The 72089-nt window shown below is 41.3% G+C and overlaps 1 protein-coding gene across 1 annotated transcript; it reads right to left on the minus strand.

Moving 5' to 3' along the window:
- Nucleotides 1-12707: 12707 nt before the first annotated feature.
- Nucleotides 12708-32184, minus strand: LOC142494692 (uncharacterized). Its single transcript, XM_075599124.1, has 6 exons — nt 32061-32184; nt 16628-16754; nt 15443-15834; nt 14786-15091; nt 13313-13390; nt 12708-12712 (listed from the first exon to the last, which is right to left on the minus strand). The coding sequence occupies exons 1-6, from the start codon at nt 32182-32184 to the stop codon at nt 12708-12710; spliced, it is 1032 nt and encodes a 343-aa protein (XP_075455239.1).
- Between the last annotated feature and the right edge of the window lie 39905 nt (nt 32185-72089).

Consider the following 72089-nt stretch of genomic DNA (forward strand, 5'->3'; position numbering starts at 1 on the left):
ACCAACCCTGTATTGACTGCGCTTCTAACTTACTTTTTCTTTGTTGCCACAAACCTCAATACACCCGGGTATACCCGAATTCGTGGGACTAGCCGAGCTCGAATAAAGTGTGTCGCCAGTGTATCCTCCCTTTTTTTTCTCACGTCTCCTGACCCTGCATGCTTGCGCAATGCTGTCCCCAGTGTCCAATCAGCGCTAATGCGCATGCACAATGCTACAAGCTGGCATCCGTGGTTGCCAGGGCATTCGTTGATGCTCATTGCGGCTGGTGACAGCTCGCAGTGGAATCTGCCCTATTGGCTGCTCGTCTCGCAGCAGCCTTTTTCGCGCGTGCGCAGTGGAGCCTGCATTGCGCCTGACAGCATGGGTCGCTGGATGGTGACGTCAGAACGGCCCGTTCTGAGTAGTTCATTGAATCCCCTGTGTTGGGGGAGTGCCCTAGACACATTAATTGCAGCACATTGGTTGGAGCTGGAGATTGCCAGGTGAGGTGCATTATTGCATAGATTGGGTGCTGGTGATTGGTTATATGTGATTTATGTGCACTTTGGGTGGGGTATATAGGTGCGTCACTCACAGTTGGTGGTTGCACGGCCCTGAGGAAGGTCTCCCTGTGGGACCAAAACGTTGGCATTTGTGTAACAGTATGTTTTGAATACATCTTTTTTTGGACTACCCCTTGCTGTATGCTGTCTCCTTTATTAAGTAAGTAAATATGAAAGAGCAAGAACCCACTAGAAGCACTCAATATCTCCTAATTGTATAGTGATAAATTTAAAAATATTCTTTAATGCTATGCTGGTTAAAATAATGGGTATTAAAATTCAACAATGGACACACATATATATAGACCCTGTGATGAGTATATAGGATACTCCGGGCCAGTATAGTTAGGGAAACGTTTGAGGTATATTAGATCAGAACGTTCCCAGGGATCCGATATGCAGTATTCCCTATAGGTGGTAGTTTGGTATATACTGGTATAGGGGGGGAGCTGGCTGATAGCCTGTCTAAAGTACCAGACAGGTCACAGGGTAATAATGTGAGGAGGTGTAGATCTAATCACAATTGCTGCGTACCAGCAAAAGGATCAGCACAGTATATCTAATGTGTGCTCACTTTGCATAAAGTGATGGGTCCTATAAGGAAGCGGTGATGTAGGCTCTATATATGAACCCACATCTACACACCTAACAATAGCTAAGTGGCTCCAAAAATGGAAGAGCTAGCTATTGTACACAGAGCAAAAATGGAGAGGTGTATAGATTCCTATAGACAGTGTGGTTATCTGTATACCTGTGCGCATATTTATGAATGCGCTTCCACTGCCAGGAATTCTACTACCATTATGATCTCTGTATAGTGTGGTTGACCTTTCTATTAAATCAGAGAAGGTGCCCAGGTGGATATATATTGAAACATGCAAAGTGAAGATACTGCCAATATGCAGAGATATATACACAGATAACTGATTGCTGACTGAGCATATGATTAAATGACCCAATGATGACTTGGCCAGTCACATATGCTGCATAAATGTGCTCACAGTATTTACCTCAAGTAGAGCTGGTAAACTCCATACATATGGAGAGCTACTGTCACTAATTAACATATATACTGTAGCTAACCTACTCCTAGGAACGGTGTGGCTGTTGGTATGCCTATGCACATATTCATGAATGTGCTACCACCGTTAGGAGTCTATAATTACTGATGTCACAGTGAAACAAATGAAAATCAGATAGCTCTCCCCTCACCAGATATCCCCGAGTCACCACTTGGACTCCTGCCCACTTTTGAGGGAAGTGCACACGAGCCGTCTGGCAGCTGTATGCTGTGATACTGGAAATGCTGCCACGTGAATGCTGACGGCGCGCGTGCATGTGACGGGTGTCTCCTTTATTAGTTCACGGACTGCTAACTATGCTATATATATATATATATATATATATATATATATATATATATATATATATATATGAATAAAATACTTAGCAAAGCGTCGTAAGAGCGTAGGACTGCCTGTACAAGCATTAGTCTAATTTTCCGTGGTTGATTATGAATATATATATATATATATATATATATATATATATATATATATATACACATACATATGGTTAATAATGTGTTTTAACATAAATACATTGGTTTGATGCAGTAAGCATTTATTTTTAAGATGTAGCGTAATTTTTTATAACGGAATGCTTCCCATGTAGTACATAGGTACAGTATAAAAACCGTGTGTTTAGATGCATCATTAAGTTTGTATTTAACCGATAACTTTATGAAATTAATATTACATATCTACTTCTTTAAAGATGTTCATATCTCAGTTCCAGACTGAAGATAATGTGAATGCATGTATCCAAAGACCGACCAACTGAGAGCTTTTCCATCCTGCCCACATGCCAAACACTTCACATGGCCACTCATTCTATGATACACCTCAAACTGAACATGCAAACTTGTATATATCGTAGCTAATCATAGATTATATAATTTGCTTCACAGAATGAATATAGATGTTAGGGTATTTTAGACTAAGTTGAAATGTGTGTAAACATTACAATGAACGTTGACATTACATCTTGTCTTTGTGCTCCATTTTTACCAATGTCATGCTGATGATACTGACATTACTCAATCTGACTCATAATCAATTTTTTCCTATGTCATCTGAAGAAACACACATGTAGTTCTAGTGAAACTAATGTATTGTTAAAAGTTCTACATGACTAATTGTACGAAGCATTTACTGTACATGAAAGATTAATATAGAAATGTGTGGATTTAACTTAAAAATATTACTTATGATAGGGATACATGCCAGGTTACTGATAGAAGATATCAACATCTCATCTGCTCATACTCCTGCAGACACTCCAATTATGTATGTAGTAATAGTAACATAAGTGCCAATAATAATATTAAGTAAGGAATATGAACCATAACAATTGTCTAAGTATTTAAGAACACCATTAATTGTTTCGAAGTTAATCATGATGTTGAAAGTATTATCTAAAAATGAGATATAATCATTTCCAGTAGTTAAGATGTAAGATAACAGTATGCATAGTACTCAATACAGCATTATCTCTTCACTTAATACCCAACACTCTGCATTTAACGATGCACACATTGTATAGGTGGGTGAAACATGATTAATACAAGAAGAAATCTGTGAAACATTCCCATACAGTTGGCAGACGAAGTTCTAATCATTCACTACAAAATGCGCAGTTATTTGGAGAGAGCAGGATCCTTAGATTACATACACACAATGCAATGTAACACACATCACGAGATGATTACAGATTTTATTATATGTCTTAGAAAATCTTACATGTGAAAAAATTCTCTATTAACGTCCGGCGAGTCTCCACCCCACTGGCTGTATGGTCCCTAACCCCTGCAGGAGGCATGTGAGGATCCGCCTCTAAATCCTCACGAATGTTGCCTTGAAGATTGTGACGTAGGGCAATGTTGTGCAGAATGCAACAACAAATCACTATGGGCCTCATGCAGTAAGCGTTGATAAGGGAATTATCGCCATTTTATAGCCAAAATTGGGTTTGAGATTCAGTAAGCGCCGATAAGTGCTTGATATCGCCATGTTTCGGAGCCGATTATTTTGTTATGGGCAGTCGGCTGCCGATAAGCCTGTTTTCGCCACTGATCGCCACTTTTTAAATCGGCTGGATTCAACAAAAAAAAACAGCTTATCGGGCCTGATCGGCACTACGAAATTGAGATGTTATGGCCAATTTCTCCCGCCAACTAAAGTTGGCAGTTTGGAGGGGAGAACGATCGCTAAGGCTGCCGGAACGGCACTTAGAAAAAAAAATATTCTGTACATCAATGGAGTCAATGGAGCGGGGACGTATAACAGTATAGTACTGTTTACGTTTCATTGCTCACAATACAAACGTCATTTGCATTACAGTGTGGGGGCATTCCCTGCATTGTGTCACAGCTGACGTGTATTATTTGCATAACATTATACTTTTACATGTTTGCAGCATTTGCGGGTCACATTACTCATCATGTGATGATGTGCCAAGGGAAAATACTATACTCAACTCTTAAAGGAGAACCTCACATCATATCACACATTTTACTGAACTGAGCGACAATTATTTACATGATGTTACACATGTCACACATGTCACACATACACAGTATATTCATCTTCCTTTACATTACACAATGCTTGTAATGTGACACGCATCTTTAAACGTTCATGTACATCTGTCTTCTCATGTTTACATATACTTTTGGGTCCTCCCTATTTTCATGACGTCACTTATTGGACGCTCAATCACATTGCATGTTTACATTGTAACCGTAGCATTACAAGCACTTCAACCTAACTTATACACACATGTACAGTAATTCAGCATTGGGACACCTTGTTAACTCATTCTATACCAACTATCCTCCTTACAGAAATGCATGCATATGCACACGACTATTCATTGTTGTCAACATGTCACAATAACATGCCTAATTACACATGTTACACAAAACTTTTCCCACGTCAATCTCAGCCTTTTTGCCTAATTACATGACTGACTGTTGCGTTCACAAGTGTTACATGCATTGCACATGCAACTATTTATTTGCAAGCAATGTTTCTACAAAGGTTCACGTCACATCATTGCCAAATATCATCATTCCCTGCAGAATACACACAACAAATACTTATAACAAGAACTGCACACAGCTTGCCACAGAAGTACTTTATTATGTTAATGTAACACCTTGCATTTTACTATGTCACCTGACATCATCACATACCTATTTAAAGGACGCCCATTACCTGATCATTCACAGCTACTCATTTCAAAATGTTGAGATTGTTTAGGAGACGGAGGAACATTCTTTTCTATGACATGCTTGATGATGAAAGACAATCATATAGGGCAAGGGAGGGACACACCGAGGGACAGTGACAGGGACAGTCACGCGGATACGACAGAGACAGGGAGAGGGACAGGAGATCAGAGGAGAAGACAGAGGAGACAAGTTGTGCCTCGTCCGCGTCTGTACAGGGAGAGAACCCTGTTAGATGGGATGAGTGAGGAGGAGATTGTAAGTCGCTATCGTTTGAGTTCAGCAGCAATCTTAGCTCTTTATCAGGACATAAGGGGAGATTTAGATTTTTTCACAGCCAGAGGTCGTGCAGTCCCTGGGCTTGTTAAAATGCTGTGCTCATTACATTATCTTGCTTCCGCGTCATACCAGACAACTGTGGGCATAGTGGGCGGGGTCTCGCAATCTACATTCTCGCGGGCCTTGACCCAGTTTCTCTATGCACTCAATAGACGCGCTAGGAATTATATTCATTTTCCTACAGAGGCGACAGCGTGGCTGGAAGTCAGGACTGGCTTTTATAATATAGCAGGGATACCATGTGTGCTGGGTGCAATCGATTGCACACATGTTGCTTTGATTGCACCTAGTCAGAGTGAGCATGTGTACCGCAATCGTAAGCACTACCATTCACTCAATGTACAGGTGGTATGTGATGCGACGATGAGGATAATGCATGTGGTACCCAAATTCCCTGGTTCCAGTCACGATTCCTCCATCCTGAGGAACTCTTCAGTCTTCCATGCGTTCGAAGAGGGACATTTTGAACATGGTTGGCTGCTGGGTGAGTACACATTTACATGTTCTAACACAAAACACATTTTTATTTAGGAATGTTGGCATTGTACAATTTGATCACTAATGTCAGCTTATGTGTGCTCCATTCATTATAGGTGACTCAGGATACGGAATTAGGCCGTGGCTCTTGACTCCGGTGCTAAACCCTCAAACTGAAGCAGAGGAGAGGTACAATGCAGCCCATATATCTACAAGATCTGTTATAGAGAGGACATTTGGCCTACTCAAGACCAGATTTAGGTGTCTGGACAGAACTGGTGGGGCTCTTCTATACAAGCCTCAAAAAGTGTCTGATATTATCCTTGCCTGTTGCATTTTGCACAATGTTGCACTCAGGCACAATGTACAATCAGACCTAGCTGAGCCTTTGGTAGACTAGCATCCCACCCATGTAGCTGCTGAAAATGAACAAACAGCCAGTGGTGGCCAGACACGCCAGAATCTCATCAATTCATTTTTTTCTTGTAAGTAAAAACATATATGTTCCAAGTTCTACTTTTATACTTACATTATGTTATCTTAACAATAATATTTTTTTATATACCCTTCTGGTAGGACACAGATGAATATGGGTTGCACACCTTTCTTTTCTCTGCTGTGTGCACAAAGGGATGTGGCACCGGTATGTTATTGTTGCACAGGTTATATAATCCCTCTTCAATTGTACTTTAGTTGTGTGTATGTGAATACAACTGGGGTAACAAAGCACTAATATTTTAGCATTGTGTTGTTCCTTATGCTAACACAATACACATATTATGCCCATACTCATTCATGCTTCTAGTATGCTTACATACAATGTTATTGGTGCAGTGTAACATGTACATCCATATGATGTGTACACCAGCCTGATTTACATTTTGAATGTCATGAAATATACATGGTGTTGCACATTTAACACCAAATACACACTTTGCTGTGTTGTTTACGGTACTGAAGATGGCATGTCAATGTTTGCAATTTATATATTGTTCCTTTGCATTATAGGTATATCTCAAGTATGACTGATCATGGTATGTATATTTGCTGACATCTCTCATAAGATGTGCCTACATCAATCTTCCTATAATTATTTGAAGTCAAAACCCAACATATTGGTTTAAACAGAAATGTTACATATATGTACTTTCTGTATCATGTATATGCATTTAGCTACTCTTGAGCTTTCATGTGCATTGTATTAGAAAATGATTACTCCCATTTCATCACATTTTATGTATGTTTCCTTATAAATTCCATTAATGTAATATAGAGGTGTTTGGAGACAAGGGGATAACTGTAGTTATTTCTTTACTTACGGGAGATCATTCATCACGAATGAAATTGACTGATCATAAAACTCCATGCATGAATGCCTGCAATCACAACAATGCGTACTACATCTTATATTTAGCAATGTTGGTGTTTTGTAATGCTAGGAATTAATAGTCAACATTAATTTAAATTTGTGACATGTGTATGTATAAGTCACACGTGTGTGGATGTGTCCTACATGTACCAAGTGTAAAACTGTTAACAGAAAACACAATTTTGTTGCAAATGTTACTGTCATTTAGCATTTCTAATTTACCAATATGACAATGTTGGTAATATTTTTGCTATATAAATCACATCACTTCATCATTATCATGATGATAATTATCAAGTATTCTCACAATTGTAACGTCAATCACGTGCACATTAGCATAGACACACTTTGTAAGACAACTGTTTGTGTCTGTATCAATTTGTGTAGGATCCATGTATAACACCGACAAATGATAACACCAGATTTATTATGGTAGCTTATATCATCATATTGACTATACTATGTATTTTTAGAACGTTTAATAAACACAGTAAACTATAGTTAGTTAGGTTAATGAAATATACACAGAAACGTACTTCATTACATGATGTTGATGTCATAATCAGAACATCATGCATTGTAGGGGACCACAACATCTGGCCAATAACATTATTTGCTACAGTCCCAAACCATTTTATCAACATACCCATGTAACAAGAGATTTTTAACAAGAAATGGCTAGTTGGTTGTAAGTGTCCTTTACATTGGGAGAAGGAGTGGCTCAGTGAGTAAAGACACACACTGGCACTGAGATTTTGAAGCAGGGGAGTCTGGTTCAATTCCCGGTGTCGGCTCCTTGTGACCTTGGGCAAGTCACTTTATCTCCCTGTGCCTCAGGCGGCAAAAAATAAATTGTAAGTTCCACGGGCCAGGGACCTCAGCCTGAAAAATGTGTCTGTAAAGCGCTGTGTACAACTAGCAGCGCTATACATGAACATGCTCATATTATAATTATTATTATTATTATTATTCTTATTGTTACATAGTTTCGACAGTCATACGTTCCATTACACAATAGAATTCACAAATGTGTTAGCAGAGTGGGAATGGTTGTTATATATAAAACACACCATGCCATAAAATGATAGTAGTCATTAAAGAACACTCAATAAAAATTCATGAGGCACTATTTTGCAACATCATTATGTTAATTAAGTGCTTATGCAATATAGGCATAAGGGTATCACATTTTTAATTGTTTGTTAATAAGCGCTGCAAGCAATATAAAATTAGTTCCATATGTAGTATAGTAGTCGGTGGCTCCTCCTCACAATCATCTCATATAAAGGTAGACTCTTCTGAAATCATACATTGATCCGATTGTATCTTCCCCGACATCTCTGAAATACAGCAAACACATGATGGTCAAATATGGCACCTTACTATATATGTATCCGTGACAACGCATTACACAGCTCTATATGATTGTGTACATACACACGTCACTCACTTATATGTTAGAAGTACAAGTGTACATCAGTATGTAATGTTTCTTTAAATTTGTAGCAGGCATAACTATGTATATGATGTGAACGTTGCCTGTATACTGAAAAATGTGCGCGCACATCTTAGTGTGCGCACGCACTTCACGCTTGGCTGCACTAACTGTTAGCGCATGCGCAAAACAAAGCGTACGTTGTGCGTTCAATACATCTTGAAAATACCATTAAACATAAAATCTTTATTTCAAATACAATGAATACGAAACTACATTCGTTCTAAACGAGTACATCTGTATTCTTTTTAAACAGACGTGTTTGGACAGAAAGGACGGCCGATAACACAATGCGCAAATGCAATACGTGTGACGTCATGTTAAACCAGCGTGAAACGCACGCTAACACTCCTCCCACTCAATTAACATTCGGCTAACGCCCACTTTACGGCTACAAACACTGAGCCGCACACATGACACACTGCAGTTACCGTTACTATAACAAAACATGACAGCCAATAGGCTTTGAGGCGCGCACGTCGCTTGGGGGCGGGACTTATATCCGTAATCCTTTTTAAGGACGCCTTGGGCCATGACAAGGGTCCCACGTCATACGTGGTGGACCCGCTTTTAAATGTTGCATGATAAAAAAACAGGTATGTGTTAGAGTTATGTTAAAATGTTGCTAATATGGTTAAAGGGATAGGAAAGTACGTATATTTATTCCGTCAGCAATGTGTACTACTCTTTCAGGTTATACTATATTGTATTCGGCAACAATTTCTTTGTGATCGCTACATGTTATGCAGTCTGCAATGTTACGCTGTATCCACGCATTGAAAGGGAAAATGGTGGTTAAAAAAAAAAAAAAAAAAAAAAAAAACATTTAAACGCACAGTCAACGCATAACGGTTGTTATATTTACCATTCTTCTAGAATTAACTCTTCGTCTGGCTGCAACTGGTCGCTCCAGAAATGCAAGGCATTTTCATCCACGCTTGACCCACCCGCTGAATCCAGTATGACACACATCTCCTCCATGAAGCGCTCATAGGAATCGCCACTGCTTTCTTCAAACAATTGGTCGGGAGGTAGGTTCATTTCTTCTGGTTCCCATTCCAATGCATTTTCAGCTGAAAGGCTTGGTACATAATCATAGTACTTTTGTTGTTGTACAATGTGGGTTTCAGGAATGGAGGGTGCAGATATTGCAGCAGGTATCGATTCACACGGAACAGTAGTAGCGGATCCATTGCTATTGGCATTAGGAATAAATATGCCTTTCACAACAATATATGTGCCCTCTTTCAGGGTAAAATGCTTTTCCTTTGCAATCTTCCAGAAACCATAGGTGTTTTCTAGCTTATCCTGCACACGTTCAAAAAAGTCATTAGTTGATAAAGTGAATCTTATTGAGGAATTAAAATTCCGCGCATGCCTACGGTCTTGGTAATAAGGATATTTAGCTCGAATCAAATCATAGATTTGGCGTGTGCTTGCTTTGTGTCCGCGACTGTTTAAAATTGCTTCTGAAACCATGTACTTATACCCTAAAAGGGGATTCATATTGTTAACGAATTCATCAGCCATGTCAGAGTAGCACAAAAGATGTGTGCAGTTCTGTCTTCTTTGCTCATCAAAATGATTCTGCTCAATGGCTAACAAATTCCTGTGTTTCGTTTTCAAGGTCAACAAAAGTAACTACTTTTACTCCTTATTTCAAACGCCAATTGGATATGTCCTTTTAATTGGGTTAAGTTTTGTGGTTAGTGATAGGCGAATGTGGGAAAAACATGTATCATTTTTTTATCTCGTTTGTGAAAACATTCCTACACTTATTTCAGTAACATTGAGTTTTCTATAAAAATAACAAAGAGCACTGTGTGAAAATAGTGCTTAGACAGCCATATCAGTAAATACACACACCTGCAAAATGAAATGTTTTTTTCCCACATACTTTTCTGTGTGTATTTGAAAGTCTGGTTAACTACCTGTCTGCATGAGTTTAAATACGTGTGTATCTATATATATATAAATATATCTCTCTCATAAAAATATATATATATATATATAAAGTGTATATTGTACTATATGTATAGTGTGTGTGTGTGTGTGTGTGTGTGTGTGTATATATATATATGTATATATATATATATATATATATATTATATATATATATATATATATATATATATAATGTATCTTTTTTTTTTTTTTTTTATATTGCAGGAGTACACACAACATATTGATGGCAGTAAGTAGGCCTTGTATGAAACCTATTTAAATGGTGATAAACATGAGTGAATTAAGTCATAAACATTTGTTTGCACCCAATAATGTTAGAGGCTCACACTTAGTATAGTTGTCAAACATTAGGCCTGTATTATTAAAATAGTGTGTTTTCACAAGGAAGCATGAAGTGTATGTTTTTTGTAAATACATCTATACCAGTTTAGATAGTACTATATATATACACACACACACACACACACACACAGTGTGTGTCTGTGTGTGTGTGTGCATATATCAATACATACTACATATATTTTAGTATAAATTCAGAGATGTTCTTGAAACAAGAACACATAAATGATTAAAGGACAACATTACAATGGCCACCAATGGTAAGTAATATTTAACACAAAATCCTGCTGTACACGTACAAGAAAGATGTTTGCAGTTAAATAGGTGCTTTTATAATTGCATGAAAATAATATGCACATGCAATGATTACATCAATTAACACACCCAAATGCAATGTTTTGCTGCAAAGTCAATGGCAGCTTCTCTAAACTTAGCAACTGGCTCCTGGTGGACCATTACTGAACAGACGATTAAAACATAAATATTTATAACACTATTCATTAATTAGGAGTGTTAACATTTCCAAAACTTCACGTGTACAAGAACATACTTGAAAGTTTGGAAACAACACAGTCTTCAGCATACATACAATAGTAATTAGATAATCTGAAGTCAACAAAACAAGGCCAAAGACATATTTTCTGAATTATAACATTTATTTTTTTTGTTCCTTTTGCGAGCGAGTAACAGGCCTGCTTGTTGTCTCTTGAATTTTCCTTTTTCTTTTGCCACCAACTTTAGGCACAACAGAGCCACTTTGAGTGGCCTCTGGCACTTCACGGGCAGGGCTTGTGGCCAGTGACTCACCTACAGGGCTTTTGGGCAGTGATACACCTACAGGGCTTTTGGGCAGTGACTCACCTACAGGGCTTTTGGGTAGTGACTGTTCACCTACAGGGCTTGTGGCCAGTGACTCACCTACAGGGCTTTTGGGCAGCGATTCACCTACAGGGCTTTTGGGCAGCGATTCACCTACAGGGCTTTTGGGCAGCGATTCACCTACAGGGCTTTTGGGCAGTGACTCACCTACTGCACCGACACACTTTATTCGAGCAAATACCCGGTATGTACCTGGCAGATACCTGGAATGCGCCACTCCTCACCTCTGACAAGCCCCGTTGCATTTGCCTTCCCAGCCTGGGTTCATGCCTGGCTGATGGGCGGCTGATCTGTTAAATGATAATGATTAGGATTTAATAGGCTGCAATGCTTCGCGTGTCTACCAGATGGCATAAATTCATGAATTGTAATGCAGTTTATATATATATACTGTGCAGTATTGCAGCCAGCGGGAATAAAATGCTTCAATCCCTGCTTGGAAAATAACTCAATGTACTCGGGCAGAAAACAGTCACAAACCTCAATACACCCGGGTATACCCGAATTCGTGGGACTAGCCAAGCTCGAATAAAGTGTGTCGCCAGTGTACAGGGCTTTTGGGTAGTGACTGTTCACGGACAGGGCTTGTGCCCACTGACACATGTGAGCAAGTTGGTAGACACTGCACAAGTGATGGTTGGTCTGTTTCATGTGTGTCTTGTTTTGTTTTTGTCGCCTCCTTTGTAGGTGTCTGCTGCTGAATTTGTACAGATGGCAGCGGTAGGATGTCATCAGGAACCTGCACAGCAATGTCTGCTACTTGACCGGTAACATTTGGGCCTGGTGAATGAATATCAGATGAATGTGGTGAAAACTGACCTGCATGAACAGATCCTGGCTGGGAGTTGTTGAATTGTGGTACATTAGTCATTCTCCAGTAATTAGCTTGTGTTTGCTGAACAACTAATGCTTCGAATGAGGTGTTGATTTTTTGCAACTGTTTAGGCACTTCAATGAAGACTCTGTGGAGATGTGCCAATTGTGAAACTGTTTCTTCCTGCAGTGCAATTATCCTTTCCAGCAGTGTCATCAGGTCAGAATGGCGACGATTTTCTGCTTCCACAATTTTTCCCTCAGAAGCTACAATTGCATCATATGTGGTATTTGCTGGACGTTTTGGCGGTAAAACAGTTTCAATTGGAACCTCTTCATGGTCACTTGCTTGTATTTGTGTGTCTATGGCGGCGGCGGCGGCGGCGGCATCATCATCATCATCATCATCATCATCAAAATCCTCTTCATCATGTTCTACAAATAAATGTACACATTATTAAATGGCATGTTAATCTCTGCTGTGTTACTATGTAATTGTACTGTGTCATAAGTAACAACTAACATGTTTCCATACGTTTTATAACCTCACATTAAAAACTACCTTGACTTAAGAATAATGTTTGGACTCAGTATGAAATATGAGTGAATGAAAACTTGCTGTAAACTCACAACTCCTACATGATAGTTAACATCACTAACACAATACAAGTTGCCTTACACTTCATTTTCACTGACACTAAGTAATCCTATTTAAAGAAGATGTGCAAAACAAATAATGAACATGACAACATAACATATAGAAGAGCACATATTATATGGCCACCAACTGATACACTCACCTTCTGGGTGTGTTGAGCTGGCTGACCCAGGTGAAGACACTTGTTCAGTCTCAGGTGACACATGTCCTTCAGGGGCAACTATATATAACAATAACATAAGTTTTACATTTACATGTGTAAATATTGAACAAACAGTTATTGTATGTTCTGTATTTATGAGTACCTAACAGCATCATTTCCTTAACCCAAAATGTGTGTGTGAAAGTGAACATAAATAGTTGTAATAACAATGTGCATGCCTGTGTACTTAGAACTTTTGAGTTCCCTAACATAAAACATACTATGTTCCTTCAGTAATGCGTGAGGATAAATAGATAAAATTTGTACATAAAAATCATATGTTGTGTAGTGATATCAGTATCATAATGTACATAACTATCATGAGATGACCATTCACAATGGTTATCATGAAGGTGGTCATATTGCAAAAAGTGTTGTTTTTGGTAGAGGATATGTGTGGTACATAAATATAAGATATGGCACACCTGAATGTGGCTGTCACTCAACAAGACAAGACATGCAGTGTGTGATAATGTGTCGTAGATAGTAGTTCAACTATAGATATGAGTGAACTAATGTGTGACGTACGCTTTGATAAGTAATGAGTTGTTGGGGCATTTAGTAGCTAAAGTGAAGCTTTCAAATGAGTGTGATTAACTTCAGTTGTGCTAGTCAGGTTGTAAGAACGGTATTCCCTTCCCCAAAAAGCCTAATCAGCCACACCTTTCAATTACTTGAAACAGGTGAAAATGGTGTGAACTAAGTTGACCCTAAAATGAGGCTGTAATTAGTGTGTGTGCTGAACCCCACCCCCTCTGTTGAAGTGTATGCTGTGATGAGATATTAATTGCAGCTGCTTTAACACAATGGTAGATGAGCTAAATAGTCGTGTGCAGTTTTTAAGTTATGAAAACAATGACATAAAATATGATACGTGTGCCTCATTATGCTGTCTGTATATGACTTAAAGCAAAAATGGACCTTTTCATAAACAACTATAGATGTGTTAGTGCAAGTGATGTTTGTAGGCCGTTGCATGCAATATATTTGATGCATGCTTAAAATAGGCAGTAATGTCATGTTTGTCGGAGTAAAATAAATAAAATACACAATAATATTATACATATTTCTGTTCTGTACCTGTAGCTACTAATAATTTCTCATTAGCATCTGTTACACATGTGTACTACCCTGTTGTTCCCCATCTTCGCCCACCATCAATTGCTTCCACTGCAGCAATGCATTTTGGGAATTCACATGTAAATGAGCACGCAATGGCACGTGCTATATTAGTTACTGCTTTTAGTAGGACTACAACATATATGTCTATTTTGAGATATATATATATACAGAATCAGACATATACATATATAGATGCAGGTATGCTTATATTGTGAAGACAGTATAAAAAGCAGTGTAACTATGCAAAATAACTGTAAGCAACGACACGCCTAGTACAGTAATATTTCTCACCTGGTGGAAATTGTGAGGGGTAAATTCCTATATCACGGTCACCAGGTAAGCCTTCCACGACGACGGGAAGTAATTTTGCCCGAAGCAGCTCCTCCAATGGACTTAATATGAGACGTTGTGGTGTGGGCCCACCTCCAGTGCCAGTAGCATGCACGCGTTGGTGTTGTATTTTCTTTTTCAATTTGGACCTAATATCATCAAATCTCTTGTGACAATTCCGCTTGTCCCTCACATGATTCCCACACGCATTGACACCAATGACTATTGTGTCCCACATTTCTTTTCTGCTTGCTGAACTTGTCCGCCCTTGAAAAACATATAAAATATATGAGGTAAATGAATAATAATAGAAGCACCAGTTTCCTACACTGCTAGCTGTTCCAAGAGATAGCAAACATGCTGTTTTAGGTGTAATATGTGAAGCACATGAGCATTCACTACTAAACCTATACATGTAAGCAAGGTTGCATTCATATTGTATGCAGTTATGGCAAATTGACCGCCTGTGTTTAGTTGTCCTTGTAAGGCATGATAAAAAGCTGTGTTTCCAGACTAATTAACATAGAAAGATATTCTGAACCCATATTTGCATATGAACAAAACTCAGATGACCTAGGATCACATGTATTTGAATAATAAATGTAAAGGTACACTTACCTAGTAAATGTCCATATATACTGTCATAGTGCTCCAGAATGCCAGTGACAAGAGCTGTATTTTCCTGGTCATTGAAGCGAGGATTACGTGGCTTCTCCACACGTTTCTTCCGAGCAGGTTTAGGGTCAGAGCTTGGCTGGTGCTGACTGGACTCTCCTTCTTCCAATGGAAGAGCCTCCAAAAGCTGCCCACCAGCAAGCACGCCACCACCATCCACCCCATCAGCAACTGCGCCACCAGCAGCACTCACAGCACCAGCACTCCCACTCCTAGCACCAGCACTCCCACTCCTAGCACCAGCACTCCCACTCCTAGCAACAGCACTCCCACTCCCAGCAACAGCACTCCCACTCCCAGCAACAACACTCCCACTCACAGCAACAGCACTCCCACTCACAGCAACAGCACTCCCACTCACACCAACAGCACTCCCAGCAACAGCACTCCCACTCCCAGCAACAGCACTCCCACTCCCAGCACCAGCACTCCCACTCCCAGCAACACCACTCGGTGCACCAGCAACATCACTCCCCTGAACAGTACGTTCACTCCGACGCGTACTCGCACGAGTAGCACTCCCACTCCCACCAGCATCACTCTTCCCACGCTTTGCGGGCATACTTCCAGCACTCACAAAAAACAGACAACTAATGTACAGCCAATCACACGAAACACTTCCACATATAAAACAAGACAAAGATGTAAACAAAACAACAATGGACAAAGCTCACCCAATACACAACAAGTCTCTCCGTCAATATGCAAATGTTCAATCAGCCAGCTCTGTGCGTCTCTCTCTCTCTCACTCCCAACAACACAGAGAATGATTAGCAGTACACGTTGCCTTTAAATATGGCGCGCAATCCAAAACATGCTTGTTTCGCCTGATTCAGCAAGATTTGTGATTGGGCAACCTATCAGCACCCCGCCACGCACGCCGATACACCTGTGTGTGATCGGATAATCATCGTGAGAGTGGGCGGATTTGTTTTCGGGTTGATTTTGAATGTATTCGGCACTTACTGCATACGGAGAGGAAAAATCGCCATTAACATGACTAATCGGTAAGCTTGCCGATTTCACTTAATCGACGCTTACTGCATGAGGCCCTATGTCAGCAACCTTCGCTGGCGAATACTGGAGTGCACCACCAGATCTATCAAGACACCTAAACGACTTTTCAACACTCCAAATGTCCTCTCGATCACCGAGCGTGTGGATTTGTGTACAGCATTATATTGTTCCTCTGCAGTGGTTTGAGTATTACCCGGTGGGGTCAGAAGCCAAGGCCGGCTTCCATATCCTGAGTCGCCTATAAGACAGTCAAATGACATAAAGGTTAATATATGTAACAATATTCAAAACATTGTCTATTGCCATTTCCTTGTACATGAGAGTGAATAATATACAACACATGCCCTAACAATGAAATCCTCCTTATCTAAGATGACGCTGCATGACATGGATTAGATATAGAAGTTCACAAAAGTTAAGTATTTGTGGTTACTTACAATATTTGCAACACATAATGAAACATAAAACTCTACATTAAATGTAGTTGTAAGTGCAGTTTCTGTAACATTGACTGACCCAATAGCCAACCGTCCTGGAATTCCCCCGCTTCAAATTTACAGAAGACTAATGAGTTCTTCAGAATATGGGAATCATGGCAGGCACCTGGGAAGTGGGCTACCACACTCAGAATTTTCATGTATGCGTCACATACGACCTGCACATTTTGGGAGTGGTAATGTTTCCTGTTCCGGAAATCCCTCTCCTCTTCACGTAGCGGGGTCAGCGCAACATGTGTGCAATCAATAGCACCCATCACATTGGGTAGCCCAGGTACATTATAAAATGCAGTCTTCAGTGCCTGCCACTCTATCTGCTCGCTAGGAAAATGTATGTAATCAGTAGCGCGTCGAGTCAGTGCACAGAGAAACTGGCTAAAGGCCCGCGAGAATGCTGACTGCGAGACCCCGCCACTATGCCCACAGTTGTCTGAAATGACCCTGAAGCAAGAAAATGTAATGAGCTCAGCATTTTAACAAGACCAGGCACTGCATGACTCCTTTCTGTTGTTGGCTCTAAATCTTCTCTTAAAACTTCATAGAGTTCCAAGATAGCCACTGAGCTCAATCAGTAGCGGCTGATAACCTCATCCTCAGTCAAGCCCTCTAGGGAGGTTCTTTGCCTAAAATGGTGGGGGGCTATGTGTCTCACAACATGGATCTCCCTCTCTCTCCTCTCTCTCCTCTCTCTCCTCTCTCTCCTCTCTCTCCTCTCTCTCCTCTCTCTCCTCTCTCTAATAAGTCACATGATTGTAAATGATGACACGTGTGTTGGATAGTATTGTGAACATATGAATTGTAGTCATTCTAAAATTCATTGTACTTTAATTCAGATGTGTTACACACATAATGAAATGTGATGTCATCATCAATTAGACAGCATTCGAGAATCCACAGTGAAACCGATGCTGCGACCCAATATGAGTAATTGCCATAAAATAATAACTCAATCATTACATTTGTATGTAACATGTTGAGTCATGAACGTGTTACATCACAAGAAGTAATGGTTTGGTTGTATAAAGGTGTGTCAGAAGGATGGATTATTGACAAGATGGTTGTTTGGTGATGACAGGAGTATTGCCCTTTAAATTAACCCCCTGCTAACGTTTGCTGGACCACTATAAAATGTAGAAGATACATGTAATTCAATTGATATAAATTTAAAATCAAACATGTGTTCTCCTTTAATTTCAATTATTGATTATCATCTCCGGGGGATACAGATATGTTCACGCCAAAATCCGTGAACACCCAGACAGCTTCGAGGACCACCCCTGTACCCCTCTGAGTGCTAAATAAATGTACTTTCTTTCTCCATCTGAATGTATGTTAAAAGGTGAAATGCAGTATTATCCATATGTGGAGAATATTATTTTTTAACAATACCATACTGTATGTGTTATGGGGTTATATTAATTTGTAAGGATACTTGTATTTGGGGCTGGCACACGATTGCTACCGCATGCCAACGGGGAACCCCGTACACCCACGGACCCCCGAACAACCCCGGGACCCTCGCGAGGTCAGCCGGGGACACCCCCCTACCTGTTGTATGTGTTTTGCGCATGCAAAAATGTAAAGCAACACATTTTCAGCTTTTTTTGCGTCTACCTTGAGCTGACGTGTTCTGTTGAACGCAACTTTTGCGTACGCTAAGGTTGCGTAGCTTAGTGCATCCCGCATAAGGGCAGAATTTAACGCAAACAGGGTAACGAACGAACAAAGTTGGATTCCCCAAAAAAGTCACTTTTAGAACGCAAAGTGCCTGTTTGCGTGGCTTAGTGCATCGTGTTCAGCGCAACATCAAGTTCTAAGAGCACTTTGCGTCCTAAAAGCGACTTAACGGAGCTTAGTGCATGACCCCCATAATGTATGAACATAGATTAGAACATTAAAATTGTGTTTAAGCAAAACATTTCTGTAGATTTACTGGTCTATTATTAAAACATTGTTTTAAAAAATCCAAATTTCATTGAGGTATCAAAATAAGAAAAATTTGTATTAAAAATGGGAAGCCTTTAATAACAAGGTTTCCAGGATTTGTAGTGCAGCAATTTTTTTTATCCAATTTGCATTATATATTATTTAACATAATTCACAATGACTTTTTTTAAAGCATAAATGGGTTTAATGTAGTTATAAAATTAATCTTTCTTTAACCATTTACAGAGATGTAAAATGACGTGAAATTCCTCACAGTAAAAATGATCTCATATTGTAAATAGTCTAATAAACGTTCAGTATTCACTCTGCAAGATTAGAAGCTGCAACAGTTACATCTGTCATTCTACATGTACTTTGAGTATTACACATCATGTGTTTCATAATAATTGAGTAAATACTATTTTCTAGTTAACCTTTTTTTCATTTTGATCACATTACTGCAAATACCTGAATGTCATGAGATGAAGAAAAAACATCAGAGGTTTGAATTTCATTGTGAGCTTAGCTGGTACGTACTGTAGCTGTTCTACCAACCTAACTCATATTTATTTGTTGCAGTAATCAATTACTATTTAACACCAAGTGGCCAGCATGGATAAAAAGATGAGGATTTCTATATAGAAATACATTTTCGTTGCACATAGCTATCACTGCACCAGAAAAGTTTTAAAACACCTTTAGTTTTGCCACTGATTATATATATATTGGTAATGTAGAGGAACAATATTTTAGCACTACATTTAACACTGACCAAATATTGTTAGCCAATTCATAAACATTATAAAGCAGATTGATATCACTGCTGAGAAGTACATGTACAGTGGCGGCCGACCTGAGTCTAAAACGGCTAGATCCTCGGCTCTCAGATAATCCCGGTTAGGTGCGTTTTTTTGTTTTTTTTGCCCGGAGTGAATTGCGTTATTTTAGCGCTCATGATATTAGCATTTTATTCTCACTGTCTGCAATACTGCAATGCCGTGTAAAAACTCAGGGGGGCGTTTGCGAGCTGTTGTCTTGGAAGTCTAATACCTTCGCGGTTCAACCTACGTCAGTACACAGTCTGTGTGTGCGTGCGCAGTAATTGTAAATTTGCATATTTAAAGTATACTGTACATGCATTTGCAGTGCTGTACTGTACAGTATGTATCATTTGAAAATTATTGAAACGCATAGGCGTGTACAGTACTTTAACAGTGTCACATTTCGGCATATACAGCGCTCTCCCCTAGCTCAGTATAATTTACTGCACTGCACTGCAGGTTATTTCAACTTCTTTTCTTCTCTACAATGCAGTACATCTCTCCCACACCATTCCTTTGAACATTTGTCTGGTTTCAATCACATTCCTGCTTGACAGCAGGTGATGACTGCGCATGCGCCTGTAACTTCGCCCACCACTGCTTGCTTGATTGAGTGACCAAAAAAAAAAAAAAACATTTTTATTCTAATTTTTTTTTTTTCCTCCACAAGCCTGCAAAAAACATCTTGATACTGTATTACGATATTCAATCTGTGTTGTAGCTTTTGACTGCGACCCTGTGCGTTTGACTGCACATGGTTGATTTGTGTGCTTTTTACATACTGTATTTGGGGGTGTAGGGATCATATTATTATGATGAACTGCCTTTTGAAATTAAAGTACAGTATGTCATTATCTTTGAACTTCATGCAGCTGTACCCTGCAGCCCCCTCCCCCACGAACACACACAAGGCTCGCTCATAGCCGAGCTAAAAAGCCTCACTGCGCCTGCGTGTAATCCACTTTGAGATGGGAGCTAGCTGATTACTGCGCATGACTCACCTAACCCCCCCTCCACAGAGTCATTAATTTTCTGAAGCTAATCACTGTGTTCTTAATCCGTCCATGCCGAGCTAAAAAACCTCACTGTGCCTGCGTGTAATCCTCTTTGAGATGGGAGCTACGTATCTGATTACTGCGCATGTCTCACCCAACCCCCCCCCCAACCCTTTGAGGCTTTGTTTACAGTAACACTTTGGAAAATCCCTTCTCGAATTTGAAATGTAAATCTGATTTGCACAGCATTGTGAGAATTGAGAGTTAAAAAAACCATTGTCAATGATTATGATTAGCAGGAATAAATAAATATTTATCTTACCAGGAACAAAAAAAATAAATATAAAACGCTTGCCATTGTGTTTTTAATCATTACCTAGCAGAGCATCAATCACCTCTCTATGCGCCTGTGTGTACTCTAATCCTCTTTCGGATGGGAGCTAGTTGATTACTGCGCATGTGCATGTAACTTCACCCACCACTGCTTGCTTGAGTGAGTGCCCCTCCAAAAAAAATTTTTATTATAATTTGTTAACTGTTATGTTATCCACAAGCCTGCAAAAACAATATTGATATTACGATATTCAATCTGTGCTGTAGCTTTTGACTGCGACCCTGTGCGTTTGACTGCACATGGTTGATTTGTGTGCTTTTTATGTACTGTATTTGGGGGTGTAGGTATCAAATTATTATGATGATCTGCCTTTTGAAATTACTGTACTCTACTCTATGTAATTTCTTTGAACTGCTGAACAGCTAATCCTTCATGCAACCCCCTCCCCCAAGCACACACAAACTCTTATCGACAGACACCTCCACAGAGTCATTCATTTTCTGAAGCTAGTCATTGTGTTTTTAATCTGTCCCTAGCCGAGCGTCAATCACCTCACTGCGCCTGCATGTAATCCTCTTTGATATGGGAGCTAGCTGATTACTGCGCATGACTCACCCAACCCCCCCTCCCCCCAACCCTTTGCGGCATTGTTTACGGTAACGCTTTGGAAAGTCCCTTCTCGAATTTGAAATGTAAATCTGATTTGCACAGCATTGTGAGAATTGAGAGTTAAAAAAACCATTAACTGATTCATGTTGTTTTGTCATTCATTCTTTTTCTTTGGTGTACTGTAGGTGTGTGGGGGGGGGGGGTGGGTTGTTGTCAATGATTATGATTAGCCGGAATGTAAATAAATATTTATTTTATTTTATCAGGAACCAAAAAATACAAATATGAAAATAATCATGAATAATACATAATTTAGTCTTTATTAAGTTCTTCTGGCAGATTGAAATTGGATAAACATTTATAAAACATTTAGAAAACATGGAAAAACATGAATAATGCACACTTATAATAATAGTATTTAATAATATATAATTTATAATATATATATATACAGTATAGTAATATATATTTTTCCGTCTTTATCTTCTTCCTCATTCTGTGTACAGTACAGTACTTCATTGAGAGAGGAGAGGTTTTGTGTACATCATTACTGCTGTTTATATACAGTACTGTACACTTGATTGTACAAACAGATTAGAATGCACACAACACCCCCCGTTCCCCCCAAGGCCATCCCTTTTTCCTGAAAATACAAGAAAACGAAAAATTAGTGCAGTTATGTGCGTACTGTATTATGGCATTGTGTGATGTGTAGTACTAGATGGCTGTTGCTGCTTTCTCTGGAAAGAAAAAAAAATGAGCAGTTAGGTGCATACTGTATTATGGCATTGTGTACTGTATAGCTACTCCACATTGGACTATAGTAGGCAGTTACTGTAGTGCTGTCAAACTAGTCTACTGTATACTGGAACTATTGTTTACTCTGACTACTGTTAAATACTATGTAACCAGATGGCAAGTGCTGCTCTCTCTGAAAAGAAAAAAATTGAGCAGTTACTGTACTGAAGGTGCATACCGTATTATGGCATTATGGCATTGTGTATACAGTTAGTACTGTCAAACTAGTCTATACTGTAACTACTGTATACTCTGACTATTAGGAAAGAAAAGATCTGTGCCATACTTACCTGTATCATACTGTACTTACAATACTACAGTACAGTACTACTGTCCTGATGCTTGCCCATTACGCACGATCACAATGGGCAACACAGTCGCAATATGGTCTATATATTTATTGCAGCGTTCCACGGGGAGTACATCATTCCAAAAACTCATTATGCCTTTCGCTAACTCATCCTTTTTGGAGGGTTTCACCACTTTCCGGATATGGTCCTTCAGCTGATGCCAGACCATTTCGATCGGATTGAAGTCTGGCAATCTGTCATTGGACAAAAAGGACAATTAGGTTAAGAGATACAGTACACAATAAAAACAGTGGGGAAAAAAATGAGACACGGTCTACTGCACTTACTCCGCTGGCGTCTTCACCCAGTTGATACCGCGCTCAAGGATATGCGCTGTTGACGTGGTGTGCTTTGGATCGTTGTCCTGGTAGAAGCGGTGACCACCGGGGAACTCATGTGTGATGTATTGCCCTATCTCAGGGACAATGTTGTCTTGGAAGAAAGCTTTGTTCATGATTCCTATAATAAGAAAAGAAAAGTGCTCAAAAAACTGAACAATAGTACAGTGCAGTGCATACAGTAAGGCTACACTAGTAAAGTACAGTGCATAAGGCTACATTATATTTGATATATTTTACCTTCAAAGATGACAATGCATCCTGGTTCACGCCTAGAGATGGCACCCCACACATGCAGCTTGACGGGGTGTTTTGGCCGTCGCTTCATAGATATGCGACCTTTTTTGTGTAATGCAAAGGTTGCAAATCTCTCCAGCGACACAGTAGACTCGTCTGTGAAGATGCAATCCTGGAAAGTTTCCGTACTGTCGATCCATGCCTGGGCCTGGACCACTCTTTAGATTTTGTTTGCGTCCCTTACTGTATCATGGGGTACACTTTGTAATGACAAGGAATAAATAATTTTAGCGGTACAGTACAGTTTCCTAAACAACACTTTTACCTCCTGTACTGTCCAGTACTAACCTCACACGTCCATATTTCCATCCAATGCTGCGTCTCATCTTCTTTATGCTGGTCTCGGATACAGTGAGATTGTGATTTTCCTGCAGAGTTTATTTGACCCTTAATGCACTCTTCTCATAATTCTCCTCACTTATTTTGTCCACCAGAAGGGTTGTGTCCCTAAAATGTATAGAAAAACAATCTGGTAAGTTACAGTGCAGTAAGCCACAAGCACAGCATTACAGTATTACAGCACAGTTCTACAGTATGAATATGCAGCAATATAAAAAATATATACTGTATACAGTACTATTGTAATATAAATATAAATTGAAATAACCAAAATATATATACTGTTGTAATATAAATATAAAAAATATATACTGTTGTAATATAAATATAAAATATATATATACTGTTGTAATATAAATATAAAAAAATTATATACTGTTGTACTGCTGCGGCAGAGTTTATTCGAGCATTTGCCCGTTCTCTGCCGCAGCAGTAGCCTGGCGCGCGCCCGAGAGTGACGGGCGCGCGCCGAAGCAGCGGAAGAGCGCCCTCCGATCGGGGCGCTCTCCCTACCGCTGCCGGGTCCGCCGGGTCCCCCGGAGCCCCCTGCCGCTGTCCCGCGATCGCGGGACACCAGGGCTCCCTCGGGGAGCCCCTGGACGCGCGTGCAGGGGGCGCACGCTCCCGATGACGCGTGACCGCGCGTCTATGACGCGCGGCATGCCGAGGGGCGGCCACTAGCAAGCCGGGAGATTTCCCGGCTTGCGGTACCGACCACACTCGGATAAAGTGTGTCGGTACTGTAATATAAAAATAAATATACAAAATATATGTACTGTTGTAATATAAATATAAAAAATATATATACTGTTGTAATATAAATATAAATATTCAAAATATATATACTGTTGTAATATAAATATAAATCTAAAAAATATATATACTGTTGTAATATAAATATAAAAAATATATAAACTGTTGTAATATAAATATAAATATAAAAAATATATATACTGTTGTAATATAAATCTACCGAAATAACAAAAATATTAGATACAGTACTGTAGATCTACAGTACAATATTTTATATAAAAAAATTTTTAAGTTGTATAAATATACTTACGCGTTAGTTACCCTTGGTGCCCTTTTGCGTTCTCTGTTTTTTCCGTGTGCATGATAGCACACGGTGGTTGCTGAAGTAGCTAACCAGCGTTGGATAGCAGCAATTCGGTGTCCGCTCGTGTACATCTCCTTAATTCGCATGCTGAGATCCTTTGAAATCTTTTTAACAGGCATTGCTGCTAGTAGAAAGAAATACAAACACAAGAATGTATATTCGATGTTTAGTCGATGTGTATTCAATGTGCAGTGAATCCACAAAATGGATGGTGTATTTATACGGTAATGACTCACATTAGAGTATGCCCACTTTCAACACGTGTACCTCGCCGCCATGCATAAAAGATTACACACTTTGCATAGCCCATCACTCGATGATCTTTATCTGAACTTGCCCTTGTCCAGATACTGCATTGTGCCATCTGCTTCCATGGATCAACCCCGATTCTACGGACGCAGGAACCCACTCGCCTCTGCCGTGCCTGTCATGCAGAAAAAGCGAAAGGCGGTTGCCGTTTCCACGCCAAGGCCAAAGCGACAGGCTAAGACCAATAAAGAAAACCTTCTGCTGACCCCAAAGGCTAAGCGTTTTAATAGACGTCAGCCTTATTATGTCAAGAAGAAATACGGTGATGTACTCTCAACGCAAAACAAATGGCAGCCAACCCATCGAACCCGCAGACCACTTCCTCCCATACGCTTCGACGACTCTGCCGCCGCTGTCCCGGAAATCTTCACCCCGTCTTCTCCCCTCCTCGTCCTCGACGCTGCCGCCGCCCTCCCGGAAACCGACGCCGCTGCCGCTGGTGCCTCTGAAATCCACGGGTCACTTTCTCCTTTGCGCTTAGACGACTCTGCTTCTCACCCGGAAATCCAGAGGTCACTTTCTCCATCCCTCTTCGACGACGCTGCCGCTTCTCCTCTACCGGATATCCACAGGTCACCTCCTCCACCCTTCTTCGACGACGCTGCTGCTTCTCTCCATGGAACCCCCATCTCATCTTCCGTGGCACCCATCCACCCAGATGTCCACACGCCATGCACAATAAGCAGTTCGTTAGACCGGATGCTGAATGGGATAAGTGTGGATATCCCCGTGGACTCCACTATGCTGACAAAGATAGATTTGCTTCTGGAGACCATGCTAAATATGGAGCAACGGATGCTACATATGGATCAACGGATGGATCGACGGATGGAGAAGATAGAGGCTGACATAGCGGGGATACATAATTTGCTCTGTGTTCATGCCCCTGTTTCCCCGACGCCGGAGCAGGAGGGTGGCATGGATGTGATGAATGGGAGCATCGACACCCTTCCATCACCAAGCGCACCCCCTCAACCAGAAGATTTAGTGTACATGTATGCCGTTGAGGAGGACATGACAAACCCATCAAGACCATGCCAGGAGACAACACGGTGACCAAGACCGGAGGAAAGCTTCCTCCCAGGCAACCTACCATCGCCCACCGCCACAAGCACACCCGCTCACAGAAGACCTACATTCTCTAGCATCGCTACGGTGCCCAACATCACCCTGTGCGATCTGCCACCGGCACTCAGGGAGAAGTATAGGGTGATGAGTGCTGGTGCACCCCACAAGTATGCCTTGTTCATTTTTAAGCACCATGTGCCCTACTCGTTGTACTGCGACTGGGCCTTCAAAGTGAACTACGAAGGAAATCGCGTAAAAAAGGCGCTTCCTGACAATTTAAGAAAGACCATTCTGGAGGAATTGCGGCGCTTTTATTCAATTACAGATCCTGTAATGAAAGGCGTTCGAGACTGCATTAATGGCGTTTTGCACCATGCAAGGCATCGGCCATGGAAGGACAATCTGGTGGGGTACGCATTTGAGTGAGTGTTCAACTGTTGAAAATGTTTGGTAATGTTTTTTTCCAGTCCCCAAGGGCCGCAAACAGGCCCGGTTTTCAAGGTTGTCCTGAAAACCGGGCCTGTTTGCGGCCCTCGAGGACTGTAGTGGTGCAGGCCTGACTGACTGTTCTGCACACCATCCCACTGTAAATGTTTTGACTTGCCGTTCTTTAATAAAGGTGATGTTGCGTTTTGAATATTTTATGAATAAAGATTTTTTTTTAAAACATGTAAGACCATACTGTTGTGCTGTACTGTACTGTACATGTTTTGACCTGCTGTACTTAAATAAAGGAGATGTTGTGTGTTTTAACTTGTATTAATAAATAAATGTTTGTATTTACTGTACACAATACCTGCACAATTCCAGTCCCCGAGGGCCGCAAACAGGCCCGGTTTCCAAGGTTGTCCTGAAAACCGGGCCTGTTTGCGGCCCTCGAGGACTGTAGTTGTGCAGGCCTGACTAACTGTTCTGCACACCATCCCACTGCAAATGTTTTGACTTGCCGTTCTTGTGTAAAGGAGATGTTGCGTTTTGTATATTTTATGAATAAAGATTTTTTTTTATAACATGTGACTGTAAACCGTACTGACTGACTGTAAATGTTTTAACTTTCTGTAAATAAATGTTTTCGCTAGCAGTAAACCATACACCTGTTGATGTTCCGAATTGCTGTGCACTTAATGTTTTTACATTGTACAGTATTCGTAAATAAATGTTTTTAGTAGCAGTAAACCATACACCTGTTGATGTTTTGAATTACTGTGCACTGAATGTTTTTACATTGTACAGTATTTGTAAATAAATGTTTTTGTACTTACTCCACCAATAAAAGAACATGTTGATTTGTTTTAAATTGTTCCATTGGCTCCTTTGATACTGTAACAAATTACAGTGTTTCTAGAATGTACACTACTGTCCAGGCATACTGTACTGTATACTGTAGGCATGCTCAGTACAAGAGTATTTAAAAAAATAGAAGACACATACTGTACTGTACTGTATGTACTGGTACTGTATAGAAGACACATACTGTATGTACTGTAATACATGTAGAATAAATGCATACTTTTTATTTTTGGGGTTTATTACACAGTATATTGTATATAAAAAAGTATTGTATACTGTACGGTCAGAAAACATCAGCATACTGTTTCAGGTACAGTATTCTATCCTAATCAATAACAACGGCCACTAAACTGTAGACTCCGGTACGTGGTTTTTTAAATCCGATTCAGCAATGTGCAGGCATTGTTACACAAAGCGATATTATCCATCGAAATCCCTCCATTAGCCGTTTTCTTTTCTGAGGAAAAACAAAAAGAAAAGTTTTACTGTAATGGTCAGTCCCCTAAAGAAGTTCCCACCCAGTCCCACCAATAATTTTCTCGGGGGGCGTCTCCTGTTCACATGTGCATGCGCCTACCGTCGATGTGATGACACGCATATGCGTTTCAAGAAGGTTCCAATGCGCATACGCCTAGCGTTCCACCAATTGTTCAGTATCTGCAGTACTGTAGAAGCCGCTCAGCCAATGATATTGCTTACAGGAGAATCGCTTGACTTTTGAATCGCACTGATATTGATATTTTCAAAATAAAATAAATAAACAAAAATAAATACTGCAACATTACTCACCATAGAATTTCCCATTCAGCTGGCGCCGGCGCCGGGCCACTGCCAGTCCAGTATTCTTGATCATACACGTTGATAGTTGGCAGCAGGACTACTACATCAGTCAGCTGATGAGGCTGGAAATCGCTTAGGTACATGCAAGCTTGATCGAAACTGCACGTGAAATCCAGCTCAGGCTTGCTGGACAGACAGCAAGGGTTGTCACCGATTTTGGGACCGTTATTGGAAGCCGGTGCTGGTGCTGGCGCATTGCTTGGCAGCGACTGTCGTTTCTTAGTTGGTTTTAACACGACCTTTCGCCTTTTGCCGTCTGCATGATCATAGATACAGGAAAAAGCCGGTGATACACACCAATACCCTCCAATAAATTGTGGATCAATACGATAAAAACATGGATCGCTACATAACCTTTTCCTTATTGCACGCTTCCACACATGAGGAGCTGGCGAAAATTTGTAAAAGTCATAGTTTTCGATAAAATACTGATAAATTTGAACAACTGTTGCCATCTTATCATCTGTTGCATTAATCGCGGCCCATATCAAATATGCGTAAGTTCTGTCGGGTTTTTGGAAAACGGGCTGTACTTGAACACTCATGGAGGCGGGTCTCTGGAAAATAACAGAAACTGGTCTTTGTCTTTCTTTAATATGAAAAGCCTAAATTGATACATTATTGTAACCTCTTCCTTCAGTCTCAAGGCCAATTTACAATAGCACACTGTGGTATCTTTTTTAAACGAAACACCTGCAAGTCGACACATTACTGAAGCGCATGCGTATTACAATTCATGAATATCTGCCATCTGGCAGACACGTGAAGAATTGCAACCTATTACATCCGAACCATTCTCAATAAACGCATCAACCGCGTGTCAACCGCGTGTCAACCGCGCATGACCCGCGCTTGACCCATGACTGAGAACGCAAAATGAATGCGGCATGCTCCCGGTGAAGTGCATCGCATTTGAGAAAAAAGCCAGGAAAAAAGCGGCGATGTGTTAGAATAAAATGAGCAACAGCAGTAGGGCTACTTTTAGCAAGGACCTCACATGACCAGTGGAGCAAACCTCAAAACACTGCTTTTGTAGCTAAAAATATGTTTAGTGCTTTCACTGTATGATACTGGAACATTTCTGTTCAAAGAAAAATGTAGATATTGCATTGTTGAAAGAGCTGACCAAATGCCTCATCCATACCACACGCAGCACTTATCACCTGAGATCTGACTCCAAAAGACAGGTTCCTCAAAAGAATCCGGTAGTTCCTCCTCCTATTACCATGCATGTTGCAGGGTACATGCAACCACACATGCGGGTTCTCTTGATAAGGCTTTTTTATTGAGCCTTAAAAAAATACAACACACAAAAACAAAATAGCTTCTCTTCAGCATACAAAAACAAAATAGCTTCTCTTCAACATAGAAAACAAGGCTGCTTCTGTTCAGCATGCAGGACACAGATAGTTCATCAAACATGTACTTTGCAAACAGACCTTATAGCAGAAATCTCTTCAGCCTTTCAGTCCTGTCTCCTGACCAGCTAGCTTGCATGTGTGTACAGCCTATGGGTTTTAAAACACCTTCATTATGCAGCTGGGGTCAGTCTAATTAAGCAGCCCTTCTCCACTGAAACTTAACCGCGTCACTGCTGCACTGCAAGCCCATACATAGGTTTGTCAGGTACTGTATATGGCTGGTGACGTTCATTCACCCTGTCGTCACAGTGCACCGCACCAGAGACTCTCAAAGCCACCTCCAGTTGAAGTTCTTTCAAGAATTCAGCTGTCCCACATTTTTATCTTGTCTGAAACTGTTACATATGCCTAGGAAAAAGATAGGTGTTCCTTGCACTCAACAAAGTAGTAAATGATATTTCAACACTACGTTGTATCAAAAAAATGAATTGTATTGACAATGAAACAATTTAAGAATATATATACATAGACAGATACGGCATGAATACACATATCTAGGAAAAATGATATACAAATATATGTTAGCTTAACCGGCACATGGGGAAGGGTGGTGAATGGGACAAAGGGGAAATATATTTTTTCCTAGATATGTGTATTCATGCGTATCTATCTGTGTATATATATATTCTTAAATTGTTTCATTTTCAATACAATTCATTTTTTTATACAAGTGTTAAAAGTCAGTAAATATATAAGTTAGTAAATGTCATTGACTACTTTTATTGAGTGATGGAAACACCTAGCTTTTTCCTGTATTAGTACTGTGAAGGCTCAGGGCCCCTCCCTTTGTTCCCTTGCACCTTACATACTTTATTTTCCATTTTCTCTTTACATCTGGAGTGATGTCTACAATGCCATACTTTTTGTTACATACACTCATAACATATATTATCTCTAACTGTCCATGAAATTTCTGGAAATATAATGTGTAACCCTGTTCATTTATTATAACCATGTATTGCCAGCATAACTATGTGCCCAGGACATACTTGAAAATCAGAGCTACAGTAACTCTCAATGTATTATTTCCTGGTAAAACATTACAGTATATAATGAATACATAAAGAAGAAAACAATCATAAAAATTGACATTTTTAAGACGACCAGCATGTCTACTAAAAACAACAATTTTGCGGATAATTATTTTGAGAGCTATTTTTGTTTTGCTTTCTATTTCTATTTAGTGAATCAATGAGAAATTTGAGAAAGAGAAATCACAGTGTAAAAATATATTTGTCAGATAGGTCAGTCAACTATTAATCTTTAGAATCCACATACTGTAGCTGCTGTTTATTAAGCGTAAAATTCTGTGTGTGCCTAGATATTAAGTTGAAAGCATATCCATTGTACAACATTAGCTCTTTTGTTGCTTCATGCACGAGTTGTTACAGTGACCCTAATGCCTATTTTATTAGGTGTTTCATTAATTGAATGTGTGAATGGACAGTAAAGGAGCTTTTAGACACTGACAAAATTCATCTCATACTACATTCTAGTTAAATCAGAGAGAACATATTTTGCATCTACGACTTGAAATCCATACAACATTGTAGGTTTGTGTGTCCATGTTAAAGTATAGAATTTTAAACCAAGGAAGTAATTCAGGCAAAATCAATGTAATTTAACTCTATAGTTGATGAAGGGGATACAATAATAGAGCCATAGTTTTCTGGTTTCATGGATCTATTTGAATAATGTATAAATCTACACTATATTACTGTGTTCAAATGAGTACACAACTTTTAGCAAAAGCATGACATAAATCAAAGGATGTAGAACATCAATGCAATTAAATCATGACTACCACACATTTGTTGTAGCACAACAAGACTTAGCCACATGTACATGTTCTCTGTTAAAGTAAAAATAGAAAAGAAAAGAAAATACCTAAGTTGTTCTAACACGATGTTCCATTCCATGGTCCAGACTGTAAAGTCAGCAAAACAAAATAAATTATGTATGGAGGGTTCTCCATTAATTCCAAAGCTGCATTTACTGAGCAATGTTATTAAAGTTAATTACCTGCCCCCTCATGCTAAATATATATCAATGCCTCTGTTCGCATACATGTGGGGTATGTCATGCAAATGAACCATAAGTCATACAAATTAGGGTTGAATGGATTGTAGTTTGAACAATTTAAAATGGCTTTAGTATTCATTATAAATGATAAGCTTGAAAGTAATTTTTAGGACCTCCATATGAGTCTTTGGTGCCATCAGCGCCCACACTTAAGCCACAACGTTCATCTTGTTTCCTGGCAATCCTTTGCTCACATCTGCCCACACAGGCTGCAGGGTCCACCTCAGTCACTGACATCCTGTCTATAAAGAGACAGGACTTCCTCCTCTTCACCCTGCCTTGTTCCCAGCCTGTGACCCCGACCTTGCTTCTCTGCCGACTGCCTCGACCCCAGCCTACGACCCCAATTATTCTATTCTCAATTCAGGACTCTATATCTCGGTTCAGGTCAGTGATCTATATCCTACATCAGCCTTGTGGGTCACTTCCTGTTTAGAGACGAGCATCGTTAGGCTCTGGCAAGACATGGACTCCACTTAGGTAGTGAAGGTTAAGGGAATCTTCTAGGAAACCATAAGAATTTTCTTTCGGACCAAACCCAGCAACTAGCCTTAATCTCCTCTTTTTGAGCACCATTCTTCCAGATTTGAAACCACTCAGTCACCTTTTGGAGGTCAGTGACACCCCGGATGGGTATCCTCTGCCTCAACGTTGCTGCTCCAGGTCTGTCAGGATGTGCACACCTTGAGGCAATACGCTATTGATTTCTGGACCAAAGCTGCCAGGACAGGTTGGAATATCCTTGCTCTAGGAGCCATCTTCTGGCACAGCCTATCTGAGCGTATGATAGATAATCTGACTCATCGTGACAGTTGAAATAGAAGCTGTGGGGGGAATGTTCTCCAAGTTGTGTGTTGTGTGTTAACAAAAAAGTGATAGCATCAATCAAAAAAGTGCAAAGTGTAGTGGGTAAATTAGATAAGTGGAGAAAATGTTGTATAGCCGACAATCCTTGTTCATGTACAATAATGCTGTACAGGGACATAACGTCCATGGTTACGACCGCCTTTAATCACTCCTTATTGCAAATCGCTCCGTCAGCCGTTCCACCAACCCAAAGCCATGGGAATAAATGGTATGCCGTCCCTGTGCGTGCTCCAAATGCATCAATGAAAGTTGCAGATAGAGAAAATTTGGGCACTGCAATCACTGGATGTCGAGGCTGATATTGGATAATAAAGTTTTATTTTATTGAGGCATGATAGCCAAATCTAAAAAGCACAGAGTATCCATATCATGCCTCAATAAAATAATACTTTATTATCCAATATCAGCCTCGACATCCAATGATTGCTGTGCCCAAATTTTCTCTATCTACAACTTAGGTAGAACACTCGCGGTGGATAATTATAGAAAGTATCCCCTCTCTTTCGTGGCAAGACAACCGTCAATCCCCACGGTGTGCTGCGTCCCAGAACCGCTGATGGAAAAAGATGTTCGGGCTTCCCGATGAAACTGTACTGTGTCCACGGCATTCACCCACTGCCTCCAATAGTCTCCACAGCTCTTCCTCTCAGATTTCGTGAGAGAGGAAAAAAGCCGGTATCCGGAGATCAGATGGAGACTGTCAGTAAGTCACAGCTTCGGTATGCTGAACACAATTTGGGCTAAGCAGGGCCATACGGAGTGACCGTATGCATTTCGAGAGTAGCACTCTCTTCCTCAGAGGTATCATACGGCAAAAGAAATAAGTCCTTTGTTAAATAGTCCTTCTAATCAACTTGTACCTATTTCACTTGTGCACCTGTCTGCACATGCACATTAGAGCTTTAAGGCATACACAATATTAACACATTGATTAAAAAAAATCTCTGGTCTTCTACACTTTACTTTGAAAATCATTAAAAAAACACAATATCAAAAAACAATAAACTGCAAATATGTTGGCAAAAATCACTTATGTATCTTATACATATTTGACAAATTCAAATTGTATTGTTTGCTTTGAGCCATCTTCTCCTAATGGAGTGTTAGCTCTTATATAAATCTTTAATGCCGCCAAACCTAATCTGTATTCCATCAGACATTGCATAATTGTATGGAGTTTATCATATATAGATTAAAGATAACATAGATGCAGCGGCCATTATTTTAACAAATCACGCAGTGCATACCTCGGAATACCCATGTCATGGTGCGCAATTGCTTCCAACCGTACAGCCTTAAGACGCGAGTGCAGGCGAGTGCAGAAAATGGCATTTTAGTGTTCTGGCTTTAAACACCTGAAATTGACACCGTAGCACAGTAACACAGTAGCACAGTACTGTACACATTACAATTCATTCATTTCATTGAATTTAATTGCACACAATCCATGAAATTCAAACAAAGCAACCGTGATAAACACGTGTGCCTGGGGCGATTGGCCGAGTTCATGCCACTTGGAGTACAGAAGCGCACACGAAAACAGCGCCGTGATTTCTTAAAATAATGGCCGCTGCATCTGTAGCTAATCTAGGCTTTTATATCATTCAATGTTTGCTACCAGTAGTGTCGTATACAATAAATACTAACACTATGTAATTTTAACATACATTATTATTGTGCAGACAAGGATTGAAAATATGAAGCTAAACAACGGTACATTGGTACATTAATTTGTACAACCTACAGTGCAAAATGATCTTCCTATAATTCAATTGTTGTATTTAGATCTAAAATATATTCAAATGTTGTATCATAATTACAATAGAGGCTCGTCCTATTTATTAAATCACATACTGTACAGGTGCAGCAGCCATTATCCGATCATTTCGCAGGTTCAATTTCTTGGTACACCCGGCCCTTGTGCATGATTTCTTGCGAGTTTACTAATGTTTTGATCGAGTGCAGAAAATTGAATTTTAGCGTTGTCTGCAAAACCGTCGAGAAACTCAAGTGGGCGATCACGAGTTGTTGTCTTAAAAATCTAATTGTAATTCAACCTGTCTTTTATTCCTGTACAGTACTTCAAGTGTGTGTAAAGTAATTGTAATTTGAAGATTAACGTTATGAGTTCATATACATGGGAAATAAGTGCTTTCTGAGGCTCCTTGTTCATACACAAATCCTCAAACTGTAGAAGATTAAATATATGAACACACAAAACAAAAAATATTTTTAATGAATTAAATGTTTTATTTGTACAGGATAATAAAGTTAAAATGAATAATACAAAAATATGTCGCCTCTTCTTCCGAATATAAAATGTATATTCTGCACTTGCATGTATGTCAAATTGGAGTTTTGTTGAAACGCATTAGTATGAAAGTTTAAAAAAGGAAGTTGGGACCATTGATCTGCTTCTCATCTCATCTCTTGCCTTGTCTTTTCTCAGGTAAAAACATCTCAAATTGTCTGTCTGTCCTGCAATCATCCTACCCTGCTGTCTATTTAGTTCAATTTAGGTAAAAACATCTCAAATTGTCTGTCTGTCCTGCAATCATCATACCCTGCTGTCTATTTAGTTCAATTTAGGTAAAAACATCTCAAATTGTCTGTCTGTCCTGCAATCATCCTACCCTGCTGTCTATTTAGTTCAATTTAGATAAAAACATCTCAAATTGTCTGTCTGTCCTGCAATCATCCTACCCTGCTGTCTATTTAGTTCAATTTAGGTAAAAACATCTCAAATTGTCTGTCTGGTAATCATCCCCCTATTGTTTTAATTTAATTCCTCTTTCACACTTGTGCAAGACAACACCCACCTTTGAAAAACAATTTGGTTTAACAACCCTCACATGTGCTAATGAAGTTTGTTGTACCAACCAGGTGACTTTCTAAATGTATATAAGTAAACTCACAACAGCCATTGCTGCCTGCAGCCTTTGCTCTTAAGCAGAAATGCTTTTTAAGTAGAAATCTTTAAAGTAGTATGGAGGTTTATAAAAGGAAGTTCAAAAAGAAGTGGAAAAAGTGGACACACTCTACTGCTTCTGATTCCTGCATTTGATCTACGCTGGAAAGGAGGATATCATCCCAGACTGCACATCTCAACACATTACTATTGCTGTGATGCCACCTTTACTTTTTATATTTGCTGTAACCTCACTTATTTTCAAATGATGCACTTCCTTCCACCAGCCTCATCATGTCTCTAACTCTATTCATATTTCGCCATCTCTCCTTACTTCACCACTTCTCAGTTCACATGAACTCCTCTCTTACCTGCGCCCTCTGTCACCACACAGCTATACCTCCTGCACTAAAACACACCCTACAAATCATCCTCACACATTCTCTTTCTGTCCATGCTTCTCCTCCTTGCTTCTGGGGATATCTCTCCCAATCCTGGTCCCTGCCTTATTTCTACTTGCTCTCGTCCTCGCCTTCCACATGCAACTTCTACTTCTTCTGGTGTTAACCCCTCCAACCTCATACCCATCCCCTGCCACCCTCCCTCCTCTCTCCCTTTCTCTTGTGCCCTTTGGAATGCTCGCTCTCTTTCTAACAAGTTCCTCTCTGTGCATGACTTCTTTCTCTCTCACTTCCTGCTCCTATTTGCCATAACTGAGACCTGGCTTACTCAGACTGACTCTGCTCTGGAAGCTGCCCTCTCCTATGATGGCCTTTCCTTTTCCCACACTCCGCGCCCTGGTGGCAGGGGTGGAGGCGTGGGGCTCCTGCTCTCCTCTCTCTGCTGCTACCGAACAGTTTCTATTCCCCCCTCTCTTGCTTTCCCTCCTTTGAGGTTCACACAGTCCAGATCTTCTCTCCTCTCCCGTTCCATGTGGCGGTCATCTATCGCCCACCTTCCTCTACTCATCCCCCTTCTGCCTTTCTCTCTCACTTTGAATCCTGGCTCTCTTTCTTTCTCTCCTCAGACTCCCCTGTCCTTCTCCTTGGGGACTTCAATTGCCACATTGATGACCCCTCTCTCCCTTGGGCTTCCCGCTTTCTTTCTCTAACCTCTTCTTTTGGCCTTCCACATTGGACTGAAGCCAGCATCCACAAGGATGGACACTTCCTAGACCTGGTTTTCACTAAAAACTTCTCTCTCCCCGATTTCTCCATCTCCCCTTTTCCTCTCTCTGACCATCACCTCATCTCATTTTCTCTCTCTCGCTTCTCTCCATCTCCATCTCCATCTCGCCCTCGTTTTTGCAGAAACCTGCGCTCTATTAACCTACCAGCTCTTGATTCTACTTTACGCTCCTCCCTCTCCTCTCTCAGTTCTGCTTCAGACCCTGACAACCTGGTCAGGAACTACAACTCTGCCTTATCTTCCTCTCTTGATCTTCATGCCCCGCTTTCTCTCTGCCGTCCTCGCCCTTCTAACCCCAGACCCTGGCTAAACTCCCACACACGCATGCTGCTTTCCTCCACTCGTTGCTCTGAACGCCTCTGGAGGAAATCTCATACGCTCGCAGACTTCATTCACTATAAATTTATGATATCCTGTTTCAACTCTGCCCTCTCTCAAGCTAAACAAACCTTCTTTTCATCACTAATCAACACACACAAGTCTAACCCACGCCGTCTCTTTTCTGTCTTTGACTCTCTACTCAGACCACCCTCAGCTGCCTCCTCTTCTTCCTCCATCTCACCTCAGGACTTTGCTGACTTTTTTAAGGAAAAGGTGGAGTCCATACGGAAGAACATCCCATCTGTTGCCTCCTCCCATCCCACAATGCTTCCCAAATCTCCTCCTGCCTTTCTTGACTCTTTTTCCGCTATCTCAGAGGAGGATGTGTCACTGCTGATCTCTTCTTCTCCCTCTACCACTTGCCCTCTTGATCCCATTCCCTCCCATCTCCTAAAACCTCTTGCTCCTTCTATAATCCCTATGCTCACACAGATCTTTAACTCTTCCCTCTACTTTGGTACCTTCCATCATCCTTCAAGCATGCAACAGTCATACCATTACTCAAAAACAGCAACCTTGACCCTACCTGTCCTAACTATCGACCTGTCTCCCTTCTGCCTTTTGCCTCCAAACTCCTTGAACGTCTTGTATTCTCTCGATTGCTACACTTTCTCAACACCTATTCTGTCTTAGACCCTCTACAATCTGACTTCCGCACTGCTCACTCTAATGAAACAGCCCTCACTAAAATAACTGACGACCTCCATGCTGCCAAAGACAGAGGTCATTACACTCTGCTCATATTACTCGACCTCACTGCAGCATTCGACACCATGGACCACCCTCTTCTCCTTCACATTCTCCATACTCTTGGTATTCGGAACAAAGCTTTATCCTGGATCTCCTCTTACCTCTCCCATCGTACCTTCAGTGTCTCTTTTGCCAACACCTCTTCCTCCTCTATTGATCTCCCTGTGGGGGTACCCAAGGACTCTGTCCTGGGACCCCTCCTCTTTTCTCTCTACACACTCTCTCTAGGTTACCTAATCACATCTTTTGGGTTTAAATATCACCTCTATGCTGCCGACACACAAATTTACCTTTCAACCCCTGACCTTACACCTGCTATACAGACCAACGTTTCTGAATGCCTCTCTGGAATATCATCCTGGATGGCCATCCGCCGACTGAAACTTAACATGGCAAAAACAGAGCTCCTTATACTTCCTCCCAAACCTGGCCCTAGTACCTCCTTCCACATTGCTATTGGAAATACGATCATTCACCCAGTAGCCCACGCATGCTGCCTAGGGGTTACACTTGATTCCTCACTCTCATTCTCCTCTCATATTCAAAACGTTTCTAAAACTTGTCGCTTTTTCCTCCGCAATATCACAAAGATACGCCCTTTCCTCTGTTACTCAACTGCTAAAACTCTGACACAGGCCCTCATTCTCTCACATCTTGATTACTGCAACCTCCTGCTGTCCGGCCTTCCTACCTCTCACCTGTCTCCCCTACAATCTATCCTAAACGCTGCTGCCAGAATCACTCTACTCTTTCCTAAATCTGTCTCCGCAACTCCCCTCCTGAAATCCCTGTCCTGGCTTCCGATTAAATCCCACATCTCACACTCCATTCTTCTCCTCACTTTTAAAGCTTTACATTCTTCTGCCTCTCCTTACATCTCAGCCCTAATTTCTCGCTATGCACCATCCTGACTCTTGCGTTCTTCTCAAGGATGTCTTCTTTCTACCCCCTTTGTATCTAAAGCTCTCTCCCGCCTTAACCCTTTCTCACTTTCTGCCCCACACCTCTGGAATGCCCTTCCCCTCAATACCCGACTAGCCCCTTCGCTATCCACCTTTAAGACCCACCTTAAGACACATCTGCTTAAAGAAGCATTTGAGTAGCACTGGATAATCATGGACACATGACACATAAAGCTTGGCCCCCTGCAGACGCACTTACTAGTATTCCCTCCTACTGTCTCTGTACGTTCTCCCTACCTACCAATTAGATTGTAAGCTCCTCGGAGCAGGAACTCCTTCCTTAATGTTATTTTTACAGTATGTCTGAAGCACTTATTCCCATGATCTGTTATTTGTATTATTTGTTATTTATATGATATGTATTACTACTGTGAAGCGCTATGTACATTTATTGCGCTATATAAATAAAGACATACAATACAATACAACGCATATGCATGTCCTCACATTTCTGCGAATGCATGTCATTATGTACTGTAACCTTGTTCAGAATTAAATTACTGTACAGTAAGACACAGTGGATTTCCTCACGGAGTTGCTAGATATATGCTGTACAATAGTACAGTACTGCTGTTAGTGTATCTAAATAGTAAAAACAACTTTTATTTTCTAGATTTAAATAGTTTACTGTACATACTACTGTAAGTTTATTTCAGCACAAAAAGAAACTTAATTTCAAGATTTATATATACGGTAGTTCACATATATATATATAAAGGCCATTTGGAACGTGAAATGTATTCTTGTTGTCAGCTGTAACAATACAGCTTGTTTTCTGCCTGGCAGTGTGTTGCTATTTCTTCTTTATCTCTACATTACATCATCAATAAACACTAGTGACCCAGTGCCATTGTAAGCCATGCATGCCCATACCATCACAATGCCTCCACCTTGTTTTACAGATGATGTGGTATGCTTCGGATCATGAGCCGTTCCAAGCCTTCTCCATACATTTTTCCCCCATCATTTTGGTACAGGTTGATATGAGTTTCATCTGTCCAAAGAATGCTGTTCCAGAACTGGGCTGGCTTTTAAGATATTGTTTGGCAAAGTCTAATCTGGCCTTTCTATTCTTGAGGCTTATGAAGCGTTTTCACCTTGTGATAAACCCTCTGTATTTGCTCTTGTGAAGTCTTCTCTTTATGGTAGACTTGGATAATGATATGCCTACCTCCTGGAGAGTGTTCTTCACTTGGGTGGATGTTGTGGAGGGGTTTTTCTTTACCATGGAAAGTATCCTACGATCATCCACCACTGTTGTCTTCCGTGGACGTCCCGGCCTTTTTGTGTTGCAGAGCTCACCAGTGCGTTCCTTTTTTCTCAGAATGTACCAAACTGTTGATTTGGCCACTCCTAATATACCTGCTATCTTTCTGATGGATTTTCTTTTTTTTGCAGCCTAAGGATGCATTGAGAGCTCCTTTGACCGCATGTTGTGGGTTCACAGCAACAGCTTCCAAATGCAAATGCCACACCTGGAATCAACTCCAGACATTTTACCTGCTTAATTGATGATGAAATAATGAAGGAATATCCCACACCTGTCCATGAAACAGCTTTTGAGTCAATTGTCCAATTACTTTTGGTCCTTTGAAAAAGAGGGGGCTACATATTAAAGAGATGCAATTCCTAAACCCTTTCTCCAATTTGGATGTTAATACCCTCAAATAAAAGCTGGTGAATGCTGCATGGAATACAGCAGAATTTACAAAAAACGCACAGAGAAATGATCGGATAACAGCTGTTGCATGTGTATGATGTTGGAACCTCCAAACAATACTGTCATAGGGGACATTATTGTTTGTATTTGTCTCTTCGTCCAGTTTATAAGTGAGAATAAAACTTTTTTATATTATATTAATTGTCCCATGTACACTGGCGACACACTTTATTCGAGCTCGGCTAGTCCCACGAATTCGGGTATACCCGGGTGTATTGAGGTTTGTGACTGTTTTCTGCCCGAGTGCATTGCGTTATTTTCCAGGCAGGGATTGAAGCATTTTATTCCCGCTGGCTGCAATACTGCACAGTATATATATATATATACTGCATTACAATTCATGAATTTATGCCATCTGGTAGACACGCGAAGCATTGCAGCCTATTAAATCCTAATCATTATCATTTAACAGATCAGCCGCCCGTCAGCCAGGCATGAACCATGGCTGGGAAGGCAAACGCAACGGGGCTTGTCAGAGGTGAGGAGCGGCGCATTCCAGGTATCTGCCAGGTACATACTGTGTATTTGCTCGAATAAAGTGTGTCGCAGCATGCTGCAACAGTTGATATGTCATGAAATATTGTATACCCGAGATGTGACATTTGATTGAAATGTGGTAGTTTTAACACTAAATATACATACTATGCATCGATTGCAAACATTATATCCTGTGCTGCAATGTGGTCTTCGCTTGTTTAATTGAATGAGTGCACAGCTTGGGGCTAATTTCTTTCTTAGATTTGGTGCCTTGATAAATATGATTTTCAGATATTCAGGCAATATATTAGCCAAATCTTTATCTTTTTTAAGGATTGACCAATGTTTTCTAAATATTTTCCTTATGGACGGTGCCATCTGATTGTACTGAATTATGAAAAGCACCTCTTTCATTAGGCTATTGGCTCTATTTTTATATACAAGATGTTGATCCTTATTCATTGAGAGATTGTTTCATCCAATTTTTCTGATTGATAATTTCTTTCTTCAAATTTGGTTTTGATCTCAGAACCCTGAATGCTAAATAACTAATTTGTTGTACTATTATGTTTTAATCTAATAAACTGCCCTGTCGGGATGTTATTGATCCAAGATGGATTATGTTGGCTGTCCGCCCTTAGGTAATTATTAGCCTGAACCTCCTTTAAATAGGTTTTTAGTTTGGATTTTATTATCAGTTATAAATATTTCTAAATCAAGAAATTCTATTGAATCGCTGCTACTCTTGCAGTTGAATTTTAAATTATTTGTTATTATCATTAAGATATAAAATAAATGAATCTAGTTCTTCTGCACTACCTTTCCAAATAAACAAAATGTTGTTGATGTAGCGCTGCTAGAGCACCAGGTTTGCACTGAGTGGGCAATTAGACCAGATGTAATTGTCTTCCCACATGCACATGAACACATTTGCATAACTCGGTGCGAAACTTTCCCATGGCGGTGCCACATATCTGAAATAATTGAATGATTGAAATTTAAAATGTTGTGTGTGAGTATGAATCTGATGATCTACTAGAAAAGATCTACATTGTGATGACATAGATGAATCTTGTTGAAGAGTATTGAAAATGGCATGACAGCCCTTGTTGTGGTCAATGACCATATACAGAGATGTCACATCTCCCGTGACCCATAGTTAGTGGGGTTGCCACTCAATGTCCCTTGACAAGGTCTGCAGTACGTGGGTAGTATCCCTAAGATAAAACTGTAATTGAGTCACCTATGATTGAAGGTTTGATGTGAGTGACTGGATGCCCAAAATTATCGGGGCCCAGGAAGTTGATCTAGATTTTTGTGAATCTTGGGGATTATATAAAACATAGGTATTCTGGGATTAATATTGTACAAAAATTCATGTTCATGTTTGGTCAGAACATTTTTTGCAAGGACCTCATTAAGAAGACCCGATAGATCTTCTTGGTATTTCACCATTGGGTTCCAGGGAGGGGTTGGTATGTGGACGTGTCTTGTAATATACAGTGCGACTCTTCTACAGTATATAGTATCTTTTGTCCATAACTACCTATCTTGTTAGCTGGTTTTATAGCAATCAAATCTTTCTCTTGTGTAGAAAATGTAATTGTAAAGGCACCTAGACCATTCTTTATTTATTTGGAACTTGTCATATACAGATGTAGCAAGGCGTACTGTTTCTGGTACCTTGAGAAGTCACATGATTCATCAAGCGTGAACACTTTGTGTACCGTGAGCTACCCGCGGGGAGCCAATAAAATGACATCACACGGTTTGGTGGGTTTTATTTATTTTAATTGCAATTCAGTATGTGTCCATTGAATGGCACAGGTACTTATTTTTACTTAATTCTCTATCAGTACACAATAAAATACCGTCCAGCAAAAACCCTCAACCTCCATCATGCATATTGTGTTTGTTTGGGAGATGGCAATACAGTACAGCTCTAGTGTTGTGTTACCAATTAATGTGAATTGATGATAGAACAGTAATGATAGAATAGTGGTACTGGTTCACAGAAACGCTACAGTATAGAATTAAACAAAATGTCATTAATACGGACTAACATGTGCAGTTTATCCCCCCACACCTCTGAATATGGTCCCAAATTGATTGCAACATTGTTAAGGTCATATTTCATGTCCCCTGGGCACAGTCACATTCCACTCCGGTACGTTCTAGGAGATGATACATGGCATAGGTGTGCACATTACACATTTTGAACAAAAATAAATATATATTTATGTATATCTTTATTTATATAGCATCAACAGTTGTACTAAACGCTTTACAAAAGAGATACTATAGTGCAGGGAATTGTAATCCAATAAGTGCAACAAACAAAATCAGGCAAAAGGAAAGTAAATCCCTACTCAGGAGATCTTACGATCTAAGTAGTATGTTGGGAGACTTACAGAGACAGCAAGGAAAGGTATAATAGATGGTAGTACTTGGCCACAATAGTTGGTTGGAGCGACTGTGGTTGTGTGTGGGAAAGTAGTGTTGAGTCTTGGCTATTGAAGTGCTTCATTTAAAAGGTGAGTTTTAAGATTTAAATTAAAAGGTGGGGAAAAGTATGCTTGGTATTTTGAAAAAAGGTTGAAAGTAAGTAGAGGTAAAAGTCGTGAAAAGGAGACAGATGTGTGAAGCGCGGTGCAGGGGCATAACGAGAGATAAAAACTTATATGTAGGGAGGAGCATATGAGTTGAGAGACTTTAAGGTAAAAGGAGAACTTTGTACACGATTCAAAATGTAATGGGAAGCTAGGAGAGTAATTTAAGGAGGAGAGGAGCAGAGATTGTTTTGGGAGAACGTGAAATTATTCTAGCAGTAGAATTTTGGATAGATTGCAAAGAACAGCATTGTGAGACTTTGAGGTCTGTTATCAATATGCTACAATAATTAAGATAGGGGAGGATAAAGAAATGCATTAGAGTTTTAGCAGTAAAGATGTAGCATCTTGTATTTATCAGTCTCCCCAGATGCTCCACACATCCTCCATGTAGCAATTAGTGCTGTTTCATGGTATGCCGTTCTTGCTTCGTCTGAATTTATTTAGTGGTCAGATGGAATTATTATTTGTGTTGTTGCAGTTCAGTGCGTGTCCATCAGTCGGCGCATTGAATCTCTTTGCCTATGGGACTCTGAATGTTACAGTGCAGTTCAATGTCTGAAGCAGGTGTCTTACAGTACAGTAGTGAGAGATAAAATGTATGTATGTTTCTTTGTATAATGGTCTTGTAATGTCAATAATGTATGTAATGTCGGCGTTTCACATTTTATTAAAAACCAGTATGTATTTAAAGGAATCTGTGTCAGACATTAACTTCATTTCTGAGTGTTGCATGGGACATGATGGCAACACCTTGCAGCTATGCATATATGATATATTCTGCAATTGAATCCGGGACAGATAAGAGACCAACTCTATCTGAGATCTATGAGTATATGATTGACAAGTATAAATACTACAAAATTCACCAAACCAGGCAGGGTGAACGAATTCTGGAATACAACTTAAGTTTGAATGATTGTTTTATTCGAAAAACTCTCCATGTCCTGGCAAGAAGGGAAGTTGCTGGTCACTGCACCCATTTTGGGTATGTTTGATCATGGCAACTTCCAAAGGAGCAAGATATCCATCAGGACCAAGAGATTGAATAATAGACCTTCCCGAGCCGGTCCCTCCAATGTGCTACCACCAGGTTATCAGCTCCAGCCTGACTGCCTGCCTCAATAGCATTATCAATATATGCCATCCAATACTGAAAAACAGAGGAACCTACATCCCAGCTACCAGCCTCAACCTGAGTATCTGTCTCCCTATATCTTTACCAGCATGGAAAAAGCAATTCTGTCAACACGATGAATCTGCATTCCAATTACATGATCGACTCAAGCATCTATGCACCGCACACTCCTAGCATCAATAGTTGGTCATATTATCTAAATCAATATATAGATATATACAATATATGATATATAGATATATAAATATATACAATGTATAGATATATACAATATATAGATTCTGCAGATATAGATTTTTACACTATATAGATATTGCAGATATAGATACTAATGATATAGATATATACAATATAGAGATACGGTATATAAATTTATAGATATAGAGAGCAATATAATAAACATATATATATCAAATTGGATATAGGAAAATAGTTAATAAGAAGTTGTATTTCAAGAATGTCCGTTTCTATATTGCACAGACACAATCATTTACTTATCAGGTACAAGATTTTCTGGTATCATTACTCAAGTTGGTGTTGTTTGAGACTTATTTTTTGTTCGAGGATCAATTTTTCAATCAGGTACGAGGAACCGCGATGGGTTCAAACGTGGCTCCCTCGTACGCGAATATATTCATGAACTTTTTTGAGGAATATTATGTGCACACAAATTCGTTGTTTATAGAATTTGCCATCACTTGGCAACGTTACATAGATGACATTTTCATGTTGTGGTCAGGCAATGTGTATTCTCTTCTTTTGTTCCATCAAAACTGAATATCGCTTTGGATACCATCAGCTTCACTATGCATCATGACCCAAAAGAGTTCTGCTTTTTGGACACTAGAAATTAAGTATCATGTATTGGTTTACAGATGGATCTGTATTCCAAAAGCACCGACCGAAACTCACTGTTACAACATGGAAGTTTTCATCCCTCTCCTATTATATGCTCCTTCCCTAAGAGTCAACTGTATACAGTGGCGACACACTTTATTCGGGTATACCCGGGTGTATTCAGGTTTGTGATCGTTTTCTGCCACAGTGCATTGCGTTATTTTCCCGGCAGAGATTTAAGCATTTTATTCCGGCTGGCTGCAATACTGCATTGCCGTGTAAAAACACATGGGGGCGCTTGCGAGCTGTTCTCTTTGAAGCCGTCCCCTATGATGAATTGTAATGCAGTATATATACTGTATATATATATATATATATATACTGTATAACAACAACCCCTATAACCCCTAACATACAGTACTGTACACATACAGTACTGTATATGCACATACATAAATGATACTACTGTATGGGCGGCGGGGGCGAGATGTGTTTGCAGCAGAGAGAGATCCGCTGCTCTCTCTCTGCGCAAACATCGGCACATTAAAAATAATTTTAAATACATTTTTATTGATAGTGTAGATGTGCAGGGGGTCTCCGGAGCTGAACCGCGTTGGTTTCAGGTCGGGGGACCCCCTGCTCCCCGAGATACAGCCCCCTTTATGAGGTGCCGGTATCCCTCTGCTTGGTTTAAAGGGCCCGATCACGTGATCGCGGCCTGTCAGCCAAGCAGAGCAGAGGGATACCGGCACCCCCTAAAGGGGCCTGTATCTCGGGGAGCAGGGGGTCCCCAGACCTGAAACCAGTGCGGTTCTGCTCCGGAGACCCTCTGCACATGTACAGTATAAATAAAACACATATATAAATAAACACTCGTTCTTTACCTTAGCGGCTATGCGCTATGGTAAAGAAGCAGCATTTCTGTATTTTAATAATATTGTACAGTGAGCAGGGGGTTCCCTGAGCCAGAAATTAATGCTCAGGGACCCCCCCTGCTCCTGCTCAATATTATTAAAAATACAGAAATGCTGCTTCATTACCATAGCGGATAGCCGCTAAGGCAATGAAGGGGTTAACCCACCGTGCCCGCTTTATTGTGGGTAGTGGGGATAGGTGAGGGGGGTATTTGGCCCTTGGTGTGAGTTTAGGACTTGCGGGGGGGTTGCGGGTGCACTTAACCCCTTCACGACCGTAGCAGTTAATACCGCTACGGTCATGAAGGGGTTAAGCCCTCCCGCTACCCCCCCGCAAGCCCTAAACAAGCACCATTGGGGCTAATACCCCATTCACCCACCCCCGCTACCCACAATAAAAAAAAACTCACACACAGCAGCCGCCAAAAAATAAATAAATACATCTAAATAAATAAATAAATAAATGACAATAAATACATTTGAAATACATTTTTATTGATAGTGTAGATGTGCAGGGGGTCTCCGGAGCTGAACCGCGTTGGTTTCAGGTCTGGGGACCCCCTGCTCCCCGAGATACAGCCCCCTTTATGAGGTGCCGGTATCCCTCTGCTTGGTTTAAAGGGCCCGATCACGTGATCGCGGCCTGTCAGCCAAGCAGAGCAGAGGGATACCGGCACCCCCTAAAGGGGCCTGTATCTCGGGGAGCAGGGGGTCCCCAGACCTGAAACCAGTGCAGTTCTGCTCCGGAGACCCTCTGCACATGTACAGTATAAATAAAACACATATAAATAAACACTCGTTCTTTACCTTAGCGGCTATGCGCTATGGTAAAGAAGCAGCATTTCTGTATTTTAATAATATTGTACAGTGAGCAGGGGGTTCCCTGAGCCAGAAATTAATGCTCAGGGACCCCCCCTGCTCCTGCTCAATATTATTAAAAATACAGAAATGCTGCTTCATTACCATAGCGGATAGCCGCTAAGGCAATGAAGGGGTTAACCCACCGTGCCCGCTTTATTGTGGGTAGTGGGGATGGGTGAGGGGGTTATTTGGCCCTTGGTGTGAGTTTAGGACTTGCGGGGGGTTTGCGGGTGCACTTAACCCCTTCACGACCGTAGCAGTTAATACCGCTACGGTCATGAAGAGTTTAAGCCCCCCCGCTACGCCCCCGCAAGCCCTAAACAAGCACCGTTGGGGCTAATACCCCATTCACCCACCCCCGCTACCCACAATAAAAAAAAACTCACACACAGCAGCCGCCAAAAAATAAATAAATAAATCTAAATAAATAAATAATTAAATGACAATAAATACATTTGAAATCCATTTTTAATGATAGTGTAGATGTGCAGGGGGTCTACGGAGCTGAACCGCGTTGGTTTCAGGTCTGGGGACCCCTGCTCCCCGAGATACAGCCCCCTTTATGAGGTGCCGGTATCCCTCTGCTTGGTTTAAAGGGCCCGATCACGTGATCGCGGCCTGTAAACCAAGCAGAGCAGAGGGATACCGGCACCCCCTAAAGGGGCCTGTATCTCGGGGAGCAGGGTGTCCCCAGACCTGAAACCAACGCGGTTCAGCTCCGGAGACCCTCTGCACATCTACACTATAAATAAAAATGTATTTTAAATGTATTTATTTATATTCATTTATTTATTTAGATTTATTTATTAATTGTGCTGCTGCTGCAAGTCCTAAACTCACACCAAGGGCCAAACACCCCCCTCACCCCCACTACCCCCAATAAAAAAAATTCACGCACAGAAGCCCCACAATTAATAAATAAATCTAAATAAATAAATAAATACATGAAGAAAAATAAATATATACTGTATATATATACTGTATATATATATATATATATATATATATACAGTATATATATATAATAACAATCCCTCTACATATACAGTATATACTGTGTATATATATATACTGTATATATATATATACTGTATATATATATATATATATATATATATATATATATATATATATAGATAGATAGATAGATAGATAGATAGATAGATAGATAGATAGATATATAGATATATAGATATATATATATATATATATATATATATATATATATATATACTCTATATCTCTCTCTATATATATATATATATATATATATATATATATATATATATATATCTATATCTATATATATATATATATATATATATATATATATCACCACTGTCATTTAGGTTATGGTGGGTAAAAAAAGTGACAAAAACCCTCCACAGTAAAGCATAAAGCCACTGTAAATATTACTGTATGTTCATTTGCATGTCTTAGACAGGTCTGCAACCTGTCTGGAAAGACAGGGTTGCAGACCTGTCTAAGACATGCAAATGAACATACAGTAATATTTACAGTGGCTATATATATATATATAGATATATAGATATATACAGTATATATATACACACAGTATATACAGTACTCACACATGATGAACCAATATACAAATACATGTAGAATGGTTATCAAAATCATACTGTCCTACAACTAACGCTTCTCTATACAGACAATAATAATAATAATCCATTTAATAATCCTAACTGATCTTACAATATAAAACATAACATTCCAATCCACACAGTACATTGCATTTACATTGTATAATTGATGCATAAAATCTATGCACCATATACATTCTGCAAATGAATGTTAACAATATAATTGCAAGCTACTGTACCAGTAAATATAAACACTTCCAAACAAGTCAACTATTTTAACCAATCAAGTAAACAAAAATCAATATATACTGTAAGTACCAACCAGAAAACACAATTTAAAACCAAAGCTAACCCTTACAATACCAAGGATTACATCTATCTAATTGTAAAAAACCTTATACATTATACACAGCATTGCAATAAACAACATACATGATGAACAATACAGTACATCCCCTGTATCTCCCTGCCTTCAGTGTAATCTGTTTAAAGCCCCCTCCCCCCTAATGTTTCTGTTAAACAGATTACACTGAAGGCAGAGAGATTTAAAGCCCCCTCCCCCCTAATGTTTCTGTTAAACAGATTACACTGAAGGCAGAGAGATTTAAAGCCCCCTCCCCCCTAATGTTTCTGTTAAACAGATTACACTGAAGGCACAGAGATTTAAAGCCCCCTCCCCCCTAATGTTTCTGTTAAATAGATTACACTGAAGGCAGAGAGATTTAACAGAAACATACATTAGGGGGAAGGGGGCTTTAAACAGATTGCACTGAAGGCAGAGAGATGTTTCTGTTACAGTAAATCTCACTCCCTGCATTGCTGTCAGTGCAGTGTATGTAAATGTGGGGAGGGGGGGGACCCAATGTGCATACTGTGAGGTCTAACCACCCTCACCCCCTACCCACATACCGTTACCCTCCCCCCCATCCTGGCCATGGCCCCTCCGCTTCTGCAAAACAGAGAAAAAAATTAAAACATCCAAAGTAATGTCCCCTAACCCCTTAATCATCATAGCGGTTATTAACCGCTACAGTCATGAAGGGGTTAACCCACCCTCACCCACCACTCGGGATGACTACATACCCTCCCACACTAACCCCCCCCCCCCCGTGAGGCCTAACCACCCAGTCAGTACCCACAAGGGAGGCCTACCCACATACCGTTGGGGAAACACCCCACCCCCAGTACCCACAATAAAAACAGTACAATGACCCACAATAAACAGCATTATATTTATTAAATACATTACCCACCCCCTGTGCCCCCCCCCCATAAATACAAGATTTATCCTTTTACATACAGGGTTCATAACGCAGCCCCACACTTGTCCCCGGTGGGCTGGCAGGGCACCTGGACAGACCTACAGTTTACCAGCAGCCCTTTTTACACAGGTTCTGGAGGCCTGCTGGTGGATCCTGCCAGCACCATGGCACCCAGGTGGTCTCCTTGGGTAACCGTGGGCCACAATTGGGTCCCCACGGTAGGCCCAAGGATGTCTGGGAGCACCGGGTCAAACCCACAGGTGTCTGCGGGGCCTCGGGTGGTTCCCTCGGGGGTCTGGGGAACACACGGGTGCTCACTACGGGTCCGCGGTGCCCCCACAGAAGTGGGACCACACATAATCATCCCCGCACCTACGGGTTGGCGGTGCCCCCACAGAAGTGGGACCACACATCCTAATCCCCGCAGACTACGGGTCCGCGGTGCCCCCACAGAAGTGGGACCACACATCATCATCACCGCATGTGTCACCCGTGGAACCACCAGCCTGATTCCCTTGGGATACCCGAGAATACCCGGAGGTGGTCTCCAGAGGTCCCACACAAAACCACGGAACTAACCCTGAATGTAAAAAAAATAAACCTGGCCTATACATTCAATACATACACCCTCCCCCCCAACACCTACAGTACAATAATGTGCAAAATAACTATTATCCAGATATGGATAATAGATTAATTGCCCATTATTAAAAACATTAACTAGCATATACAAATAAATAAAGTACTACTGACCTCATCAATACGAAGTTTCCGTCGCCAGCGCCTTCCTTCCTTTTCTTGCCCACACAAGACATAGCCAATACCAAGCCAATACACTGCAAGTACATTCAGATATCAATTAACCCCTTAAACACCTTATCAGATAATAACCGCAAAGGTGATTAAGGGGTTAAGCCACACAGGCCCGATACCCACCCTTCACCCATGAATTTGTACTGTGGCTTCATCATGCAACTATATATATTGTGACAGAAACCAGGGGATGGTAATAAATTCCGTATATAGGGCTCCCAGGATACTAAACAGTTTCTATCCTGTTTGGCCTGGGAGTGCAGCCTTATAATACATACACTCCATCCCACAGTTTGGCAAGCGCTGGAACTGAGGGATGAGAGATCCAGACCAGAGTTTGTCTGCTGCCTGATTTCTGTCACCTGTCATGCTAATTAGGAATCAGGTATGAAAGACTGATTTCCTGTTTGCTCTGGTCTCCCCACAAGAGCCAGGAGGCTGGAAGGCTGCTGAACTACAGAGGGGAGAAGCCTCTTCCCCAAACAGGTTCAATCTTTCTGTTCATTTGTGTAAGACTGCAAAAGTACCATGTTTTGATGTTGGAAGTGGAAAAGCCACTTCCAACCCTGAGTCAGGGATATCTAAGTTAAGTTATCGCTCAGGTGAGCAGCTTTTGTTTTGATCTGTTTTCTGTTGTATGCACTGTGGCAGTCTCAGTGCCTGGGACTGAATAAACCAGGCATAGCCTGTTTAAAGGAACAGTACGTGACGCCTCATCATTTAACCTACCCTAAAAGACCGTGTTCTAAACAGTCCCGGACAAACGACGGAGCCCCGGAGTAAGCCGTTTGTCACATATGGTGGAGAATGCGGGCAGAGCACTAGGGGGTCTGCGGGTTGAAAAACTTTGAAAAAAAAAAAAAAAAAAAAGTTTTTTCCATCCTCTGCAAACAAGATGGAAGACGTGGTGGGTGCGCTGGTACGCAATGTCGCTGCCCAGAAAGACGCGAATGAAACCCAGCAACAGCTGTTAATAGCCCAGCAAGAAACTAATGCAAACCAGCAGCAGACGAATGCAGCCCATCAACAGCTGCTAATAGCCCAGCAAGAGATTAATGCCAACCAGCAACAGGCGAATGCCAACCAGCAACAGACGAATGAAGCCCTGCAAAACGCGAATGCAAACCAGCAAGAGACAAACCGCTTGCTGAGAGAGGAGCAACAGCGGTTCGCTCAGGGCTTACAGCAGGAACTTGAGATCCTGAGGGGGACTATCAGTAACCTTCCACTGGCAGCGGCAGCCCCAGTTCCGAAAATGACCAGGGCAAGCCACTACCTTCAGAAGATGGGACCCTCGGATGATGTGGAAGCCTATCTTCTCACGTTTGAACGCACGGCACAGAGAGAGGGATGGCCAGAAGCTGAGTGGGCTGGTCTAATTGCACCCTTCCTAAGCGGCGAACCCCAGAAGGCTTACTTTGATCTAGAGCCAGCCGAAGCTAACGTCTATGCAAAATTGAAGTTCGAGATCCTCGCCCGCCTCGGCGTAACCACGGCTGTTCGCGCCCAAAGGTTTCACGCATGGTCCTTCACGATGGATAAAGCCACCCGAAGCCAGATGTATGACCTCATCCACCTCGCCCGGAAGTGGCTACAACCCGAGATCAACTCAGCCAGCCACATCGTGGAACGGTTGGTCATGGACCAGTTCTTGAGGAAACTTCCCTCTGCCTTACGCCGTTGGGTCAGTCGGAGTGACCCCCACAATGCGGATGAGCTTGTGGCCCTTGTAGAAAGGTACAGTGCAGCAGAAGAGCACCCGCAACCCACAGTCGTGGAGCAACCCCACTATCCGAGGTTCCAGGATTCTTCCAGAGACGGTAAAAGGGTACCGGGGTTAAGGGGCGCTGAAGAGCGGCGACCACCTTCACGCAGCACCAGCAACAGTGGTTCGCACACTAAGGGCAATAGCCAACATGGGGAGCCGGGAAAAGGCTCTAAGTGGGACACAGACTATGTACCTAAATGTGTAAATTGTCATGAGAGGGGCCACACAGCAAAAATCTGCCCACTAAATTATGAGCCCATGCAATGCAACAGCGTGGAACCTTATTCGCTGTTGTCCCAATGTATGGGCCCTAGCCCAGAGGACCCCTTGAATAACCATCTGTGGGCATTTGTAAAGGTTAATGGTAAGAGGGTTCGGGCACTTCTTGACTCTGGGAGCATGGTCACACTAGTGTCCGAATACCTCTTGCCCATTAAGAAGAAACAGGGAAACAGTTCACAAAGAGTGGCAATTTGTTGTATACATGGGGATAATCATGAATATTCCACTGTTGATGTTTTTTTTGAAACAGAGTTTGGTTCTTTAGATTTCAAGGTGGGTATTGTACCCAAACTGGCACATGATGTGTTAATAGGGACCGACTTTCCCCATTTTCTAAAAATGTGGTCCCCCGCTCAGAATAGCGCCCAGAGTTCAATAGCGGACCATAACGAAGTATTAGAAGAAACAAATCCTTTCCCTTTTTCAGAAATGGAGGTTGACGAGGGCCCAAATAAGAAGGGGGAAAAGGAGGAGTGCTGTAAAATTCCCTTCCCCATCACTACTTTGGTAGGGAATACCCCAAATCAAGATGTTGAGCAGACACTTACCACCCCAGAACCGGATAAGACCCTCGCTGACCTAGAGGTCAGTCCTGGGAGTTTTAAGAAGGCCCAGTGGGAGGACCCCACATTAGCGGTAGCAAGGGGAAATATACGGGACCAGAATAGTACTCCTGGCCAACCAGATAGGTCACTTGCTTACCCCTACTTCGAGGTAGAGAACGACCTAGTATATCGGGTTGATAAAAGGAAATCAGTTACAACTAAACAATTGTTGGTACCACGGACATTCCGTAACGTAGTATTACACCTCGCACATAGTCATCCATTGGGGGGACACCTAGGGGTGGAAAAGACAAAAGAAAAGGTTCTCCGAAGCTTCTATTGGCCTGGGGTTCTGGCAGAAATTACGAATTATTGTTCCTCATGCCCAGAATGTCAGATCACCGCCCCGTTCAAGGCGTACCGCAGCCCATTGGTACCCCTTCCCATAATAGAGGTACCATTTGACCGGATTGCTATGGATCTAGTAGGACCCCTAATAAAGTCTGCTAGGGGACATCAGCATATATTGGTAATATTAGATTATGCCACCCGATATCCGGAGGCAGTTCCCCTACGTAGCACCTCAGCTAAAAACATAGCAAAAGAGTTAGTAGTTCTGTTTTCCCGGGTCGGGATTCCTAAAGAGATTCTATCTGACCAGGGAACACCATTTATGTCCCAAGTAACGAAAGAGCTATGTAAACTCCTAAAAATCAAGCATCTCAGAACCTCAGTCTATCATCCACAAACAGATGGTTTAGTGGAAAGGTTCAATAAAACCTTAAAGAGCATGTTACGGCGGGCGGTTGATAAAGATGGGAAAAACTGGGATTGTTTGTTACCGTACCTGTTATTTGCCATTAGGGAAGTTCCCCAATCATCCACAGGCTTCTCCCCGTTTGAACTATTGTATGGCCGACACCCAAGGGGCTTACTGGATATAGCCAAAGAGACTTGGGAACACGAGGTTACCCCTTACAGAAGTGTAATAGAGCATGTTGCCCAGATGCAGGACCGCATTGCTGCAGTCCTACCCATAGTGAGGGAACACATGGAGAAAGCTCAAGAAGCACAGAGGAATACATATAATAAGGGTGCTAGGGTCAGAATTTTTTCTCCAGGTGATAGGGTACTAGTTCTGGTTCCCACCGTGGAGAGTAAATTCCTTGCTAAATGGCATGGGCCATATGAGGTCTTGGAAAGAGTGGGAGAAGTAAATTATAAGGTAAGACAGCCAGGTAGGAGGAAACCTGAGCAAATTTACCATATAAACCTACTCAAGCCCTGGAAAGATAGAGAAGTCTTGTTAACCCTAGTACCCCCAGGTCCGTCAGAGAATCAAGAAACTGACCCAGAGGTTAGCATAGCTGAAACACTGTCTGTTCATCAGAAACGAGAGGTTCAGAATTTAGTGAAAAGAAACAAAGAAATCTTCTCTATACGGCCAGGTAGAACTAGCGTAATTGAACATGACTTAGTCTCTGAACCGGGGGTCCGAGTTAACCTTAAACCGTACCGAATCCCAGAGGCCAAAAGAAAGGCTATAAGTTTAGAGGTTAAAAAAATGCTAAAACTAGGTGTAATTGAGGAATCCCAAAGTGGGTGGAACAGCCCTATAGTCTTAGTCCCAAAGCCAGATGGTACAACAAGGTTTTGTAATGACTACCGGAAACTAAACGCGGTGTCAAAATTTGATACTTATCCTATGCCCAGGGTAGATGAACTTGTAGAGAGACTGGGCAAAGCCCGATATCTCACAACCCTAGACCTAACAAAAGGGTACTGGCAGGTTCCCCTCACAGAAAGGGCAAAAGAAAAGACAGCCTTCTCAACCCCAGATGGCCTCTTTCAGTATAAGGTGTTGCCTTTTGGCTTACATGGAGCTCCCGCCACATTCCAAAGAATGATGGATAAAATTTTAAAACCACATGCTCGGTATGCTGCCGCCTACCTGGATGATGTGGTAATCCATAGTGAAGATTGGCAATCCCACCTTCCAAAGGTCCAAGCTGTGCTTGACGCAGTCCGGTCTGCTGGACTAACTGCTAACCCCGCTAAATGCACTATTGGTCTGGAGGAAGCCAAGTATCTGGGATATTCTATTGGCAGAGGTTTACTCAAACCCCAAACACTCAAAGTGGAGGCGATACAAAATTGGCCAAGGCCAGTTACAAAAAAACAAGTAAGGACCTTTTTGGGGTTAATTGGGTACTATAGAAGGTTTATTCCCAATTTTGCAACTAAGGCAACCCCACTAACTGACCTCACAAAAGCAAGAGGACCGCTAATGGTAAAGTGGTCCCCCGAAACCGAACAGGCCTTTAGAAGCCTGAAAGAAGCTCTCTGTGCCCAACCAGTGTTGGTCACACCTGACTTCTCCAAAGAGTTCGTAGTCCAAACCGACGCATCTGAGGTAGGGCTGGGGGTGGTACTCTCCCAGGAGTCTCAAGGTGAGGAGCACCCCATCCTTTATTTAAGTAGGAAACTAAATCCCCAGGAGAAAAATTACTCCATAGTAGAGAAAGAGTGTCTCGCAATAAAGTGGGCTGTAGAGACGCTCAAATACTACCTGTTAGGGAGAAAATTCCGGTTGGTCACAGATCATGCACCCCTTACCTGGATGTGTCAAAACAGGGAAAAGAATGCTAGAGTGACCAGGTGGTTCCTAAGCCTACAACCCTTTAAATTTTCTGTGGAACACAGGTCAGGGCACAAACATGGCAATGCTGACGGGTTGTCAAGGATGCACTCCCTAATATCCATGGTCGCTCATCCCTCGAGGTCTGAGCTGGGGGGGAGGATATGTGACAGAAACCAGGGGATGGTAATAAATTCCGTATATAGGGCTCCCAGGATACTAAACAGTTTCTATCCTGTTTGGCCTGGGAGTGCAGCCTTATAATACATACACTCCATCCCACAGTTTGGCAAGCGCTGGAACTGAGGGATGAGAGATCCAGACCAGAGTTTGTCTGCTGCCTGATTTCTGTCACCTGTCATGCTAATTAGGAATCAGGTATGAAAGACTGATTTCCTGTTTGCTCTGGTCTCCCCACAAGAGCCAGGAGGCTGGAAGGCTGCTGAACTACAGAGGGGAGAAGCCTCTTCCCCAAACAGGTTCAATCTTTCTGTTCATTTGTGTAAGACTGCAAAAGTACCATGTTTTGATGTTGGAAGTGGAAAAGCCACTTCCAACCCTGAGTCAGGGATATCTAAGTTAAGTTATCGCTCAGGTGAGCAGCTTTTGTTTTGATCTGTTTTCTGTTGTATGCACTGTGGCAGTCTCAGTGCCTGGGACTGAATAAACCAGGCATAGCCTGTTTAAAGGAACAGTACGTGACGCCTCATCATTTAACCTACCCTAAAAGACCGTGTTCTAAACAGTCCCGGACAAACGACGGAGCCCCGGAGTAAGCCGTTTGTCACAATATATACTGTATATATATACAGAGAGACAGAGAGAAAGAGAGAGAGAGAGAGAGAGATATATACCATATATATATATATATACACACGTTATATACACACCCATGATAAACCAATATACAGTACAAATAAATGTAGAAGGGTTATCAAAAGCATACTGCCCTACAACCAAACACTTCTCCATACAGACACTACTATTAAAATCAATTTCCTTTAAAAATCCTAACTGATCTCACAATCTACTGTATATCATCACAAACCAATGAAAAACCTCACATTCCAATATATATGATGCATAAAATCTATGCACCATATACATTCTGCAAATGAATCAACCAAGTAAACAAAAATCAAAAGCCAATAAATTGCAATTACATTCAGATATCAATTAACCCCTTAAACACCTTATCAGATAATAACCGCAAAGGTGATTAAGGGGTTAAGCCACACAGGCCCGATATATATATAATAACAATCCCTCTACATATACAGTATATACTGTGTATATATATATACTGTATACATACATACACATATATATATATATATATATATATATATATATATATATATATATATATATATACTGTATATATCTATATATATATATATATATATATATATATATATATATATATATATATATATGTATGTATGTATGTATACAGTATATATATATATATATACACAGTATATACTGTATATGTAGAGGGATTGTTATTATATATATACTGTTTAATACAGCTAAGGTAAAGAACGAGTGTTTATTTATATATGTGTTTTATTTATACTGTACATGTGCAGAGGGTCTCCGGATCAGAACCGCACTGGTTTCAGGTCTGGGGACCCCCTGCTCCCCGAGATACAGGCCCCTTTAGGGGGTGCCGGTATCCCTCTGCTCTGCTTGGTTTACAGGCCGCGATCACGTTATCGGGCCCTTTAAACCAAGCAGAGGGATACCGGCACCTCATAAAGGGGGCTGTATTTCAGGGAGCAGGGGGTACCCAGACCTGAAACCAACGCGGTTCAGCTCCGGAGACCCCCTGCACATCTACACTATCAATAAAAATGTATTTAAAATAATTTTTAATGTGCCGATGTTTGCGCAGAGAGAGAGCAGCGGATCTCTCTCTGCTGCAAACACATCTCGCCCCCGCCGCCCATACAGTAGTATCATTTATGTATGTGCATATACAGTACTGTATGTCTACAGTACTGTATGTTAGGTGTTATAGGGGTTGTTGTTATACAGTATATATATATATATATATATATATATATATATATATATATATATATATATACTGTGTATATACAGTACTGTATATATATACTGCATTACAATTCATGAATTTATGCCATCTGGTGGACACGCGAAGCATTGCAGCCTATTAAATCCTGATCATTATCATTTAACAGATCAGGCCCCCGTCAGCCAGGCATGAACCGTGGCTGGGAAAGCAAACGCAACGGGGCTTGTCAGAGGTGAGGAGCGGCGCATTCCAGGTATCTGCCAGGTACAAACTGGTCATTTGCTCGAATAAAGTGTGTCGCAGCAGTAGGGTGAAGGGGATTGTGAGCGAACCTGCAAACGTTGACACTAGACTAAATCAAATGGTGGATAAATTTGTAGCCAGAGGCTATCCCAAGGCAACTTTGGAGATAGATAGGACATCGGTATCCAATATGGACAGGGAACTTCTACTTATAAAAAAAATATAAAACAAGATGACGGATAGAATTCCATTTGTTAGTACATTTTGACCGTGAGTACAGACATTAGTCGTCCTATCCGTAAGTTTTGGTATCTTATTGAAACAGATTCGAAACTTAACAAGACATTGACCGCACCAACGTTGACGCCTACAAACAAGGACTCTGTTGTCTGGGCTGATTTTGGGACCGCAAAATCATCCACTACAAGATTTTTGGGCACACCACTTAAGGGAATATGTCCATGTCTTTCTTGTGCTCAGTGCGGTAACATCCTAAACGGCCCTAAGTTTATACATCCCCAAACAGGACGACGGTACCACATGAAGCATTACGCCACATGCAATACAGATTTTGTGGTGTACTTGATTAAGAGCCCCTGCTGCATGGCTTATGTTGGCGAGACCACCCGTAAACTCAAGGAGAGTGTGAGCCAACACAAATCTACGATCTGGTGCTGTGTACAAGACCAGCCAGTGTCCGCCCATTTTTGTCAGCAGGGCACAGATTCAGCCAGCTACGGGTGCAAATCATAGACCATGTCTTGAAACTAAGACATGGGGGCAATATCCTTTATCCTTAAAAAGTGTGAGGTCTTCTGGATACATGAGTTGGGGACGTTACATCCCTATGGTCTTAATCATGATTATGACTTGACGGGTTTCGGAGGATTGGAATTTGTAAAATTAAAGGATGACTGTGTTGGTTGTTTGTGGTGTGATGCTCTCTGGGAGAGTGGCATTTTATTACGTTGCTACCTCATTTGTGTCAACCATTACAATTATGCTCCTCTTAGTCCATGCACGTGCTATGTGCACCTACTCTATTTCACATAACCAAGTATTTGGGTTTCCTGTCTATTTTTGTGTGTTTCTGATGGGCTCTACGCAGTACTGTTCAAACCTCTTGTCTATGTCTACACCAAGGCTACTGATGTGGTGTTCACCTGTGTGATATTAGTGTTCCAGCTCTTTTGGACCATTTAATATTGACTTGGAATTTTGGAATTGTTGTCTGTTCGCAAATTTCACATGCTTATTTTGTTTACCTTGTCCTGTTTATTCTCCCATTCCCCCTCACATACCCTTTATTCGCTCTGTTTACTTACTATTTATGTGTATTTATTGTACTTTTTTATTTTGTTTTTACGATTGGTTGCCTAGTCAGTTAGGGATGTTGTCTTTTTGGTATACAGGCTTACGCCACTTTGGCCAAAGGGTTTAACTAAATAACCAAGTAATTACGATTATTATTGAAGTATTTAAACTGTATAATTATTACATATATGTTTTGTCAATTTGATGTAGCATTGGGCACCCCTGTTTTTTGTTGTATACATTTGCCACGCTCAGCAGCACTCATTTTGGCATAAATATATATTCATGATGTGGTGGGTGTAGGAGTTTGAGCTAGCTGGAAATGTGTGTGTCCCGGTACTGATCCCTGAGGTTCTCCACTCACAACTTTAGCCCAACCTGAAAAAGTTCCATTTATGACAACCCTCTGTTGTCTATCCTTCATCCAGTTTTCATTCCAGGTGCATATATTATTACTGAGTCCAATTTGCTTTATATTGTACACCAACCTCTTGTGTGGAACCGTAACAAAAGCTTTTGGAAAATCTAAGTAGGCCACATCAACTGCATTACCCTGGTCTAAATTCCTACTTACCTCCTCAAATAAACAAATAAGGTTAGTTTGGTATGATCTATCCTTCATTAATCCATGCTGACTATTACTAATGATTTTATTTTTCATTAGGTATTCCTGAATATTATCCCATATTAAACCTTCAAGTAGTTTCCCCATTAATGAAGTCAGGCTAAAAGGTCTGTAATTCCCCGGTTGAGATCTAGCTACCTTTTTAAATATAGGCACCACATCTGCTTTAAGCCAATCTTGTGATACTGAGCCTGCGGAATTGAGTCCTTGAATAATAAATATAATGGTTTGGCTATTACTGAACTTAACTCCTTGAGAACTCTTGGATGTATACCATCGAGGTGAGGTGCCTTATTTACTTTATTTTTTTCAAGCCGCTTATGAACTTCTTCCTCAGTTAACAAATTGTTCAATAATATGGAGGTTGTGACTTTTGTTGTATCAGTACTGGGACCCCTGCTTTTTAACTTGTATATTAATGACCTTGAGGTTGGCATCGAGAGCAAATTCTCTATCTATGCTGATGAGTAATTGTGTAAGGTAGTAGGATCAGAGCAGGATGTAATTTCTCTCCAGAAGGCCTTGGAGAGACTGGAAAGGTGGGCAGGTAAATGGCAGATGAGGTTTAATACAGATATATGTAAGGTTCTGCATTTAGGATGCAAGAATAAACTGGCAACTTACACATTAAATGGGGATAAATTGGGGGAATCCTTGATGGAGAAGGATTTAGGAGTGCTTGTAGACAGCAGGCTTAGCAATAGTGCCCAAAGTCATGCAGTAGCTGCAAATTCAAACAAGATCTTATCTTGCATTAAATGGGCAATGGATGGAAGGGAAGTAAACATAATTATGCCCCTTTACAAAGCATTAGTAAGACGACACCTTGAGTATGGAGTACAATTTTGAAAAGACATTCTGGAACTAGAGAGAGTGCAGAGAAGAGCCACCCAATTATTAAAGAGGATGGATAATCCCTTTTATGAGGAGAGGCTAGCTAAATTAGATTTATTTGCATTAGAAAAGAGGTGTCTAAGAGGGGATATGATAATTATATACAAATATATTCAGGGACAGTACAAGGAGCTTTCAAATGAACTATTCAACCCAAGGGCAGTACAAATGACTCAGGGGCACCCCTTCAGGTTAGAGGAAAGGAGATTTCACCAGCAACAAAGGAAATGGTTCTTTACAGTAAGGGCAGTTAAAATGTGGAATTCATTACCCATGGAGACTGTGATGGCAGATTCAATAGATTTGTTAAAAAAAAAAGTTGGACATCTTTTTAGAAAGGAAAGGTATACAGGGATATACCAAATACACTACCGACACACTTTATTAAAGTGTGGCCGGTACCGCAAGCCGGGAGATTTCCCGGCTTGCTAGTGGCCGCCCCTCGGCGTGCCGCGCGTCATAGACGCGCGGTCACGCGTCTTCGGGAGCCTGCGCCCCCTGCACGCGCGTCCAGGGCTCCCCGAGGGAGCCCTGGTGTCCCGCGATCGCGGGACGGCGACAGGGGGTTCCGGGGGACCCGGCGGACCCGGCAGCGGTAGGGAGAGCGCCCCGATCGGAGGGCGCTCTTCCGCTGCTTCGGCGCGCGCCCGTCACTCTCGGGCGCGCGCCAGGCTACTGCTGCGGCCAAGAACGGGCAAATGCTCGAATAAACTTGGCCGCAGCAGTAAGTAAAATGGGAAGAATGTTGATCCAGGGATTAATCTGATTGCCAATTCTCGTGTGAGATCCAGAGGGAGAGAGCCTGCTGTGGAGTTCCGGTGGCGTCCGCAATACGAGTTGAAGAACCCAGAAGTGACGTATCGGCCCCCTGAAGCAGCGCAGGTCGGAGACCGGATGAGGAAGCAGCATCGTGCAGAGATCCCGAGAACGCGACTCGAGTGAACCTTCATGTGTACAAACTTGCTGTTACCTTTCCGGAATCCTGTAAGCCTCCAATTTTTATCAATGCTGGATAAATATCTACATTTTTTAAGTATTGGATTGGTGTCTCTCTTTTGGATTCCTACCTCCTATTTATGTTCCTGTGTGTATGGGTCATTAGAGATGCCCATACACAGCTAATATTTCTGATACTTAGTGATCATTAATATCTAGCCTCACTGTGCTCTTATGAGAGCTCTGCCTGTGTATGTGTATTGTTAACATATTGCACTATGCGAGTATCACATTTTTTCCTTAGGCACTGACGCTCCCCTGATTCCTTTTCCTGCCAATTCTTGGAGTCAGGAAGGAATTTATTTTTCCCCTTAATGGTTTTTTTTGTTTGCCTTCCTCTGGATCAACAAGTAAGTATAGATATAGGATAACGTATGTTATCTAAATTTAAAATTTACAAACAAACAAACAAACAAATCTGTTGTCTAAATTTAGCATTGGTTGAACTTGATGGACGTACGTCTTTTTTCAACCTCATCTACTATGTAATTATGTAACTATGTTACTATGTAAGACGCCAACATATTCTGGAATGCAGTACAATGGGTGCAGAGTTATATATATATTACATAAACAGAATGACTAACCAAATTATCCAAAGGATAAACAGATAGAAAAGGTAACGAGTGACCTGCTTGTTAGATCTTACAAGCTAGAAATGGAAATGTCGGAACGAAAGGTAAAGTGGCAGCTCATTGTGGTTATGCTTCAGGGTGGAGAATGATCCAGCTTTACAGATGATACATTAAGGTTTGGGGGTAAGAATGTTAGGGGAGTTTATTGGATGAGATCAAGTGTACATCTCATAATGTCTATAACCTGTATACCAGGGACCAATCCTACTGGTTCTGAGAGATTAGTTCTGACAATTTACAGTATTAAGTCTAATAGAGAGGATTTTGGCAAAGATTTAGGAAGGAGAGAAAGAGGGAGGAAGTAAATTAGCCATTGACGTTTTTTTTTTACCTCCCAGAATACTCGTTTATACAGTACAATACATTGAGAGATGCCTGTGAACACACCTAAAATACCTGAAAAATAGGCTGCCTTTCTCCCCCAAAAGCTCTTTTTCTGGGTCTGGGTTTCTCAGTCTTGCAAAATTTCAAGAAATCCTGCAGCATCTAACACTAATTTCATCAATTTATTTAGCCCTATAAGGTTTAGCAAAAACGCATTTTTTTTTAATGTGGATAACGATTCACTAACACAGTTGACTCATTCGCACAAATTTATTCTCTACCTAATAAACTGAAAATGTAATTGCTCTTGTTTACAGATGTAACTAAGAAGTTTATTGTTTTACATTATGATTTCATCACCACACTTGTATATGTCTCATCAAACAGTTGTCCCATATTCCAATAACGTCGACTCACTGTTGCTTCTCACACTCACTGTTTCTTCTCACACTAACTTCTTTTCACATATAGTAGGTTATTGTTTATAGAAGGATCTTTATCCGTGTCACTTTATTCTTGAGAAAGGACACATTAGTCAAGCAAAAAGCATGTGCTATCAGTTTAGAGTATACACAGAGCTAAAGCCCTGGATTGTGTGGGTATCCTTTAACTCTTCATTTTATTTTCCCTATAAAAACCACCTGTTCCTAGCCCTTAAACTTTGTTGACTGTATTTTACCACTATGCTTCCCTCTTATTTTCTTGTTTTTTCTTCATGAAGGATTTTGAATATGACACTGTAATGGGAGGGGGTAACCGGGCTATCTAATTAAGGTTTAAGCCCTCTGGTTATCCCTGAGCCCGTAGGGTCCCTGGTACCTCCATAAGCCAGGGGTCAAGGATGATACATGTTGAAGAAAAAAATGATCCTGTTTCTCCTATTTCATATTCCCTTTACCCCAGACTCGTGAAACTTTCTGTGTGTGAGTTTTAGGTGGGATATTTGGGTAAGAATGCCATTCTTTTATTTGCTGGAGTTCGGGAACCAGGGCTACCGGTAGTACCATAATTCTACCCAACGTGCAGGCACGATTTGCCGGTACGCGAGTAGAATTACACCGGAACTTTACTGTGTCCACCAGACTCCTACTTTTCGAGCCCCGATATCCCAGTCCTATATCCAGCATAACCATTTGTTTCCCCAATGTCACCCATGTGTTAAACTATGTGTTTCTATGTTTCATACATTTATTATAAGACTCTATGTTTCTTGTCTGGATGACCAGTTACAGTGCCAGCAAGTCTACATAGGGTCCGTAGTTCAAAAAGGAGAGGCTGTCTAGGGGTGTGAAAGCACTTGGTGAGAGATAAAAGGTGAATGTCCAGGTCCGGACTACAATGGGACACCTTATGTCAATGCCAGACCTTGTGGAGCCAGCCCAGCAGCAGGCAATAAGTTAGCCAGAGAAGATGCAGCCATATATTCTGATCCTCTTGGCTAAAATCATATTTTCCGCTCAACCCGGCATTTGAGCCTCTGTGACACACCTCCTTCCCTTACGCCAGCCGAGGGTCAAGACCCTCTTTCTATTGGCTGGCTGGGAGGGATTCCCCTTCTTTGAATGGCTGCTCCATCACCCCTCCATTCTGAGCGAATGTAAGGCTGTGGTCCAAGTCAGCTCTGCGGTACACGCGCCCGGCGGGGGGGCGGCCCATGCACGGCGCCAACCGCGATCTGCGGTCCTCCAGGGAGAGAGAGGGATTGAGACAGAGGGAGCATGGTGGGAGTTTTGCGGGGGCATGGCCATGACCTCACGCGGCTGGTTCACCCTCTTTGGGTGAACCGCCGGCGGGGGCATGGCCACGCCTCCGTCGCCAGTTCTAAACTCAATTCTAAACAGTTCTAAACTCAATTTCATTGAGTTCAAAAACCTGGCAGTACGGCGCAGCGGGAAGGTGCGTACTGGGCCCAGCCCCATTGAGGGCCTGTGATTATACACACAGCGCAGGCCGAGGTGTTCCAGCTTGTTGCTGTTGCTTCAGCTTGAGGCGAGGATGATTCACAGACTGGATTCTATGGCCCCCAAAGGCATGAATGAGGACATGAACTTGGGCTGTTTTTTTGTAATTTTTTGTAATTATTACTGTTCAACATCAACTGTATGTATACATGGATCAGCGTAGTTCAAAATGATTAGTTTAAAATGCATTTATTATACAGTATAATTTATTACAGCTTGCATATTCTTGTCGTTCTGCTTCTTCCATTGATTTTATTTTCCCCTCCCGGTTCTCTTCACTTTACCCTCACTGTGTATTGGGTGTTGTTTATTCCACATTTTTGCAGGTCTGTATACGGTATATTTATATAGTCCTACAGACAGCATGTTCCTTTATTTGACCGCACTTTGTGCCTTCAGCAGTACTGGTACACTGGGGGTTAACTAGCAACCTATGTATATCCATGCCGCATGTGACGCCGACAGGTGTATTATGGGTTACCCGACTGGGATTACAGCGGGTTCCATCTGCCATAGGATTCTACAGATATATACGCATGCCAGTATCTGTTATTCTTAGGTGCTGTTTAGGACCAAATTCATCACTGCTACAGAACATACACATTTGCAGTGGTGTATCTGTACACATGCAGTACACATGACAACCACTGGTGTCTGCTGCCTTTAAAGAGTTGAGCACACAGCACTTCCACTGCAGCATTGGCTTAAGGGTGGCTCTGTAATAAGAGCTAAAGATAAAAGGTGGCACTGTGTGCTCATTTGCATGTCATTTCCCAGAATCCCTTGCTGCAGTTCTGGGTGTTAATGGTGAAAGACAGGGTTGCAGACCATGCAAATGAACATACAGTAATATTTACAGTTGATTATATATATATATATATATTGTGATGCTGTCACTGCCCTCTAAGGGCTAGAATGGGGCAGTTCTGGGACTTTACAGCTCTCATAGAGTTAATCATTCTGGACAGGTCTGTTCAGCTGTGAGTTAATGAGCTAATTAGCCTAGCCTGTATAGTCAGGAAGTGATACAGAGATCTCCCCCCCATGCTGCCAGACACACACTGTTGAGAGTTATACAGAGAGGGTGAGAGACGCTGCTATACTGATCTGAAGACACACACAGACAGCCCTGTGAAAGACTGAAAGGAGACCTGCTGCCGGTACACTGGGTAAAGTGGGGAAAAGGGTTTAGTTCTCCCACGATTTAGTTAGGGACTAAGCAGTATTAGTCAGTACTCCTGGAAGGAGTTAGGTCTTTTTTGTTTCTGTTTTGAGTTATGAGTTAACCCTGTACCTGCCTTATACCCTGTAAATAAACCCCTGCTTAGAAAGTACAGTGTTTCCTGCCTTTGATCTGGACAAAAGATCCGATGCCGGGACTGAGACGTCACAATTGGTGGAGTTTAACGCGGGCAGTCCACAAGGCAGTGAAAGGGGAAAATGGAGGAATTTCTGACCTCGCTTCAGTACAAGCAAACAGAAAATTCTGCAATTTTAATGCGGGGTTTGCAGTAACTGGCAAAGACCCAAGAGGAGATTTCAAAATCCTATAATGAGAGTTTACTACAGATGACAAAGGGCCTCATGCAGTAAGCGTTGATAAGGGAATTATCACCATTTTATAGCCAAAATTGGGTTTGAGATTCAATAAGCGCCGATAAGTGCTTGATTTCGCCAGGTTTCGGAGCCAATTATTTTGTTATGGCCAGTCGGCTGCCGATAAGCCTGTTTTCGCCACTGATCGCCACTTTTTTAAATCGGCTGGATTCAACAAAAAAAATCAGCTTATCGGGGCTGATCGGCACTACGAAATTGAGATGTTATGGCCGATTTCTCCCGCCAACTAAAGTTGGCAGTTTGGACGGGAGAACGATCGCTAAGGCTGCCGGAACGGCACTTAGAAAAAAAAAATCTTCTGTACATCAATGGAGTCAATGGAGCGGGGACGTATAACAGTATAGTACTGTTTACGTTTCATTGCTCACAATACAAACGTCATTTGCATTACAGTGTGGGGGTCATTCCCTGCATTGTGTCACGGCTGACGTGTATTATTTGCATAACATTATACTTTTACATGTTTGCAGCATTTGCGGGTCACATTACTCATCATGTGATGATGTGGCAAGGGAAAATACTATACTCAACTCTTAAAGGAGAACCTCACATCATAGCACACATTTTACTGAATTGATCGACAATTGTTTACATGATGTTACACATGTCACACATGTCACACATACACCGTATATTCATGTTCCTTTACATTACACAATGCTTGTAATGTGTCACGCATCTTTAAACGTTCATGTACATCTAAATTCTCATGTTTACATCTACGTTTGGTCCTCCCTATTTTCATGACGTCACTTATTGGACGCGCAATCACATTGCATATTTACATTATAACCGTTGCATTACAAGCACTTCAACCTAACTTATAAGCACATGTACAGTAATTCATCATTGGGACACCTTGTAAACTCATTCTATAGCAACTATCCTCATTACAGAAATGCATGCATATGCACACGACTATTCATTGTTGGCAACATGTCACAATAACATGGCTAATTACACATGTTACACAAAACTTTTCCCACATCAATCTCAGCCTTTTTGTCTCATTACATGACTGACTCTTGCGTTCACAAGTTTTACATGCATTGCACATGCAACTATTTATTTGCAAGCAATGTTTGTACAAAGCATCACGTCACATCATTGGCAAATATCATCATTCCCTGCAGAATACACACAACAACTGCACACAGCTTGCCACACAAGTACTTTATTATGTTAATGTAAAACCTTGCATTTTACTATGTCACCTGACATCATCACATACCTATTTAAAGGACGCCCATTACCTGCTCATTCACAGCTACTCATTTCAAAATGTTGAGATTGTTTAGGAGACGGAGGAACATTCTTTTCTATGACATGCTTGATGATGAAGACAATCATATAGGGCAAGGGAGGGACACACCGAGGGACAGTGACAGGGACAGTGACGCGGATACGACAGGGACAGGGAGAGGGACAGGCCGAGGGACAGGGAGAGGGACAGGAGATCAGAGGAGAAGACAGAGGAGACAAGTTGTGCCTCGTCCGCGTCTGTACAGGGAGAGAACCCTGTTAGATGGGATGAGTGAGGAGGAGATTGTAAGTCGCTATCGTTTGAGTTCAGCAGCAATCTTAGCTCTTTATCAGGAGATAAGGGGAGATTTAGATTTTTTCACAGCCAGAGGTCGTGCAGTCCCTGGGCTTGTTAAAATGCTGTGCTCATTACATTATCTTGCTTCCGCGTCATACCAGACAACTGTGGGCATAGTGGGCGGGGTCTCGCAATCTACATTCTCGCGGGCCTTGACCCAGTTTCTCTATGCACTCAATAGACGCGCTAGGAATTATATTCATTTTCCTACAGAGGCGACAGAGTGGCTGGAAGTCAGGACTGGCTTTTATAATATAGCAGGGATACCATGTGTGCTGGGTGCAATCGATTGCACACATGTTGCTTTGATTGCACCTAGTCAGAGTGAGCATGTGTACCGCAATCGGAAGCACTACCATTCACTCAATGTACAGGTGGTATGTGATGCGACGATGAGGATAATGCATGTGGTACCCAAATTCCCTGGTTCCAGTCACGATTCCTCTATCCTGAGGAACTCTTCAGTCTTCCATGCGTTCGAAGAGGGACATTTTGAACATGGTTGGCTGCTGGGTGAGTACACATTTACATGTTATAACACAAAACACATTTTTATTTAGGAATGTTGGCATTGTACAATTTGATCACTAATGTCAGCTTATGTGTGCTCCATTCATTATAGGTGACTCAGGATACGGAATTAGGCCGTGGCTCTTGACTCCGGTGCTAAACCCTCAAACTGAAGCAAAGGAGAGGTACAATGCAGCCCATATATCTACAAGATCTGTTATAGAGAGGACATTTGGCCTACTCAAGACCAGATTTAGGTGTCTGGACAGAACTGGTGGGGCTCTTCTATACAAGCCTCAAAAAGTCTCTGATATTATCCTTGCCTGTTGCATTTTGCACAATGTTGCACTCAGGCACAATGTACAATCAGACCTAGCTGAGCCTTTGGTAGACGAGCATCCCACCCATGTAGCTGCTGAAAATGAACAAACAGCCAGTGGTGGCCAGACACGCCAGAATCTCATCAATTCATTTTTTTCTTGTAAGTAAAAACATATATGTTCCAAGTTCTACTTTTATACTTACATTATGTTATCTTAACAATAATGTTTTTTTATATAACCTTCTGTTAGGACACAGATGAATATGGGTTGCACACCTTTCTTTTCTCTGCTGTGTGCACAAAGGGATGTGGCACCGGTATGTTATTGTTGCACAGGTTATATAATCCCTCTTCAATTGTACTTTAGTTGTGTGTATGTGAATACAACTGGGGTAACAAAGCACTAATATTTTAGCATTGTGTTGTTCCTTATGCTAACACAATACACATATTATGCCCATACTCATTCATGCTTCTAGTATGCTTACATACAATACCGACACACTTTATTGAAGTGTGGTCGGTACCGCAAGCCGGGAAATCTCCCGGCTTGCTAGTGGCCGCCCCTCGGCGTGCCGCGCGTCATAGACGCGCGGTCACGCGTCATCGGGAGCGTGCGCCCCCTGCACGCGTGTCCAGGGGCTCCCCGAGGGAGCCCTGGTGTCCCGCGTTCGCGGGACAGCGGCAGGGGGTTCCGGGGGACCCGGCGGACCCGGCAGCGGTAGGGAGAGCGCCCCGATCGGAGGGCGCTCTTCCGCTGCTTCGGCGCGCGCCCGTCACACTCGGGCGCGCGCCAGGCTACTGCTGCGGCACAGAACGGGCAAATGCTCGAATAAACTGTGCCTCAGCAGTACAATGTTATTGGTGCAGTGTAACATGTACATCCATATGATGTGTACACCAGGCTCATTTACATTTTGAATGTGATTAAATATACATGGTGTTGCACATTTAACACCAAATACACACTTTGCTGTGTTGTTTACGGTACTGAAGATGGCATGTCAATGTTTGCAATTTATATATTGTTCCTTTGCATTATAGGTATATCTCCAGTATGACTGATCATGGTATGTATATTTGCTGACATCTCTCATAAGATGTGCCTACCTCAATCTTCCTACACTGGCGACACACTTTATTCGAGCTCGGCTAGTCCCACGAATTCGGGTATACCCGGGTGTATTGAGGTTTGTGACTGTTTTCTGCCCGAGTGCATTGAGGTATTTTCAGGCAGGGATTGAAGCATTTTATTCCCGCTGGCTGCAATACTGCACAGTATATATATATATACTGCATTACAATTCATGAATTTATGCCATCTGGTAGACACGCGAAGCATTGCAGCCTATTAAATCCTAATCATTATCATTTAACAGATCAGCCGCCCATCAGCCAGGCATGAACCCAGGCTGGGAAGGCAAACGCAACGGGGCTTGTCAGAGGTGAGGAGCGGCGCATTCCAGGTATCTGCCAGGTACATACTGGGTATTTGCTCGAATAAAGTGTGTCGGTGCAGTATAATTATTTGAAGTAAAAACACAACATATTGTTTTAAAGACAAATGTAACATACATGTACTTTCTGTATCATGTATATGCATTTAGCTACTCTTGAGCTTTCATGTGCATTGTAATAGAAAATGATTACTCACATTTTATCACATTTTATGTATGTTTCCTTATAAATTCCATTCATGTAATATAGAGCTGTTTGGAGAAAAGGGGATAACTGTACTTATTTGTTTACTTACGGGAGCTCATTCATCACAGATGAAATTGACTGATCATAACACTCCATGCATGAATGCCTGTAATCACAACAATGCGTACTACATCTTATATTTAGCAATGTAGGTGTTTTTTAATGCTAGGAATTAATAGTCAACATGAATTTAAATTTGTGACATGTGTATGTATAAGTCACACGTGTGTGGATGTGTCCTACATGTACCAAGTGTAAAACTGTGAACAGAAAACACTATTTTGTTGCAAATGTTACTGTCATTTAGCATTTCTAATTTACCTATATGACAATGTTGGTAATATTTTTGCTATATAATTCACGTCACTTCATCATTATCATGATGATAATTATCAAGTATTCTCACAATTGTAACGTCAATCACGTGCACATTAGCATAGACACACTTTTTAAGACAACTGTTTGTGTCTGAATCAATTTGTGTAGGATCCATGTATAACACCGACAAATGATAACACCAGCTTTATTATGGTAGCTTATATCATCATATTGACTATACGATGTATTTTTAGAAAGTTTAATAAACACAGTAAACTATAGTTAGTTAGGTTAATGAAATATACACAGAAACGTACTTCATTACATGATGTTGATGTCATATTCAGAACATCATGCATTGTAGGGGACCACAACATCTGGCCAATAACATTAATTGCTACAGTCCCAAACCATTTTATCAACATACCCATGTAACAAGAGATTTTTAACAATAAAGGGCTAGTTGGTTGTAAGTGTCCTTTACATTGGGAGAAGAAGTGGCTCAGTGAGTAAA

Source organism: Ascaphus truei, chromosome 5, assembly GCF_040206685.1.
Source record: "Ascaphus truei isolate aAscTru1 chromosome 5, aAscTru1.hap1, whole genome shotgun sequence".
Classification (NCBI taxonomy): Eukaryota; Metazoa; Chordata; class Amphibia; order Anura; family Ascaphidae; genus Ascaphus; species Ascaphus truei.

Excerpts from the sequence above, each read along its gene's own strand:
- LOC142494692 (XM_075599124.1), bottom strand. The coding sequence starts at position 32,184 with ATGTCAGTGACTGAGGTGGACCCTGCAGCCTGTGTGGGCAGATGTGAG. Across the intron at positions 16,755-32,060 it reads CACCAAAGACTCATATGGAG|GCGACTCAGGATATGGAAGC; the intron begins GTCCTAAAAATT and ends ACTGTCTTATAG. Across the intron at positions 15,835-16,627 it reads ATCGAGAGGACATTTGGAGT|TGGGAGTGCTGTTGCTGTGA; the intron begins GTTGAAAAGTCG and ends TGTTGCTGTGAG.